We start from the raw sequence: 72,089 nt of genomic DNA on the forward strand, positions 1-72,089 counted from the left end.
TATGGCAATGACTTAATGCAAATGAGATTACGTAATTAAAGGTACTCTGATACTAATTGTGTGTTTTGAAAGACAAAGGTACAAACTTTATTGATCGTAAGTAACAGTCATCTAAGTCATGCATGAGCAGAGATAAATAATGGTTGCGGGATATTATTGACCAACCCTCGTAAAAGAAATTCATAGGCGTGCTACCATATTTATGCTCTGCATTTGTTAAGACCAATAGCGACCTTAAAGCCATATTATAACATTTGCTGTTGAGGACGCCCTCACTGATTTTTTAAAATTCATTTTTGTTCACGATTATATTGTACTTTATTAAACCAATATACCCTGCAAATGTCAAGACTCTAGATTCCGAGATTTTGAATAAAGCGCTGGAACCAGCGTCTTATTATTACGATGGAATTATTAGTCGAACACATACACGATGTTCATAACACACAGTACGTACACGGCGAGCGGGACGGCGATCTACACAACAAAGGGTCATACCATAACATGACCGAAGGAGTGGTACGTATCCACATTGGCGACATACGCGCTGGTAGTAAATTCAATTTTCTTTGCTTTGCCGTAGATGTTCGGCTAAAACATAAAAGGGGTTATATCTGACAGTAAAAGCTAACATTTTATGGCAAAGAAATGATAATCTATTTTGTATGATAATGTTATAATATGGCTTTAAGTAAAACAATCATTTGGCCAAACAAAAAAATACCTGTCTCAAAGCCGCCGTGTGTGTTTGTTTTTCTTAGGCTGAATCATCAAATTCATTTTTTATTTCTTTCTCGTTTTTTTTAGTTTTTTGCCATACAATCATGAAATTCTGAGACAAATTTGGAAGAAAAGTTACTTGATTCAATTCTCGCATTGTTTAGGTATAAAACAATTGATATTTGTACTTCAATTGTGTAAATCAACCACAATTTTATGCTAGTGTACTTTTCAACACTCAAAAATGACATCTTAAAATTCAAAATTAAGTTTAAAAAAACACATTCCGCATTCATTTGTGAAACTTAAGTATTTTTTGGCCTTTCTATCAATCATTTTCATGATTTTTGGAGGTTGGTGCTCATGCAGATGCTTGCAGCAACACACAATTTAATGTAGTTTCATATTTTGTTAATTCTGAATTGTTTTCTTGACTTTTCATATGAGAAAAAAAAATCATGAGAATTTCCTTCACTTCCTACAAATTTTAAGTATTTTTATGCATTAGCAATGATCACTGAGTTGCTGTACTATTCAAATTAAGCGATATGTTAACTTTATTGTTCACTTAACAATAAGCATAACATTTATACAAGTTTCAAATTCAAAGTATTATTCCAGTGGCGTAGCCAAAGGGGCAAGTCTGTGTGGGGCGGAGGCCCAAATCCACCTAAAAAGGGGGAATGGATAGGCCGGTGCTTGTGGCGCGACACACGCCCTCAACAAAACAAATCCACATTAAAAAGAAAAATTAGCAAGGGATTTCATTTCATGCTAAACTTTTGTTCAAAACAGACCACAAAAGTTTTTTGGAAATCAATGAAAAATTGAAAATGGGAAATAAAATCTTTTTTCCATGATTTCCATGATAGCAGATCATTTCGGCAAAGACCCTAAATAAGGGATGTCCAACCCCGTCATTATTCAAGAGAGGTTGTGCATACATGTATGACCATAGACCATTTAATGTGGTATGACGTATCATACCGTAAATATGGCCGACTACTCAAATGCAATCAACAATAAGACAGTAAGTCTCACACAAATAACAAATCACTATACGATGAAATAAGTTGATGACAACATTTGATTGAATGGACTGCACTGCGCCATGATTATGGTGAAGGACACCGGTTCAAAACCTTTGTTTGGAGCCAATCAATAATTTCACGCACAACCTCGATACAAATATTAATTTTTTTATTGATTGTGTCTGAATTAAGCGATCTCTGTTTCGTCTACATTAGCCTCACTTGCAGTATGGAGTACCAGCAATTGATTGATGAAATTGAAAATCTATAAAACAATTGGAAATAAACACCACAGTGACATTTACAATATTTCCCACACCTAGACCCCGTTTACACAGAGAGAAGTCGACTTCAATTGCGACATCGGATTCAGATTGTGACTAAGGATTAGCATAAATTATTTCTTGACGGGGTGTTTACACGATAGTCAAGTTCAAAACAAATTTTCAAAACGACTTTTATGCTATCATTTGCTCATGCTTCAAATTACCATTATGAAGTCGACTTCATATTACGTGTTCGTTTACACTGCATAAGTCGACTTTGAATTCGATAAATGTTGCTCCAGGTCATCATTTGAAGTCGACTTCTGAAGTCGAGTTCAAAACGTGGCGACCCTGTTTACACACAAATGAAGTCGAGTTCAAAGTCGAAACGGGGTCCTAGAAACGAATCACATTAATGCATGTTTTCACCCTGGCAAATAGTTTCACAAATTTTACTTAATTTAAATGAAGGTGGTTAAAACCGCAGTTTATAATTCTTAACCCCGATTCATATGTCCATGTCACTTGAGCCTTACAACATCCATTGATTGATTGTTTTAATGTGTATAAGAGTAATGCAGGGAGAATTAAATGAAAGGCCCATTCAATGATCCCAGCGAAAGTGTAAAAAAAAAAAATTGAGTACAAGTACAAAAGTGAAGTCATTAAAATTGTCATTTGGGTATTGTTAATATGGAAATTTGGCAAAAAAAAATAGGAAAACAGCATTATTGACAAAGTTGAAGCCCCATTTCAATTACAAGGAGCTATAATTTCTCTACATATTACATTTTCATGTAAAATACACAGCTTAATTTTCTGCTCAACCACTTGCAGGCTATTTTAGCACATCTATACTACTAAAGTGAAAAAAACCCAGGGGGTTCACATCCCATTGTGGCCTGTACACCATCCGCGATCAACACCATCAACTTTTGAAAAGCACCCAAACAGGGATTTTATTCCTTGCATCAAATTTCATACCCTAAATATCATTTCCGCGTATTAGCAATTGCAATTTTGATACCCTTTTTTCCAATTTTTCATGTTTTCGACACCCTAAACACGTTACGCTGCCATATCGTGCATATCCACAAAAACTACCCTTTTACGCTGCTTTTCATTATCGCGGATGGTGTACAGGTCACAATGGGAGTGACACCCCGGAAAAAAAATAAAACCCCTACATTTTAATGATTTTTATCACATGAAATGGATCAAAAAGTGTTCAAATTCTTATCCTTTTATATCAAAAGTGTATCAAACATGATATTGTATCAAACTAGCATTCCAATTCTTATCCTTTTATTTCATTATGTATCAAAAGTGTATCAAACGAGATGTATCAAAAGTTGGGTGTATCAAAAGTGTATTGAATGGCACATATCAAACTGTTTCAAATGGAATGTATCAAAAAAAGCGTTCCAATTCTTAACCTTTCATTTGATACATATTTGATATATCAAAAGTGTATCAAATGTGTAACTGTATCAAGCAAGACAACTTTTAAGGGGGTAAACTTTGACAAAATTAAGGATGGCGATCCCACATAGGTCGTCTAAAGATGCAAGACTTTTTTTTTTTCATTTTCAACCTATTTTAGAAGTTGACCTCAAATGACCTTTGACCTCTGTATAGACTGTATATGACCTTGAAAGCCACCATTACATTAAGGATACCATAGTTGGTTGTAATAGGATTTGAACTGTTATAAATGAGAAAAAAAATTTAACCAAAATTGTTGCCAGATATATGGACCAACTGACGGAGATTGACACACGATATGTGATGGCATCAGGTCTTTTCCTTCGGACGACCTAAAAATGGTCCATAAAGTACAAAAAGGGCTAAAAATCTTAAATATGAGGGCGACCAGCATCCCACATGGGGGCCAAGACTTTTCACACACAAGGGGGGGGCCTTTTGCCAACCATGGCTAGGTCACTGCTGCACAAGGGACCAAATGCTCTATGTGTATTCCAAACCACAAGACATCACACATATCTGCACATGCTATTAAAGCAGTATATGGGGGTGAGAAGAAATTCTACAATTATATTCTGTAAAGTACCTGAACATAATTGCAGGATTCCCAACCTTATGGGAACATTTTGGGGGAGAAAGAGAATTCTCATCTATGGCAAACCCAAGGCTTGATCTCTCACAGATCATGTCCTCCTGGCCTACAGCGCAATGCTAACCTCTCAATCGGCCACCTCACCCCATAGATTGTAGAATTATTTCTTGGGTATAATACAAGCAACCTTCCGAGGGCCAACCTGTTTTGTACCCTACGTACGGCCACAGTGGACAACATGACATTTAGAGAATAAACGATAGGAATTTTTATTTTGCCTATCCTCTACCGTGTGATAGACGACAGGCAGGTCCAATATTTTGAGTAGTGGATGCCGGCGCAACTACGATAAAAATATTGGACATGTCTGTCGTCTATCATAGGTAGAGGATAGGCAAAATAAAAATTCCTATCATTTATTCTCATTCTTAGTCAGCTAAATATTATTTTAATAACTGTAAACTATTTTGTAAAGCAAAGTTACCGTCATAAAAACTCCCCTTTTTCTAAAATGAACGAAACTTGTTTACAACTTCACATCTTTTGTTGCGCGTACTGCAAGTGCGTGCGAGTATTCTGCAATGCGTCTACGCATACAACGAGCACCTCTATGAGCGTGTTATGCGTTAACAACATTCATGATGACGTGGGGTCGTCTACTGCCTGATAGACGACACCCAAAATCATGCGATTGTCCAATCAGATTATGTGTCTTTGTAATAGACCACTCCCACTGACTAAGAATACGAAATCACTGGTTTCATCTTCTTCCTTTCTTGCTGGTACCCTTTTCTGGCTTACTACTTGCAGGTCGTTTTCTTGAAGTTCCTGGTTTGCTTTTGGGAGCTGTCCTCACTTGCTTCTCTTGTTGGGGTAATGCTGTTGCTGATGTCTTTGTTGACTTCGTTGCAGCTTTCTTCTTTGATGACTTGCTCTTCTTTTTCTCTTTCGAAGTAGCTATTGTAAGAGACAAAAGACAATTTTATTACAAATTTTTTAGTTTTACAAATTTTGCACATATATAGTGACCCAACATTTCAGATCTAGAGTCACTGAATCATTTTGGCATGCCACTGCACGGGTCATATTGTCATTGTAATATTGCTAATTGTAAGTATACCTTTTATTTGGGTTACGTATCATTTTATAGACTATAACATTGTTATTTTATAAGGTACCAGAATAAGCTTGCAACAACACAATATACATCGATAATACCCCAAACCCTATCACAGACCAAGCTTTTAGCATTAAAACTGTCGCGCACTTCACACACATTTGTCCCAGTAAAGTCATTCTGTGGTCATCGGGATGACTTGGAAATTGGGCCCTCTGTGGAAATTTGCCCGGTACAGTTCTTACAAGTTTTGGAAAGTAACAGCATTAAGTGTTATGCTTTGGGTCATGCCATATTTTTCTTATGAAATTTAGGTCACCGGAAAAAAAAATGGTATAAGAAAAAACCCTAAAAGTTTAATAACATTCCACACACAAAAGTTCCTTTTGGGAGGTGGTCAAAGGTCAGATTGCGTTTGTAATTGAACTAGTTACAACACAGGTCAAAGTTCATTGACCTTTCAGGTTGTAATTTTCAAAATTTCACACTTACATTTCAGAGAGGGAACAATTAAGGGGTCAGCCTTCTAATAAAAGCACTTTCGGTAAAAGGATGTCATCAAACATTTGGTTTGTCTCCAAAATGAAATGGGGATATACCCTATATTAAGGTTACACGAAGAAACGTATAAAAAAACGATAAAAGACGATAAAGTTGTTCTCTAAAACCGCTTTTCTCAGCAATCAAATATCGCAGTGAGTCAAATGTTGGTGCATGGATGTATCTTTACATTATTTTTGTGTGTTTATACAAATTTTTAGAATCCGTTTGAAAATCCTTCGTTTAAATCATTTTTATGCACCATGTTCACAAGATCAAAAACGCGTTCCATGCAGTTTTTTTCAAATGTTCGCTCCGTATAAAACCACGCCGAGTGATTGTTTTCTCCTTTTTTGTATTGTACTACAAATCGACCAAAGAAATAATGTTGCCATGGGGAAGAACCAAATACAGTACCGATTAAATTTTATTAGCCCGCTTTTGGGAACAATTTTCGAGAATCTTGTACCACAAAACACTGTTATGTTACATTATCGATATCTGGATTGTGGAACGTTAATTTTGATTTCTAACTACCTACATTATTTCTCAAATGTCTGTCGATTACTTTACCATTTGAATTTCACTCCAAATTTAAGCTACTTTTGCAAAAAACGAGGTTTTTCGCCATCGATACCTGCGACATTTATAGCGGTAATGAGCTTGTTTATCATAAGAGCCTGTTATGCACTATTCCATAATAGTCAGTTTGAGATCAATCAATTTCATATGTCGCTCAGTGGCTCAATCGGTTAGCGCGCCAGACTCACGTTCGACTATATAATACTATAGTTTTGAGCTGGAAAACTTTGGTACGTGTTCGAGTCCCTATGTGGTCCATTCCATTTATTTTATTTTACTTTTCTCTCACTTTTTTTTTCTTTTTTCTTGTTCGCTTTCTTTCTTTCTGACTGCAGTGATTGATTGTTTTTGCCCGCTTTTTTTTTTTCATTATATAATTCAGGAATTTTTAGGCTATAGCCTACTAGTCTAATAAGGCGCGCCTATGAATATATTTTTTACAAATTAGATTAACAAAATATTGGTTGTTGGTTTTGTTATTGTTGTAGGCCTATATATTGCATAATCAGGGTATAAATAGGCCTACTATTATAGCCTGTAGAAGCATTGATTTATTTCACGACAGATAGCCTATCATCCAGGATAATTTTAAAAATTGAAAATTTTGAAAATCCAAAGGAAAATTGCCGAAAACGGCTGCCCACAATCAACCCCCATCAGCCCATATGGTCCTATCATGGTCGCCTCCCTATCCCTGCAACATATAGGATGACTCACGAGTCAGCGGTTTGTCCGTGGCCCTAGTTCAGATTGATACACCATAGGCCTATTGTGCGCGTGAGTTCATTCTTTTCTGCATGGCTGTTTCCATTATTAACTTACGCCCCTCTGGAATCAAGCCTTGAAAATCAATTGTATTTAACCTTAATAATGTATTAGTAGCTGTAATAACCCCTTCAGGGAAAAACAAACAAAAATCATTTTACTATATTTTAACAGGTATTAAAATACCTGTTAAAAGCAGTCATGGATGATTGAAGTCATCCAAAATACAAAATTGTGAAAATGATCATTTTCAGAGGGATATGCCTTTGAAATGTTTGTAACATGCATGCAAAGCAGGTCATTACTTAGGGCAGTCGGGGAAAGGGTGATTTTTTTTATCCTTCCTGTTTACCTACCAATTTTGTTGATGTTAATCTGATCTCTACCAATCTTGGTTTGGTTCCCGAAAATCTGGTCCCCATCAGTGACCTGATGATCAGCTCCAGTTATGACTTTATTTTTATTCCCATACAGGTTGATGGTTGTTTTGTCACCCCGATGCCCACTATTGTCTTCATCGTCATCTTCGTCGTCATCTTCGTCGTCATCTTCGTCGTCGTCATCTTCATCGTCGTCTTCGGCATCATCTTCGTCGTCATCTTCATTGTCATCTTCATCATCTTCATCCTCAGACTCTGAAAACAAATGCACAAATTTGAAAATTGACTTAAGGTCCAGTATTACATTTATTTCCAAAACTCACAATTTAGATTTGATGAGTGCGTGTTAATTGAACCAGGGTGTGTACCCCTGATTGAACATGCAACAGCTGTTATACATCATTCAAAACACAGCATCTATTAGGGATATGGTATCTTGTGCATATTTGAATGTGATGTTCCAAATGTTTCCTGCACCTTTTTAGGGTGTAATATAGAAACGGTGCCTAAAAATCACTTGACTTCCCCTTTTGACCTGCCAAAAATCACTTGTTCCCCCTTTCTACCTGCCAAAAAAAAGCTTCCCCCCCCCTTTTGGCCTTCCAAAAAATCTTTGCCCCTCCCCCCTATAATTCACCACCCCAGGGTGCACATAATTATTGCACCACCCCTAACCTTTCATGATTGTAAGGTGATGTGATATACAAACATGGAATTATAAGATAAATCGATGGTACATCATTATACCTGTTTGTGCTCCTGAGCTCTACATGTTACCTAATGGACATTATGTCCATGTGCTGCAAAGTCATATTAGTCGGGTATCTACCAGGTTTTAATGTGCATCCCCCCAGGACTCTACCAAACCAACTTTTTTAGGTTCCTTTTATGGTCCTATAATAACACATTCAAGATGTTAACAAAAAATATTACCCGGCACTCCGGCCATATTCAAGGTTAAAGGTCAACACAGTGGTCAAATTTCAAAGTTGCTCAAATCTGGTTAACAAGCACACCAAATTATTCCTCTCATTGCAAGGATTCAGAAAAAGTAGTTTGACCTACCTGTGACTAATTACCGTTCTTGAGTTAAAAGCAAAAAGGTCGAATTTTGGGCGGTGGTCTGTTTTTTTGGCCACACAGGGGCCAAAAATTAAAATACTCCGATTTGAACGAAATTGGTCTCAAATTGCTTGTTATGTAAAAATAAGTCAAATAAGGAATAGTTGTAACCATGTAGGATGTTTTGTTACCTAGGAAACATCACAACATATTTTGTGGTCAATAGGCTGTAATGGGGGATTGACCTTTATGGCCAATTTTATCAATAACAAAGCATTTTAGACCGTGTAAACGATTCCTTTTTTGACTTGCTTTTGCATGACGAGCAATTTGAGTTGAAATCGAAGCATTTTTAATTTTTGGCCCCTGTGTGGCCAAAAAAACTGACCACCGCCCAAAATTTGACCTTTTTGCTTATAACTCACGAACGGTATGTCGCAGGTAGGTAAAACTACTTTTTCTGAATCCTTGCAATGAGAGGAATAACTTGGTGTGCTTGTTAACCAGATTTGAGCAACTTTGACATTTGACCAGTGTTGACCTTTAACCTTGAATATGGCCGGAGTGCCGGGAAATATTTTTTGTTAACATCTTGAATGTGTTATAGGACCATAAAAGGAAGCTAAAAAAGTTGGTTTGGTAGAGTCCTGGGGGATGCACATTAAAACCTGGTAGATACCCAACTATATGCACTCATTTGTTCTATACTCATGACATTGAACACAATGTACAAACATTATGGAGTTATAAAAATAACTTATCATATGCCATCTTGTCTGAACTGGCGACTAGTATTGTATGTATTACCTTGTGATGTGCGGCTCCATTTTTCCTCCAAAATCTCTTTTGCTTCAATGTAACCACATTTTCCCAAAGCAAGAATAATTGCTGTTCTAGTAGCTTTCTTTCCCTTAGCACGTCGCCAACTCTGAAACATTTCAATTGACTGGAGTTGGAAATCTCTGGTGTCTGCTCTCCTCTCGGCATTCTCAATAGCTCCAGACCGAGCACCAAGTTGTCTAAAGAGATGCCGATGTTGATCACGTCCAAGTTCGGTTTCGTATACTATATCATCAATATCACTGTCCGATACCTTCGCCATACCTGCAGCTGGACACAGAATGTGATACAATCATTTGTAAAATATAAATGTGCTTCTCAATTAAATTTTTATGATTTGTATAGCATGAAAAGAAAGGCACAAGGAGCTATGTCTTGGTACATGGAAATGACCGTTGCCACATGCAGTGGAAGAACTCTCTCCTCTGAGGTCAGGCTAAAATTATATAAAGTCGCAGAAATTTGACAAAAACTGAATGCAGTTTTAAAACTGAAAATTCTCATGCCTGCTTAACTGTGATTGATTTGCTATTGTCAGTCATTCACTTTTTTGCTTAGCATTAATACATGTAGCCTATCATATATCATAGTGTATAGTACATATTTCCAACATGGCTAACGTGCCATGAATTTCCTCCCGGCATTTCCTTTGTTGCATGTCATTCCGGTTGGTTTATACAAATTATATTTGCTAAAAAAATGTAAAATTCATATTACCAAAACTGAAACTTTATGATCACATCCATAAAACCTAAGACGGGTTCTATTAATACTCACATGTTGATAGTTTCCACTACGTAAGTTAATCGTTTGAGTATGACCTGAAAGCACATGAGCACCAATACAGCAATGGCTGGCCGAATAAACCTCATTAACATATCACATGATCTAATTCACAGACACACTGCAAGTTGTGTAGCAGACTTGTAATACTGGTGGAAGAGACTGTTGAATCATTACATTGCTTCGATAGCATTATTATTAAAGGATGAACTCAACAGGTCGACCAATTATTTCCACTGAACTTTCACCCCTTTGTTCACTAAGGGGTTGTGCAACAATTATGAGCCCTGGGGGAGGGTAAAATTTGGTGGGCAAGAATTTGTTGACCAGCCAAAAAAGGGTAGCAAATAGAGAGGGAGGGGGCAAGCAATTTATGGCAGACATTCATAAATCAAGTACACAAAAAAGGCTTTGGAAAACAGTACAGAAACGCTTCAAAAATATGTACATTTTCCTGCTCGCTGCACTCGCAATACAATCTAGTCCATTAAGTTGTGCATATTGCGATTCTAAAAATTTGACCGCCGGAGAGGGCAAAGATTTTTTGGCAGGCAAAGGTGGGGGGAGGGGGTAAGTGATTTTAAGCTGGCTGAGGGGAAGCATTTTAGCACACCATTTAGAATTTTACCCCCCCCACTTTCACAGGCTCATAATTCTTGCAGTCCCTATGTGATCATCACTACAGTTTTACTTGTTAATAATAACTTACTGTGATAGTAACGTTGAACTTTATCCTTTTGAATCATTCATGAATGCTGAAGAATAACAAAAGACATACAACAGATTTTGTCTGCAACTTGTAAACCAGGACAAGTTAAGGAATCACCTCATTGAGGCATTAGTCATTTATCACTATTCACTGCTACATTGTAATGTGCAATTCTTAGTGTTGCTAAATCCCAGGAGTAATTGGCATCTCAATTAATTAGCTTATTTCAGTTTTAGCTCAGATTCATGAATAGATACCCTTTGAGATTAGTGAACTAGTTGTGCTCCTGTACCACACGTCGCAGACAATATCTGATATACTGAATCCAACAATTCTATCCCATAAGGGCTGTGCAAGGGGCCGGGAGGGAAAAATTGGGAGGGGGGGGCAAGGATTTTTTGGCCAAAAGGTAGGGGGCAGGCAGACAAGGAGGGTGCTCCAAGTAATATCTCCCTATCTAGGGTCAGATTCCTGCTCGCTGGCCTCGCAAAATTTATATCTAGACCATTTTAGGCTTGCAAATTGGGACCCCAAAAATTTGTCATGTGCAAGGGGGATGACTTTTTGGCAGACCAAGAGGGGAGGCAAGCGATTTTTAGGCAGGCCAAGAGAGGGAGAAAGCATTTTTTGTTCATAATTATTGCACAGCCCCTAATGACACTGCACTTAACTATTGCAACAACATTGTTGATGTAATACATAACGGAATTTTTTATTTATCTACAGGTCTGTGTATCTACCAAATCATACGGTACAGTGGGCATGAATTACATTCACATAATAGAGGTTATTTGTTGATTAACTCTGAACAAGAGAATCAAAATGGCATAGTCAAGGCCATTCAATGTATTGTTGTTTGGAACCCAAGGGAAGATATCATCCCCTTCCCAGAATCCTTTGCAACATGAGACATCACCTCATTACATCATGTGACACTTTGTACACATTCCCTTTGTTTTCATGTTGGAATAGACTGGCAAAACATGGGTCGATAGTCAAGAAATAAAACATTTTGCCAGATCTGGATGTGCTCTGTTCATTGAGTTACTATCACCCTATGTTGCACTAGATAGCAAATCAGTACAGAAAATTGAAATGGAAGAAATGCAACGTGGGAAGTGTAAGACATTGTCTCTGGTGTGGGACCTTCGACATAGTTTATGTAGAATATTTGACATCTAATTACATTGTACTAAATTATAGATCTTATGGGTATTTTGTGTGTATCAAATTATAAAAGATTTGGGGGGGGATTATGACTCAAAACTTACTTTGCTTGCCCCAATTTCACAGCAATAATACAACTCATTGGCCTTTGGAGTGGAGGGGGAGCCCAAAACTCCTCAGAATCGGAACATTATTCAAAATTGAGGGTCAAAATCACCAAGGATCCATCCTTGATCTAATGAACGGCTAAGTGCAAATTTGATATTCTATTCCATTATAAACATAGCAATATGCAGTAGGCGTATGCAACACAAACTAACTGTTCAAGAGTCTTTCAAATCACATTCTGTTGACAATTCTCAATTTATTGTACAATAACTGTTTGGACTCATTATCACAGGAGGAAAACATACTTGATCTCACAAAACTAAATCAAATAATTACAAAGCCCATTAATGTTCTCAGCTTATCACACTAGTAGCAGGCATTGCAAAAATAAATCATGACCACATGAGAAGTACCTGCCTATTGGTCAAAAAGAAGTTTTCATTATCAATAGGACCAATCAGCAACATTGTTAGAATAATTTCACCATGCAAAAAAATTGGGGTGAATTATTTGCAAAGCTCCATTCTGATTGGTGATTAAAATAAAGACATCATGTAATTGACCAATCAGAGGCAATGTTAGATCGGCAGGTAGTGCTCAGGGGGTTAAAGGAACACAAGTGCTAAATTTGTGAGAGTCATATCAATACCATACTAGTAGTTGAAGCAATTAAGTGACAGAAAAAACCCACAAGTGATCAAACGCCAGAAGGGATTGTACAATGCTACCAGCAACAGTCCTGGCTAGCGATGTTACAAGGATGTCTTGAAGTCAATTAGTTCCAATTTGATGCCAAGCATGCTAGCGATTTCCTCATCGAAATATCAGCAATCCCTTTTCGAATGAAGCATGGATGCTGATGCGAAAAACATTATCAAAGAAAGCTACGCTTGTTGCAACTGCTTAGTATGGTAACAAATCTGCTCTCACTCTCAAACGTCCATGCATACCATTAGCTTTATGAAGTGGTTTCATTTTATACTTGAGGTTTAGGTCCAAACAGAGGAACAAAATTGCTGAATATGTGTATTTTATGGAGTGTGAGGGTACAGATCTGCCCTTAACGCTCTCAAAAGACCATGCCTTCTGTTTTACGATGTCTTATGAGTACTTTGTGATGATGCAAGGCCTAATCAGATCTGAACCAAAAGCTCGTCAAAAATAATTACCGTATTTCGTCAAATAGTCGCCCCCCTCAAATAAACGCTCCCCACCACCACTTCTTTCAACCAAGATGTTTCAAAAATGCCGATATTTCCATGCTATATTGTGTAGTAAGCTTACCAAATTGCCCACATGGCCGATAATAGCGTCACTTTTTGGCGGAAATCTGGATTGGAAACCCGGAAGTGAACCAGAAGTCAGTGTTTCTAGTTCATAGTTCGTCGTTTTAGCGCAAGTTTTAAGTTTACCTAATGATTTTAATGTGAATTATCCTTCTAAAATTGACCTTGAATAAACGCCCCCCCCCCCCCTTTGGGAAAATGTAACGCCCCTGGGGGCGTTTATTTGACGAAATACGGTATCATGATTGTCTGTTAAATACCATAATAGATGTGGTTTATCTTGTATTGGTTGGTATGATAAGATGATTTGAGACACAAATTGTCAGATGGCATTCATCTCACATCAGCCAGAGTTATGTCCATTTGCAACTTTTTAGAGTCTGCAAATTGTGCAAGTTATGCTAGCGATTTCCTCATCGAAATATCAGCAATCCCTTTTCGAATGAAGCATGGATGCTGATGCGAAAAACATTATCAAAGAAAGCTACGCTTGTTGCAACTGCTTAGTATGGTAACAAATCTGCTCTCACTCTCAAACGTCCATGCATACCATTAGCTTTATGAAGTGGTTTCATTTTATACTTGAGGTTTAGGTCCAAACAGAGGAACAAAATTGCTGAATATGTGTATTTTATGGAGTGTGAGGGTACAGATCTGCCCTTAACGCTCTCAAAAGACCATGCCTTCTGTTTTACGATGTCTTATGAGTACTTTGTGATGATGCAAGGCCTAATCAGATCTGAACCAAAAGCTCGTCAAAAATAATTACCGTATTTCGTCAAATAGTCGCCCCCTCAAATAAACGCTCCCCACCACCACTTCTTTCAACCAAGATGTTTCAACAATGCCGATATTTCCATGCTATATTGTGTAGTAAGCTTACCAAATTGCCCACATGGCCGATAATAGCGTCACTTTTTGGCGGAAATCTGGATTGGAAACCCGGAAGTGAACCAGAAGTCAGTGTTTCTAGTTCATAGTTCGTCATTTTAGTGCAAGTTTTAAGTTTACCTAATGATTTTAATGTGAATTATCCTTCTAAAATTGACCTTGAATAAACGCCCCCCCTTTGGGAAAATGTAACGCCCCTGGGGGCGTTTATTTGACGAAATACGGTATCATGATTGTCTGTTAAATACCATAATAGATGTGGTTTATCTTGTATTGGTTGGTATGATAAGATGATTGAGACACAAATTGTCAGATGGCATTCATCTCACATCAGCCACAGTTATGTCCATTTGCAACTTTTTAGAGTCTGCAAATTGTGCAAGTTCAAAAAGATGATTTGATAGAAACTCACTCATGTAGTGACCAATGGATTGTCATTTGAATATTCCAAAGTAGGAATAGACTTGCTTTTTGGAGCAAACCTGTACACTTCAATCCCAAAGTCAACCAGCATGCATGAACTTTCAAGAAAGTCTATAAAATACAGATCATGTGGTAAGTCATAAGGCAAAATTCTGAACTTCCAAAAATATATGAAACCTCAACATTTCACCTTGTACTTACTACTTTTTCATAAGAACCAAATTGAAAATGAAATATTCTCAGGAAATGTTTAATTATTCTTGTAGAATCATAATCATTACATTATTTACTTACACAAATAATTTGTCACTTACAAATCTCTCAATTTAGGGATATAAAATAGCAAGCAGGATTCCTTTTACGATAATAAAATCCACGCTCAACACCAGCATATTTGCAAACTGGGAGGGACTTAATACTGATTCCAAATATCGGTATATTATGCAAGCAGTCAATCAGTGGCACTACTTAATTAAGTATGCGCAGTATGCACATTTTATTCAAGGAATCCTGCTTCTTGGTTTAACATGCCTAATATGGATTTTTAACTCAAGGAATACTGGCATAAGGAAGCTGGGGCAATGCAAGAACATGGATCTTGTCCCTAGTCCCTTAAACATTACCACTTATTCCATATTCAATCATGTGATAAAGATTTAGGAGACTAGACCAAGATTCAGGTTGCTGCAGGGACAACATCAATGCTCACACGTACAAAAATTGTCTTTTCATTAGTTATTCACACTAAACACGTATGTACAGTTGACAATATAAACAAGTAATAGTTAGATATCAGTCAGTATAGTAACAATGTGACGAAATTAATTAACAGGGTTTGAATTCTGCCAAGGAGGCAACTTGTCGAGGGGTTAGTGCAATCAGGCCCTATCTGCAATAGCTGCCAGGTGTCATATTTTTATATAATATAATGCTGACATTGTTAAATATCTATATAGGGCAGTTATTGCAGATAGGACTTTCTGGTACTAAACCCTTGAATTACATCGTTGTGATTTCTACATACTGATGAATTCAGATCACTATAAACCATCCCTACAACCAGGGATAACATGGCTCAAACCAGGATTAACATGGCTCAAACCAGGGTTAATATGGCTTAAACCAGGGTCAACATGGCCCAAACCAGGGACAACATGGCTCAAACCAGGGTTATCATGGCTCAAACCAGGGTTAACATGGCTCAAACCAGGGTTATCATGGCTCAAGCCAGGGTTATCATGGCTCAAACCAGGGTTAACATGGCTTAAACCAGGATAAATATGGCTCAAACCAGGGTTAACATGGTTTAAACCAGGGTCAACATGGCTCAACCAGAACATGGCTCAAACCTGCCAATACAAAAGGACCAGTTCATAGTCATCTAGGATTCATATCAGTATGCTGTCATCGTGACTATATGATGGTGTATATAGGCAAGCTATTTACAATTTTGACAAAATTCACAAACCATCCTTGACTAAAGTGCTATTTTCAGGTGATTTTCCATACCTCATATTCTGTAAGTTATTGTGAATTTTGTGAAAACTGCATATAAAGCTCCCAAATCATATCCCATCATTTAATTGTAACCTATTTGCCTGCATCGAGTTCAGTATACTTTACAAAAACATTTATGGTCTGGTTAATATTGGTTGCAACCAGTGCAAACTACAACATAACCACTGAATCTAATTCATCTGAAACAACAAAGTATACTTCAACAAATTTGCTTCTTTAAATTTTCTTTTTATACTCTATAATAATATAGCAGGCCCGTTGCTTTATAATACAAATTCATTCAACCAACCTTTTTGCACAGAATTCAATACAAAAATAATGTCACACTAACTGACTTTCAATACAGTTTTTTTTACTAATATAAGATAAATTGTACTCATTTTGTATCACCTTTCAGGGGTAATTAGAATTATTATTAAATTATGAACTTTTTTGACAAATAGCCACTGCATTGCAAAGGATAAATCACAAACAAAATTATTGTAACTGTTAATTACATATTGTCAGGATATTCCAGTTGAAATCCATACACCCCCTTATGGAAGACATGACCTTAATCTCCCATCACAGAGTGTGTGCATTTCAAATGGGGTTCCCTGAATGAGTGACTCCCATTTGAAATCTATGCCACCTGTGTGGGAGATCAAGGTCATGTCTTCCATGGCAGGTGGATTTCACTGGAATCTCATTTAGTAGGAACTATTATCCGTTCCTGCTCCAGTCGCACCTCATGCATGTTGTCCTAGGTACAAAATGTTCACCAGATGGAAGGGCATGTGTTTATAATAATTCAAAGGCCAATAACAATTACAACAAAAAGTTCCAACGGTCTAAGGAAAATAACGAGGTGTTATTGGAGCTGAAACAGGCAATAGGTTTACATGAGTAAGCCGAATCAAGTTGTTGCGACTATATCAACAACTTTCTAGTATGACTTACTGATTCTTGAAGGCAGTAAGCATGCATACACATAAAATTCTACAATATGAACTTACTTTCTGTCAGTGCCATGTTGCTGGGGTTGTTTGATATTATGTAACCAATTTGTACGTGTTAGGAATTTTTCAATGATCTTTTAGTAACCTTGAGCTTTTATCGCGAGTTTGACATCCAATATGTTGGGTCTTTGTCACAACAATACATTGTCACACATTGAATTTTGTATTGGTATGTGCGTATTTTGCAGTTTTTCGGGACGCTTAAAAACCACTGACAGGCTATCAAACTAAATGTGAAAAGTGTAGTCAACTATTACAAAAGCCTAAAGGTCCGTTCATACTACCACCGCATTTGCGATGCGTTACTTTGCGATGCGGTGCGTTGTCGCACTGCATCGTACTGCAAGTACTGCATTGCGATATCGCAATAAAGTTAAATACATTTTAACTTGGAAATGCGACGAGTTGCGTTGAGTTACGGCAAAAGTAATCGATATATCGGCATCGCAAAGCAACGCATCGCAAATGCGGTGGTAGTATGAACGGACCTTAAGTGATGCAACTTTATCTGTTCCAACTATAGAGACATGACACACCTCTTGCAAAATCAAAGAATCTGCCGATTTGCTAATTTGTGAATCCATTCCTTTTTTTATTATTATTTCAATGTAAAGTGAATAGCGCAGGTTTAACAATAAGCATGCATTAGCCAATTCCAAACGATTATCAGAGACTCACTGCAAGCTCTCAAATTCATAAGCAGCAGAATATATGAATATATTACCTATCAAATGCGAGGTATAGAGGGCCCACTATAGGTCAATATAAATATCAGGAGTAGGACACTTTTGAAATTGTTGAATTTAATCTAAATGGGGTCAAATTGATTAGTTCTTGGATTGAGATCTACGTAATCTGCACAAAATAAGCAGCAATTGGTCGGATTATATTTCTACGTGCTCAAATGTAAACCGCACTGACATGGCTACTAGTACTTGTGTCGTGTTCATGTTACGCTAGCCTATGCTGTTCAGTTAACAATTTGTGCTGTTATCTTGTACAACTGTTAGTGCTGAATTAGGTTGCATGCGTAGTTTGTGGAAGCTTGGACATACTGCCCGATACAGCATTGCATCGTGTATACAGATTACTACGTCATACGCTTGTGGCACGCACAGGTTGCATTCAAATGCGCATGTTTTGACTGAGAATTATACAAACAATAGGGCAATTTGATCTCAATCCAACCTGAAATATTAGCCAACCTGATTAATTACCGTAAATACAAAACGTGCTGTCAACTTGAACATAACAAAATACAAACATAATTTCACTCTTAGGAAACATAATGGATACCATTGTCTTTATCAATTTAATGCAAGCTTGACTAAACACAAGTTACTTTCATTTCATACACTCATATACAGCACTGCCTAAGTGGATATTTTTGCACAATTCATTTATTCGCACCATTTTAAACTTGTTTGTTTTTTAATTCGCAATTCTATTGCTCTATACACAAAAGTAATATGCACTAGGTGTATTTTAGTGGTAGCGGATTGGAACGTGAAAATAAATAGAGCAAAAATGTCCACTTTTACAGTAAACCCGAATATCCCAAACTCATTTTTTTTAAACCCAGGAACTTTGTCCGATTCTGAAAATACAACCCCTATTCAAGGCCTCGAAAGGCGGCTGGCCCTTACAATATGTGCACGCCCTTAGCTTTATTTTTGTACACAACATACCTATTAACTTCAAAACATCAAGGAGGGTGTGCAAGATAATTATGGCTTATTCCGAGGCCATGTCCTATTAGGCAAAAAAAGGTTTGTCAGTCTCAAAGCTCACGAGTGGTTTGAAAACTAATGCAAAATTATATTTTTATGGTATTTTGAGGAAAAAAGAATTTTTCTGGAACTAAAAAAAAAAAAAAAATTGAAATAAAAAAAAATTCTAGATTTTACAAATGCGCGCGCGCAAGCTTTGAGACAAACCTTTTTTTTTGGCCTTATATTAATAAAGTATATTTGGTCTGCCTATAAGTTGCTTTATCTCTTGAACATAACTTCCTACGAGTATCTGAAAATAGACTATTGATTAGAGTAATACAGTTTTATAAAACTACTGTATAATGTAGTTTGAAATTTTGCAGGAATCGGAGTGTCCACTTGCACACAGGTTATTTGATTAAAGAACCTACGAGACTTATAGGATGCTCCTATCAGTATGGACCGTCGATGTCAGGAATTTAAAAAAAGTTGATATATCAGCCACTCAATATCGATAAAATTAAAGCGACAGCAGTGAGAAATGTTTAGCAATATTGACCAATTCTGTCACTTTCGAAAGAAATTTTGGATGGTTGAAATATTTGGCATAATAACGGCGGCTAACACACTGCATATGCTCCATTTTTCTATACTTTCTTCATTATCGGCAACTTGGATTTACTGATTTTCTACAGAAAGTGACATCTGCAATAGCGATATTATATGATAATAGTCGATTTATTGATTTATATCGATGGTCCTTACCTATCAGACTATCAATCTACCAATACTTAGAATTGTCTTATTACCCCATATCTCAGGTAGTGCTGTCATCGACATGCAATTGTGTCGTTATGTTGTCGACATCAGAAAAAGTTTATCAACATTATTTATGACACATGGTACTTATGAAGTAGTATAATTAACTAAAAATATTTAAAATAACCATGTCTTACATTCAATCAGTAGCTTCACTATCTTGTACTTTACTGTGGTATATACGATTGTTTATTCAACTTTGTTGATATTCTCGACTGAGTCTTTGGCGTACTTTTATGTCGACAAGTTGTTTGACATGTCGATAAATTTTTCTGACATGTCGACAAGAAAAAACATTTCAGTGACAGCATTTACCTCAACTACAGCTAAAATTAGGAGATGAATAGAGGATTCACTCAGGCTACAAAAAATGTCGTACTTTGACAGAGTTTGTGTACGAGATTCATTCAAATACTGTTGACTTCTTTAGAAAGAAATCCGTATATATATTCTTATAGAAAGTTCTTAAAGCTACTACTTGAAACACCGGATGTGATAATCCGAGATACTAGTATTTGGGTACGGAACCCGTGCTAACACTTGCCTGATGTCAATCCCATTTCCGTGGGAAATTAGAAATTTAAAATATTGTCTTTAAGACAGAAACAAATTTTGATTTTACACAATTCATAACAAAATATTTTTTATATACTTAGCAGTTTGCATAATCCTATATTGGGTTATTCTAGTTGAAATCCACACTCCTATGGAAGACATGACCTTAATCTCTCTCACAGTGGTGTAGATTTCAAATGGGGTTACCAGAATGGGTGACTGCATTCAAAATCTGCACCCCCTGTGCAGGAGATCAAGGTCATGTCTTCCACATGGGGGTGTATGGATTTCAACTGGAACAACCCATCCTTGTTACGACAATAATAGGCTGCCTTTAAGAGATCAAACCATCTTGCACCTATCCAACAACAACAAAAATCATATGTTTCCGTTTGGGCATTAATGAATTTCATCGCCCGAAACACACTCAACTTAAAAAGAGCATTTACGACGATATGCATTCAAATACTGTTCACACCCTCTTCTAGAGGCTGGTACAGCGAACAGAGCGCCCTCTATTTGAGAGCAGATTGACGTCATGACTCATAGATTTGTACTACATAAGGCTATTAATAATTTTATACCTGAAGCGGGACACCAAATACAGTACACAAGCTATTATTATATCTATCCCAATCCCTCCCCACCCAATCCCAAGCAAAGTCAAGGGTTTTTGAGCACGAAAACCCTCTCTGCGATAGCTGCCAGCTGCCATATTTTTAAATGTATACACTATATGATGCAGAAATTGTCAAATGTCTATAGGGCAGCTATTGCAGATAGGGCCGTCATGCACAAAGTAATTGTGCAATTAATGACTTGGTTTTATCACTTTGTTTTCCGTATGAAAATTGAAGTAATACTCTTAGTTTGCCCAATATGTTGGGTCATGGTACGATTGTATCCTCTATACACAGTAGTATGTAGTATCTATATATAACAATGGACAATTCATCATCATCATCGGTACTCAAACAACTTGTGATTCTTGGTTTTCCGTAGTCAATAATTTAGAGATTTGAGGGAAGGTTGGTGGGTGGTTTCGTTTACGATGCTGGTACAGCTGCAAACAAAATAGACAGAAAAAAAATGTCATTAATAATCAGTTCTTTGATGTATGTTATGATGTATGATGTTTTCCACTTGTAAAAACAATTTGGATAACTGCAAGTACAAACAGGTGTGACCTTTTAAACTTGCACATTTTCATCCAATCTCACTGGGTTTCATCTGACAAATTGCATTGAATAAGGACGAGGGGGCCTTTCACTCAATAATATCTTTCACCAACTCATCACATCCTCAACAGCGGTTCCTGTTGCCTATAAAAGGAAACAGTCAGATGTGATGAGTTGCCAGTCTGAAGTAACCACTAGTGTAGTGGTGAAACATCACTAAAAATGTCAGTCAATAACAAAGTGTTTAACTGGAAATGCACTTTTATGAGTTAGTTTATATTGTTTAATATATGCAATGCAAATTATTTGAACCGACCTACTGTCTGTTGCTACAAGCATCAAATTAAAATGCTCAGTTTGGGTGCTGGGTTGGACAAGCTGGTTAATGAGTAAACCATTTATGGTATTGAAGCAGGTACATTTAGTAGTTGAAACTTGAAATATTCAAATTCAATGAAGCTTGATATTCACATTGAATTGTTTTACTCTGAAATATAAAATGTAACAGCACTTAAAGTAACATATAATTGCATTGCTTTTGCCCTGATTGAAGATTCAAAAGATATCGATAAAGCATTCTCGAAGCGTACTAAAATGAATGTTATCCCCCTTAACTCCCTGGACACTACTGGTCATCTAACAGCATTTCTGATTGGTTGAAAACTTGAAATGCTCATTTCAATTGCCAATTAGGACTAGGATTTGAACTATTCATGGTCAAACTTGCATTTGCAGATGATCTTATTAATACCCTCCTTGATTGGTTCAAAATTGGGTCACAATATTCATTTTGGCCAATCGGCAGGTAGTTCTCATGGGTTTGGCCAACATCTCACCTGCCATGGCTTCCATTGCAAAGTACTTAACATCCGCATCCTCATCACCGCCTAATTTCTTCAAAGCTGGTTCAATTTGATTCTGGTACGTACTGTAACAAATAAACAAACATGATTGAGAGCCAACAGTAGCATTTATTTTAACCATTATCTATGATTTTCGAGATGGCACGGTGGCGCTAGCGGTACCGGCTCTGACTCGTGATCGTATATAATTGAAGACCAAATTGAAAAGACTACTTTGCGTATGACGTCCTGTCAACCAGACCAAACATGCCATACTGCGCAGGTCAGCTACCAATCATGTCGCGCCTTTGCTCTGATGTCAGACGCAAACTAGTCTTTTTAATTCGGTCTTCAATTATAGCTATAAGGAATAAAGTCGCATCATGCCGATTGAGGTATAAAAATATGCAGAACAAAATTCTGCATCTATCGGTCACTTTATTTGGGAATTTATTTGAAGTGTCTAAGAAATTCCTTTTGTTTCAAGTGTACACAGTCACAGCAACTGAAAAGAGTATCCCATCATGCATTTAGCTGCTGTGGTACGCAGTAGATAATGTAGTGAGACCTATGACATTGTGCTATTCCATGTCATTGGCCCCTGAACATGTTTAAAGCAAAACCTCCTATGTAACCTGTTGGCAGTTTTGTTTAAACATGTTCAGGGGCCAAAAGCACATACGACGTATTGTTGTGAGCCCTACTGACATTATGCTATTCCATTTTATTTATCAAATCTATCTTTAGTGAGGTTAAAATCCGATTAACTAGCATTGCTTTCCAAGCAGGTCATCATACAAATTCATACACATTTTACAAGTATAAGAAAACATAAAGACATAAAAACGCAATGGAAAATGAAATACACCAGGCACAAGAAACTTGTCAGTTATATTCATCCTTGCTGTTCAATAACTTGATAATTTTGGATTATTCTAAAAAAACATTTTGTTAATTGGACTTTGCTTTCTCATTTGACACCCTGTTTGTGAAAAACAAACAAGAATTGACCAAGATATGGGCCTCCAAACTCTCAAACCCCACAATCAAAAGTTGCATTTTCAACGATTTTCAATGGGAACGTATCTTTGTATTGCACACAAGCACCACGGGCCAATCAATAAACATGATAAAGCACACAGTGTAACAGGCATAATTGAATCATGGCTAGTCCTATGTTAATTAAATTCCAGTTGAAAATTGTTAGAATTGATCAAATGTGACATAATCAAGGAGAATGAGTCACATGTCGACCCTGTTCGAATCTGAATTTTGCATATATGTTTCTTAAGAAGACATTCAGAGCTTTCAGAAACTGAAAACCCCATGCTGATATGACTTTTCTTTGCAAAGTTACATCAATTTATCAATCACTGAAAGCAATATATATCAAAAAAATTTCAACCCTTTCTTTGCCAATACCTCAAAATCAATATTAGTGACATCCTACTTATTTCCCTTGATGGTGTCACAAATACACTTGAATTTTGGATAATTTAATATACAGATTTGTTTAGAATTCAAAAATCTTCCAACACCTTCTTATGGATGAAAATGGTTGGATATGGAAATAATTTAAAACTGTTGAATTTGGTTGGAATTTCATAATCTTCATCAAGGGTGTCTTTTTCAAATTCAATAGCCCATTTGTCAGTAAGGCCTAAAAAAAATTATTTGATAAGCGTAACATGAAAAAAAAAACAATTTTTTAATTTTTTTTTACACACATTTTAAGCTGAAATTTTTTTTTTTTTTTTTTTTTTTTTTTTTTTTTAATCTTTTTTGATTTTTTATTCATTTTTGCAAAAAATAAGAAAAAAAAGTCTAGGGTCGGGCCTATTTTTAGGGTCGGTCGGGTTACCCCAATCAAACAATTTTTTTTTAGGCCTAATGTAGACTATCTAGAGTCAATTTCTTACTTAGCATCCAGCAGCGGTCTGATTTTCTGCATGGTCTTGGCAACATTGAACCTAACATTAGCAACCTGGTCTTCAGCTAGCGTTAACACGACTGGGAGCATGGATTTGATGGTAACGTCTGCACCGACGCCCTCTGCCAGCACGTTGATGCAAAACAGACACGTCATGCGGTGAAGATAATTCTGCTCTCGTGCCATCTTCAGGACAGTAGGTATGACTGTGTTCTGTGGATGAAAACAATGAATCAAGTAATGCTTAGTGCCGGTAAATAGTTTGATCAGGCCCTAGCGCTCTGTACATACTACAAGAGTCACAACATGGCCGCTCGTAAATTGTACACCGGTCAGGTTTACTACGTTATATGCCATATAATGAGAAGAGACCATAGCTCTTTTGAAGAGAGTAATACATATATGTTCCAAATTTTGAACCATCTAGGGCTATAAAAGAGCCACATTTAATTTTTGGACTGCCCCATGGTCAAAAATAGACATGCCCATGGTTAATTTTGCACCTTCAAACTATCTCAAAGTTAGATCTTAGTAATTGGAAACTTTCTTTCCAAAGGCACAATGGGCAACAATGCCTAGAACAGTTTTTTGCCTTGTAAGTAGCCAAAATTTTGTGCAATTTTATGGCGAATAATGATCTAAGGCACCAGATAAATCAACATTCCTTTTACGTGCCACAAACCAATCACAGGCTGTGGGGAGGCGATCGTCACACGCAAACTAGTCTTTTTAATTTAGTTTCCGATTATATAGCACTATGTAAATATTTTTGTTACCTAAACCATAATTTTCACATACCTGTGCCCATTCTGTTCCAAATTTTTCTACCAGTTTCTTCAGGTTGTTGGTAGCTGCTTCCCTTATTGCAAATACTGTTGATAAAAAATAAAAAGTTAACAATTGTCAACCTGCATATCATTGTGAACAAGGCATACTGACGAACAACAACCCTTTATTACAACTGTGGCATTATCCAATTTTTCTTACAGAACATCCCTGCGTTTGCCTTGTGTGCCTTGGTATCTACACACACTGCCCACATTTTAGTCATCCAAGAGTTCTTGGTATGTGATATATATAGGGCGATTCAAAAATACAAAAGTTTTGATTTTTCAACAGGCCAACCCCTAATATTGTTCATTTTGGTGTAAAAATACATCATGCAAAATTTCATGAAATTCAAATAATTTTTAGAGGGTGCACCCGAGCTTTGAAGTTTTGTGTGTGAAGACTATGAGGATTTTTGGTAATTTTCACTCAACCACCAGAAAGTAATAATCAACTTATCCAACTATGCTATAAAACTGTTAGCATGTAGTCTTAGGTATTCATGAAACTGATGTGTAAGAAAAATTAAATGAAAATATTGACAAGTGAAGAAAATTCAAAATGTATCGCAATTGTTTCAATGGTGGGAAAGCAGAAGACAGAATAGCCCAAACATTTGGCCAGTCCTCTGACCACAGGAAAATATTATAATTTAGGATAGCCTATAGTAGAACGAATGAATGGTATAAATATTCTCTACTGTGTTTTTAGCTTCAATGACCTGTCATCCACTTGGAAATACTATAGACATGATAGAGAATACAAAATGACCATCTTTCCTCTTCCCATGGTACATTGTATCTATTGAGTTTAATGGTCAAATGGCTCTATTCATAACTGTCATAATGGCCAGAAATCCTAGCATTATGCAGGAAAGCATTATGGGAGCCTGCAATATCAACTTGATGTTTGGTGGTGGGAGGTATTCTTCTTTCATACTACTATAGATAACTATGTAACAACCTGAAATAGATAGTGGATATGCCTTTGTTAATATTCATGAGTTTATTCATCTGCCTTTGCATTAACTATGAATGTACTTTTTTCATTATTATAGACAATCTAGAACTTGGTGATTTAAATTTCCGATGGGTTTACATATGAAACATGTGTATCTAACACACCTGAGAAATTCATCCACATAAGTTGAGTCTGTGTGAAAAAACTGTTGAAGAAAAATTTTGCACCAAAACCCTATCGACTTTGCATACAAAACTCAAAGCCGGGCGCACCATCCAAAGTTGATCTAAATTTTATGAAATTTTGCATGATGCATTTTTACCCCAAAATGAACAAAATTAGATGTTGGCACATCAAAAAATAAAAACTTTTGTATAATTTCTGAATCACTCTAATGTATACATAGAGGCAAATTCTTATTCAGTGGGTGTGGTCTTGTTCATAGACACATCTGATTGGACAATCACATGATTTTGGCCGTTGTCTTTCAGGCAGGGTTCCCACACCTTGAAGCCTTTAAAATTCAAGGACTTTCAAGAACTTTTCCAAGGACTTTCACTGTCCATAAGCATGATTTTCAAGGACTTGCCACAACACAAAAAGCTGCGTATTAACGAAAGTGACAGCTCCTCTCCATTCCCCAATTTTGTCAAAATTATAAAATAGGTAAAATTCCAATTTTCAAGGACTTTCAAAGATCTTGTGCAAATATCTAGGACTTTCAAGGTGTTTTCAAATTCAAGGACTTTCAAGGATTGTAAGAACCCTGTTCAGGCCGTAGACAAACCTACATCGTGCATGTAGCGTGTTTTATCGTGAGACCTAGTGCGTAATACTTGCATCGCCAAATATTAAAATTTTACTTATTGCTGGTAGAACTTGGCTGCATTAGGATTTAGCTGTATTTCATTTGGCAAAAAGGATAATATTCTTTTAATTCAAAAAATAGTGCTATTTTCTGGAGGGTAATATTTAGTGACTCACCGTGATCTGACAACCATGCAATACACAATCCGTTCAATTTCTCATCAAAGATTTCCATGCCCTGTAAATAAATTAAATTGTCCATGGGAAGGTATAGATTAAAGTTATGAGACAAATACATAGCATATAATATCACATACACTTCATATGCAGGTAACCACCTTATTGAAACCACCCTGATGAAGTCTTCACAACAGCAAAGAATAGTTGAGTCCACCCAATGTGTTACAAGTTAAAGTCAAACAAAAATTTCTTATTCATAACAGATAATTTTGAAAGCCTTAATAAATTAAGTCGTCAAATATTTAAATGACCTTTGTTTTGCCGATCTTCCAATCATTTCTTTAAATGGTAAAATTACTGAACAGGGTGGAACTTGCTAGACTTGAGTCCAGTCCTCGTTTACAGAGTTTAGGGTTTAGGGTTGGGGTAGGGCAGTCTTGTAATAAGACTAGTAGAGTTGCACCTTATTCGGCAATCGCGCCCTTTCAATTATCGAGGTTGAAGCTTCAGTACAAAATTTAAACAGACTGTGTGTCTCTAAAAAATGTTTTCAAGAAAAGTGATTGCGTAAAATTTGGTTTACATTATTTTTTTTAATTTAAGTTTTGTGTATGATTTCTGTGCAAGAAATTGTGAAAAAGTTTAATTGTTTAATCGTCGTTGGGCAGGAAAAACCTTTTGTGTTATTGGCCCCTGAACATGTTTAAAGCAAAACCTCCCACGTAACCTGTTGGCGGTTTTGTTTTAAACATGTTCAGGGGCCACAAGCACATATGAGGTTTTTCCTGCCCAACGACATAGATTAAGTTCTTTGATGAACTGTTGGTGGGTGGGGATGGTTTCAATGTCCGTCATGACACCTGCTATATAGTGACTAACACGACTGTCAAAATGGCCAACCATGCGGCATTATACAGGAGAAAATGTGAATGAGATACCATCCGATTATCCTATAGGCAGTGTCATAAAACAGTATCAATACAGCCCCAACTCTTAACCAGAATGGCATAAAATGGTATCAACACTGCCCCAACTCTTAACCAGAATGGCTTTAAGGTCCATTACATTCACATTGAAGCATGGCTAGTGTTTTGACAGAACTACAAAAGTATATCACAATCCAAGTCTAAGCTAGAATCTGACAAATAAGGTTAAATTACAAATTTACTTGACTTAATTAATACAATTATTTTTAAGTTAAGAAACAATTTTTAAGCTTATATATTTTGTATTATCATATAGCCTTGTGTCTGCTTGCAAGCTTCCGTTGACGTCCGCAATCAGGATTTCCGTCCATCTTCCGCCGAGATGGTCATCCACAACCACGGTCATCCAGATTTCGATCACAATGTTAGCTATCAGTGGCCAGCTATGTCTGTCATCATACCACGTCCAAAGCACGCAAGATCCATCATAGCCATAGCAATACACGAGAACACTCGGACTACACACTCTCACCCCTAAACTGCTCAAATTCATTTTCCTTAATACATGCTTGGCCAATTCAAATGAACTTTGACTTCTATACCCTGTTGTGACCAAGCACGTATAAATAAGATGAACTTAGCAGTAAGGGTGAGGCGTTATCTATACACTGCTGAGGACACACACCTTCTGTGTGGGTGCTTACCAGGAACAAGGGTTTGGTGTCCCCTATAAACTACCTGACCCCCTGGGCTACACACAGCTTCTAGGCTTGAAAAACAGGTCACACTCACTATGGTATCGACAGAATAAAATCAGCAGAAACTGCAAATATCAGAGTATTTCTTGAAGCAAAACGAAAGTCCTGAGTGTATGATACAAACAATAACCTCGCATTGACCGAGATTTGTGTATTTATATATCTTGCATTGGTTTATTTTTGGTTAATTTTTATCTGAGAAGTGAATCATAAAATTGATTTCAGATTATTGTAATTGAATTATTATTTTTCATATTTAAGCTCATCCTATCATCCATAAAAGAGTACATGCCTGAGCAAATGATATCCATTTTCTTCAATTTTAGGCCTTTTTCCCACTGTAAATTCATGTAGAACTTTCAAGACTTTCTCATAAAAATAACTGAACTGCAAAAACAATTCTTTCACCACCCAAGACGTAGTCTTTAATTTTTGAAACATTTTACAATCCATATCTCTTTGTTTTTGTTTAACTCTCGTCTATTTTTGCTTTCGTCTATTTTCACCTTCTCAATTTTGCTGACGTACCTAGATTTCATCTTTATACACAACCAGATTCCAATTGCTGCCACCCAAGAGGGACACTGCTGCCCAGTTTCTTCACTGGTACTCTAGAGTACACACATCAGAATCGCATGTACAGCTGGTACAGCACTGGTACTCTTGAGTAGCCACAAAGTAGCTGGGCAGGAGTATTATTATCTCTGGAGTCAGCAGCAATAGGTATCTGGCAGTGACACCATAATGGGTCTTTGTTCTCCCCAGGCCTAAGCCACAGCCCTCATAGCTCTGCCATTTGCTCTCAGTTTCATTGAGTAAAGTGTTCATTTTCGCAAATGCAATTTTCACGCTTTACAGGTCTTTGAACTACACCAGGCACAAAAAGAAACTTGTCAGTTATATTCTTCCTTGCTGTTCAATAACTTGATAATTTTGGATTATTCTGAAATATACATTTTGTTAATTGGACTTTGCTTTATCCTTTGACACCCTGTTCGTGAAAAACGAACAAGAATTGACCAAGATATGCGCCTCCAAATCCTCAAACCCCAAAATCAAAAGTTGCATTTTCAACGATTTTCAATGGGAACGCATCGTTGTATTGCACACAAGCACCACGGGCCAATCAATAAAGCACATAGTGTAACAGGCACAATTGAATCGTTAATCTTGGTCAATTCTTGCTCAATGTTCACGAACAGGGTGTCAAATGAGAAAGAAAAGTCCAATTAACAAAATGTATATTTCAGAATAATCCAAAATTATCAAGTTATTGAACAGCAAGGATGAATATAACTGACGAGTTTCTTTTTGTGCCTGGTGTACTTTGCTTGCTTTTTTGAGTTCTTACAGACCTATACATAAATGGAACATATTTGAGTAGTTTTATTTCACGGCAGCTGTGTTGAGCGTTTAGGGTGTGAAAATTAATGTTGCGCAAAAATGTGCACTTTACCAGTAGTCAATACCACATCTGAGTGTTTTATTAGCACAGAAAGCACCATGTAGCCTAGAGGCGATAGTCCCTGCCACAAGACAGTCCCGTAACAGCATGATCCCTCAAACACTGTTATTAACACACAATGCTGTCTAGCATATGAGTAGCAAGTCGATGTCTGATGAAGAGATTGTTGCGCAGCAATGAAAGTCATTGGATTTGCAAACTTTTTGTTTTTTAGCTTTTAACCTTTGAGTTCTAAAGAAAATGACACAGCCACTGAGTTGAGGCTGAATAATTGTGTGACTTTGGGCTAAAAAGAACAAAATAAAAACATGGACATTTGTGGACTCACACAAAACCTAAATTAAGCCAAGAACCAAAAAAGTAGCATCTCTGGACAAATGACAGTGCCATGCAGTTCAAGCTATACAGCAATTTGGTAATTGGTTCACATAATTTATAGGAATAACATTGAAATTATGAGCTCTGGAGTCTGGATTGCCAATGAAGCATGGTGCAAGATGGCATAGTCATGTCAGTTGAGTTTTGCAAACATTTTCTCCTTGCAAACAAATTAAAATTGATGGTAAAGATATGTCGTTTGATACACAGGAATAATTGTCACAAAAAGACTTTCACAATTTTGATACACAAATATGATATCTCTGCTAATGCAATGGGCTATTCCACTTGAAATCCATACACCCCCTATGGAAGACATGACCTTTATCTTCCACACAGGGAGTGTGAATGTTAAATGGGGTCACTCATTCAGGTAACCCATTTGAAATTCACACTCCCTGTGTGGAAGATAAAGGTCATGTCTTCCATAGGGGATGTATGGATTTCAACAAGCATAAACCAATCGCAATATATGAAGACCGCATTAATTATTTTTAATTTTAAACGTTTAATATTTACATGAAATTCCATTGTAAAGCCACAAAAAAGTTATTATTTTTAAAACGTTTTCACAGCAGATCCAGATCTTTCTATGGACAACATCAGACTTTGACCAACTCATAGCTAGACTTAAATATCAAACCAACCAATTCAAATTAGCAGTAGAAGCCACAGTACAACACTTAACACGTCAAACAAGCAAGCTGCATTCCAAGGGGGGATTGCAACATGTGATGTCTATAGATTATGCAGGGGGGGTGATTGCAACATGGGATGTCTATAAATTATGCAGATGGGTTGATAATATAGAGCAACAGTTAACATACATAAAGAACAAGAAGGCCTAGGTCTCAATGGTTACGATTTTGAGTTCAACCATAACCAGAAACAAGCTGATACAAAGGGTCGCATTTAGCCAAGAAGCTTTGCAGCATTAGCTTGACAGAATCATATATTGCATTGCAGGATTTGGGTGCATTGGAGGAATTTAATATCATAAATAGGATATTTCAGTTTAAGTTTGTCAAATTTCTTTGGTTTTAAAAAAATGGTGCAAAAATGGCGTAATGAAGACGAGTGGTCAATATGGAATATGGAAAGCAGACAAAGGTGATTAAATTATTTCAACGAGTTAAGCTATTTACTTCATTCTTTTCTTGTTTTGTTTTTTGGATAGCATACTGAAAGAGTCATAGTTTGAACAAAGCTGATATAGAATGCAGATCTCAGGTACGAGGAATAAAAAAATTGGGTTGGCTAAAAATATCAGTCAGGATGTGAGTGGTCTCAGACAAAACATGTGGGAATTCACTATCCTAGGCTAGCGATCGTGACTGCTCGCAAGATTACGTTCTGAAAATTGCCATTTCATCCAGATTTAGTTAGGTAGTGCAGACTTAAAAAGAACAATTTTCATGTCCGAATGCATATAATCATGCTATTTACAGTGGTAAAGCGCCATTGATTCATGTTTAATGTCTATAGATGTATGTGGCCATTACGATTGTATTCCTTTTTTTTACTAGGGAGCACCAGCCAACCAGATGGTGATATGGGCAAAAATTCCTGAGAAAAACAGGCGTGATAATGGCGATTCACAAGGTAAATGCAAAAATCACAGAGTTGGCAGAAATAAAAACACATAAATCCGCCAAAACCCAGAATCTGACATCCTTGCATAGTGCATTAGAGGATGAACAACTATGTCGGACCAACAAGGGGTGTGATTTACATACACAAGACGACTTTTGAAAGCGACATATACACTATGCAAGCAAACACTAGCTGCAGCAGAAGAAAAAAAAACAAGTAAAAATCAGAAGATAACATTTGAACCACCCTCGATATATGATTTAAAATTTGACTGGATATACTCAGTGATATCATCCGTCAAAATTCTGCATTTACGGAACAAAATATTTAAAGAATACTCTTCAAATTCTAAGGTCCTCCGAATATGTTATTGATGAGAATTTTTAAGATTACTTGTACAGATACTTCACAAAATATACAAAAGAAATATTCCCGTATTAAAAAGGAAACAGGACATGTTGCCAAAAAATCAACATAAAATAAAAACCTGTGACACCATAATAAGCATGCAATAAGACACAGGATACCGTTAGAAAAAAATATGTGAGATAGCGCGAGTGTGTTCAGTATAAGAAGAAATGTTTTCCTCAAAACATTTTTCTCCGAAACATCTGTTAGACTTTACAATTTGCAGAGAAATATTGCATTTTTAGTAGTTCAATTTTTCAATGGAACAGCCAATTTTTTTCACCTAAAGATTGGATGTACTTCTCAGTACTGAACACAGTACAATGTGTGACACAATATGAACCAATCAGACCAAAGTCAGCAAATAATGATATTCAGATATAGTGAAAAGCTGCATCGGCAGTGTAAATAGTAAAATAAAGGTTAAAAGTGTGAAACTACCGTAAAATATATCAAGTTTGGTGAGCTTCCGGTCATATAGGCAAAAATTGAATTATATAGGCAAGAAAGTATTTAAAAAGTATATAACTTTGCAAACAAATATGCCAGGGACTTCAACATCAGTAAGCTGAAGTACTGTGCAAGCCAGTGATGGCAATAACAAAAATTGTCAAAATGTCAGACTTTAACCCGAGTGGATCAGATTGTGTCTCACATTTTTGTTAGTAATTGGCATGAGACATGGCTGAAAACCATACCCATGTTAAACCTGTGCCACTTTTGATCTACAAATTTAGATACATTTTTCGTAATAAATTTGTCATTAACAGTGCTGAAAATGCAAGTAAATTATTAATGCATCAACCCGTAAGAAAAATGAATGTGTCAACATGTTTCTTGCATTTCATCATTTTAATAACTTCCCCTAAAACTGACCCACTATCACTTCAGCACCTGATACGCTAATTACTTTATAACTTATAAAAATTAATTGGGGTCAATGTTGGCTTCAGAATTTCTTCTTTCAACAAATTAGTTTACTTTTGATTGAAGTCATGAACCAAGGTGCATTATTATGCGCTGGATAAATGTGTGATAAACGGCTAATACATGGATGAGATAGCAATGTAACAACAACAAAAAAGGATTGAAAATGTTAAGTTCCAAATATTTGCAGGTATTCTTCCTTTTACACACACTGGCAAATTTCAACTGTCTAAAATTAATCACAAGTGTGAAAATTGTTATCCCAGCAAATCAGTAAAAAACACTAATTCCCAAACATATTAAGCTAAATGTCAAGACAACAACTCCTTTTCGGACATTTTTTTAAATTTATTTTTCAAATTTTTTTTTGACAATTTTTTGGAATTTTTTCAAATTTTTGTTTGATAATTTTTGAAATTTCAAAAAAAAAATCCTTTTCAAAAATGGCACATATGTTAGTAAGTGAGCATAATAAATAAATCAAGCACACTGAAAAAAATCAATCAAGCACATGGCTGCAGGCATACTGCACACAGATGTCAACACTCTTTGATCGAATTCTTGTGGCTTCTATTCTCTCGCCCTCTCTGAAATTACCCCAATCAATGCTTATATTCAAATCAAATTGAAACGGATTGGAATTTTAATGTTTTCTCTCTTTGAGAGAGAAGTTATTTTTTTAGGTGAGTTTACATTAAGGTTCCAAAAAGACAAAATTATTGGTGTAGAAACACATTTATAACAGTTTTATGATTGTTTTGGTGTTTGTTTGTTTTGGGGTTTTTTTTTTTGGGGGAGTAATAACGCTATGTTTTATGATTGAAATTTGAAATAGTGGGAAGCTTTATTTAACAATTGAACTTCCATTGTATCCAGTTTTTGTACATTGATGGAAAGAAATGATAAAAGGCAGTCAGATCTTCTTACATTGTAAGATAATATTAAATTTCATTCAATTCTACATTGTTAAAAACCACTTTGTACTGTCACTCCAAATGACTGAATTGATCACAATGCCTGAAACAGCACATAAATATGGGATGAGAAGCCTCGAAACTGGCTCAAATTAAATATAAAAACAGCAAAAATGTGACATAACATCCAATGGGGTATAAACAAATAGATACCAAGTTAAAAACCCAATGTTTTGAAAGACAAAACTTTTCTTTATAAAGACCAGCTCTATGTATAGTATACAGATAGACCAGCTCTTCGTTGTGAAATTAAATATAAACACCGAAATTTTGACTTAATCTTGTCTGAAATCAGGGAAAACCTTAAAAAAGTGTCCTCTCTGATAGCCTTAAATACTATGGCCTATTTCAAATGGATAGTCATTGTTAGGTTGGACAGTTTAACCCCGTGAGAACTACCTGCCAATTGGCCAAAAAGAAGTTTTCATTATCAATTGGACCAATCAGCAACATTGTTAGAATAATTTCACCACACAAAAAAAATGGGGTGAATTATTTGCAAAGCTCCATTCTGATTGGTGATTAAAGTGACAATATCATGTAATTAACCAATCAGAGGCAATGTTAGACCATCAAAGAATTGACATCTGTGTACAGCTTGGGCAATGAGTGTGAAGTAGTAGTAACAAAAAAATAAAAGCTTGGCGCAGGTGACAGACAGAGTTTGTGGCAGAGGGAAAGATGGCTGGCAGCTAGCTAAAGCGAGCGCCCCCATTTAACCCCGCCCTAACGATCTGCGTGCTCACCCTACCCGGCCAACAACCAAATCAAACTGTGCACAACTCAGCCCTATTGAGCCCCTATGGCGCCACTGTACTGGGTGCTGATCCACAAGTCACTTTTTTGTGTTCATTTAGAAAGTCGTCTAGTGGTTGGACCCCCAGACAATTGTCTACAAAAAAAATCTTCATTACCTACTTGTATTACTTCTCTTGCACTGCAAGTTTCATTGCGTGCATTATCATATGCTGTACCAAACGATCATTTTGAATCAACATCCATACGATTACCATATATCGATACTGCAAATTTCCAAAATCCAGACCCAATTGCAGACTCAAAGCAAGGCAAACATGGTTTGATTTCAAATGGGTTATTCCAGCTAAAATCCATACACCCCCTGCCAATATAAAGACATAACCTTAATCTCCCACACAGAGGGTATAGATTTGAAGTGGAGTCACCCATTCAGGTAGCCCTATTTGAAATTCACACTCCTTGTGGGGAAGATTAAAGTCATGACTTCCATAGGGGGTTTATGGATTGCAACTGGAATAGGCCAATAATTCTGATCATAATTTGCCGGATTCCAGTGCACAATCATTAGCTTAGGTCTAATATGCAGTCATGTTGTTCTTGATTCCAAAAGGTTCAAAGAATATTTCAAAAGCTTACTCATACACATAACAACAGCATCCGTATTCCTATTTCTGGAACACCAAAGATGCATATAACTAATTGACGATATAAAAAATAATTGGAAAAAAAACAAAAACAAATAAAGACACCGATCTGAGGAGCGAGGGAGGGCGCTTGCAAGTGACATTGTGGATCGTCGTCGTTACTAACCAATTGTCCAGCAAGTAGCGGCATGTACTCAATAATAGCGAGCCGCACACGCCATTTTGTGTCCTCAGCAAGTTCCACGATCGCGGGAAGGAGGGACTGGGAGAGCTGACGGATGCCGATGACCTCGTTGACGCAGTCCAGGTTGCTGATGATGTTGAGTCGCACCTCGGGACACTCGTCCTTGAGCTGAGCTAAAAACAGCGGCAGTAAATGCTCTATTGTGCTGTGTGGAGGAAGAAAAGGTAGAAAGAAACAAACAAACCCACAGGAGGGCCAGGTCCATATAATATTAGCAACATTTTAGTGACATTTTAATGCAGGGTTATAAAATGATCTAAATTAAAGGTTTCAATAGGTTCAAGGTCGGACAAGTATAAAATTAGAATTCGCCATCAGCAAATATAAAGTTATTATCAAAACATTTTGTATCAAAAACAATGTTTTTATAATGAAATGTTGACAAAGTCAGAGCAAACTGCTGTTTACAAACATTTTAAAACATTTCATGTGGAAACATTTCAACCCAATGACTTCTCTATGGAAAGATTACATTTGGTTTGGGTTGTATGAATTTTAACTGGAATAGCATATCAGGGGTGCGATTCAAAGCTTGTGAAATATCCAGGAAGGAGTAGAACATCCTGAAAAACAGCGTGAAATTGGATTAAAATACCCCAATACAGGCTGAAAATCAATAAAATTGTGTAAATTTTGGCCACAAAAATCTGGATAAATCCTGAAGAATCACATATACTACTCATGTTTAGAGATTGCGTCAAAACCCAACCACCGCCACCCTGCCAAAACCAGCAATAGAAACCAGGCCTAACTGGTGGTTCTGCCAGGACCCGGTGGCGGGTTTACCAACCTAGAGCACCAAGTAGTTTCAATCCAAACTTTGAAAATGATATTGAAATACTTATAACTCAGCTGCTGGTATAATGTTAACAAATTGTGTTGTATTTACTGGAAATAATTTACAGTCATGAATATTGTTGGGACCATGAGAGCATCATATCACAGGCAATCCCCACATCAGTGGCAGGACCAGACATTCTCGATGGGGAAATCTGGGGTTTATCTGGGGAATTGTATCTCCCTTATGCCATATTTTTAATTTGTCTGAGTGAATGGCTTGAAGCCAGTGTCAGGCTTCCCGTTAGTGTGCGTCATTGCGTCCAGACGCGTATTTTACAAATTTGGACGCAAGTTCACATGGCTAATCAAGTATTTTGCGTCCATGTGGACGAACAAAACTTCAAATTTAATCATTAATTGATGATAAAAATAAGAAATTGTTTTATTTTTACGATAATAAAAGCCCCAAAATTTTGACCAACCTGCTAAGAATTGAAGTAAATTCTGCAATATTTGTAAATGCAACGTCAGGAAATCGTGCACTTTTTGCATGCTTTCCGTCGCGATCGCTGTTTGATGGGGAAAGTCCCAATATTGATGCAACTGTTTGTTTACAAAGCATGATGAACTGACGACGTGCAGTTAATGTTTATTTAGTTATTTATCACAACCTGACGATATTCAGTTTTTAATATTTTAAGTTTATTTTTTCATAAATAATCTACGTTTCCTTTATTAGTATTATTGTTACGATGAATAAAAGCAATTTTAAAGACAAAATCCAAATGATAACCTTTTTTTGTATTATTTGTGGCAGCGCGTGTTTTAGCTTTTATAGCATCATCAACAACACGTGGATCAAGTAAAAGTAAAACCGGAAGTAAAAGTACGAAAATTTGCTAAAGATTGACAGACTTTGCGCATGTTTTTGCAGCTGTTTCTGACCATGTTTCGGACCAAAACTGATGCAGAAATGAGAAAAATTATCATTGCGACTGGAGATGGAATATCACAGCGAAAATTTTATTTTAACAATCAACATTTGATGAGGTAGACCCGGGGTACGTGTGTTAGCAACGAGGGGTTGCCGTTGCGTTTCCCGTATGATTGATCGTGAATTTCAGATGGACGACAAAAATCTGTCTGGACGCAAGTTTTTTCAATCTTGTCAGCAAACTTGCGTCACACATGACGCACATTTTAAAACCCTTAACGGGAACCCTGGCCAGTGTAATACCGGTTTATAAAAAGACCGACAAACAACAAGTTGGTAATTACAGGCCAGTATCTTTACTTTGTATATGTGGGAAGATCATGGAGAGAGCAATTGTCAATTTGGTTTTTCCTCATATAAAAGAGAGGCTCTATCATCTTCAACATGACATTATAAAAGGGCGTTCCAATGTCACTCAGCTGCTTGAAGTTTTTCATGAAGTCAGTGCAGCTGCACTGCACAGAATTAGCTGCACAGAATTAGCCCAGGACAGAACACTTCTATTGAAGGATTAAACAAGCTTATTTTTAAGCTACCTGATTCCTCTATGGAGTCTTTACATTAGTCAACTCATGAATATCTTACACCAAGATAAATCAAATCTTGGGATTTTTGGCATCTGGCACTTTTTGACCAAGAAGTGGAATTGAGGGATTCCTTGATTTCAAGGGGATGACATTTTGACTTAGTGCCAGAAGTGGGTAAGTGCAAATAGCTGCCCCGTGCACATTTGGCAATTTTGAGTTATTGCACTCATCTAACACATGGCAGCTATACATGGCAGCTATTTCACTTACCCACTTCTGGCAAGCAGACAATTTGCAGGTTTTAGAATACCCAATATTTTGTTTCCCTTTCTTAACCTTTCGGATGTAGAAAAAGTGTCAACCGCCATTTGTCCGCAGGCCGGATTTGGCCTGTGGGCAGCCTATTGCGAATCCCTGATTTACTATATATATTTCAATGTACCTGTGACTTGTCCCATTACCAAACAATTCTATTAAGAAAACCCATTATCTTATCATTTTTTTTCTTTTCAATTGTCACTTACTTATCCTTTCCAAGTATTGGTGAGAGGCCCATGATCACTGATGCCAATGCACTCTTCACATGCTGGTTGGCGTCGGCAACTAGTTCCTGTAGTCATGGCAACAGAGGAAAAGACAACATCAATACAATGCCTGAAGGTTGGTAATTAATAAATCACAACAATGATGACATGGCCTGAGGGCGTCATTAATAGAATTCTTGATACCTCTTATTATAGACGGATTGTTTCCATTCTTTTTTATCTTTTTACTTTTGTTTCCAGTCAACACATGTCATCTAAAAATAAATTTGCTCTTCATCGATTAGAAATAACCTTTTGAGGCTCTTAGAATCATAGTTTTGTGCTTGTTTATCCTTCATTTTGTATTAATTTACCATATTAATAATTACAATTTGAAGGTTGGTAACATCACTCCTGCGGTGCTAAAATCCTTGCTGCCTACCAATTGCATCATTGGATACGGTTGTTAGTGACAACAGAAAAAGAGGGTATCGCAAAAGTGATAGACTCAATGCCATTACATGAACTAATAAAAATATTGTGCACACAAGAGTTATAGCCAGCACAATTTTCGTGCCTGCTAATTTTAGTAGCTGAGTGTGCATAAGGAGAGGGATTGAGAGATGAATTTGTCTGTGTAGGAGATTAAGAGATGAATTTGTCCATGGTGTAGCTGTTCTCCCTCCTTACACACAGCTACACCAAAAAGGATAAATTCATCTCTTACTGTTCTCTCAGGTAAAAAACAAATCACCTTGGTTGTAAGTTAATGGAACTTGTGCATTTTCTTTGATTTCAAAGATTTTATGCCGGTCGGTGACCTATATATTTAAGCTTAGTGCCGGATATCCCCGACCGGCGTGGCTAGAACACTGTGCACGCATCAAGTCTGTTGCATTCCCATTTCTTTTCACATCCCAGATTTGAGAAAAAACTTCTTTCCAAAATTTTGGTTGATTTGGACATTGAATATGTGAGTTACAGTACACATAATTACTATACAACACCCCGGTGTTGTAAATTTCGGGCTGCTGACCGCCCCAAAATTCAAATTATATGATATCATGGTGTAGTCCCAGGTTTCTGAGAGCATTAAACTCCTTTTTAAATTCAATTGGGGATGAGGCTGTGGACCATGCAATGCCTCTTGAAGTGGATAGTAGAGACCCCTGATTCCAGGCATCCAGATAAGCGGGCGCTCAGGCGGAATCAAGCCCCAAGATTGGAATTCCAGTTTCCTTTCTCACGAAGTAAGGGCTAAGAGTAAAATTGTACGATTGTGTTTGGGAGTGGCCTTCTCTCCTTTCTCCTTTTCCTTCTTCCATTTCTTGCTTTGTTTTATATCAAAGCTATCTAGGCCAGCTTTTGTAGTCTAGTACTCTAGTAGTAGTAAGGGACTCGGGGTGGTGTGGGATTTAGGGGGGTGTTGTAGTAGTACTTACATGTAACATATTACAGGGTAGTTAACACTTAAAGGAGGATTTTGTGATCCTAGCATCCTCTTTTTATGACATTTTTCAGTACATATCCACGAAAAAAGCCTATTCCCAAAATTTCAGTTGATTCCGATTTTGCGTTTGCGAGTTATGCATGATAATGTGTATTACACTGCTCCATAGACAATGCGTTGTAATTTCGTTCTGGTGCACCAGAACGATATTCAAATTTCACGATATCTTTGCAAAACGAATTAATCTGCAAGAAATATTTTGTACATAAGCATTATGTAGCCAGAGGTTTCCAGTGATATAAAAATCTCAACTTTTTTTGAGAAAAGTGGGGGGATGAGGCTGTGGATCACGAAATGCCCCTTTAACAAGTAATAAAACTGTTTAATATTGGATTTTAAGAGTAGCTCCTGGCTGTGTCAAAGTAGCTCCTGGTTCCTTGGTAAAATTGAATGACCAGGAGCTACTTTTTTTATAAAGTAGCTCCTGGTTTGCGCCCGCTTATCTGGAAGCCTGCCTGATTCCCATCACCACAAACCCCAATCCACAATAAAACCTTGCGGTTTGTACAATTAAATGTTAGCTACAAATGATGGCTGTGATTTATTAATCTTCTTACCTTAACACATGGTAGTATATTTGTCATAATAATCTGCTCCCTAGAATCCGCAGGTAGGGCATTGCAAAATTCCTTCACTTTGTGTGCAGATGCTGCCCGCACCTCCGCCTCGCAATCCTTGAGTAAACTCTGGAACGCAGGGACTAAGTCGGCTTTGGTGATCTCTGGACCCACTGCCGTTTGAATCTGGAAGAGGATTTTAAACTTATCATTTAGAATCTGCAAATTGTACATCTGGGGCATATTCCACTTAAAAATTCTTTTGTAATGTGTTGCAACATTCCACAGCGGTGTTAGAGTTTTCCATAGCGTCTTCCACCACAGAAACCGCAGAAAACTTTGAAAACAAAACCTTGAACAAAGAGCTAAAAGTTTATAAAATCGCTGCCGAGAACCGCAAACGCCAACATCTTTTGAAGCAGAAAATGCCTGCAAAAAAAGGCCAAAAAACACAATTTTTTGATTGTCCATAGACCCCACTCCAAGGGGTAGGATCGGTCGGTCAGACTTTTTTTTTAAATAACTGTTTCTTTTATAATTTAATAAGGTCATAACCAAAACATGTATATGCCCAATTACCTTAAAAAATAGACCAAATAGCAATAAATTGGGATAATTCTCTAGTGTATATACTACTTACTTCATTCATGTTTTAAAACAACTAAGTGTGAAGAAACTGTTTTTAAAAACAATGTCTGGAATTTCCAAAATTAGGGTCGGTATTCTTTTGTATAGTAAAACACAGCAAATTTTTGTCAGATTTTTTAGATTAGGGTCAACCGGATGAGGACAATCAAACATATTTTTTTTGGGGGGGAGGGGGCTTAAATAAGAGAGATTATACTTACATCTGTGAATTTATCTGCTACCATGTACCTTACTCTCCAGGATTTGTCCTCAGCACACTGTCGCAACGTGGGCATGATTAGAGATTCTGTGTCCTCGTGTGACAGAAGCCCAGCGATGTTAACGCATGCCTCCACTGCCAACAGACGCACAGAATCCTGTCAAACAAAAGGCAATTGTCATAAGATCATTTGGAATAATTATAGAATACCTAATAACATACTACACCCTAACACCAAGGCATTAGCCAGAGGGGTGTCCAGGTGTCATTTGGACACCCTGTTTTCAATTTGGACACCCTTCAAGGGCGTATTACACTAAATCACTGCGCGAAAGGTGCAATGGTGATGAGTTCCGGTTAAACGTATATGGCTACTGGAGACAACGTGGTGTCCTTAGGGACCATGTTCTTCGTGAGGTTGACATGTTCTGATTTAAATGAAAGATGCTAGCCTATTAATGACTAAAATAGATATGAAATTATACAAATCGATTTCACAAGAAAAGTAGGCCCTGTCCGAATTACTGCTAACGGAACAAGTTTGAATGCTAGTTTTGGTGTTGAAATAGCGGCGTCGCTTTTCAACAAAAAAAAAAAAAAAACTGATTCTATAAAGTTCCCCAAAATTGAAGTTTAAATAAAATTTCAGTCCTTAATTAATACAGGGATGACGTAAAAAAGTGACAAATATTGTCACGCCTGGTAGAAAACGCCGTTTGAAAAAGTTGATTTTTACGTGCTTTTCAATGGAGAAGTTATTTGGTGGTTTACGCCTTTGAAAGCATGTTAAAAAATGGTGGAATGAGCTATAAAATTCGAAATTTAAAGTTATTAAAGAAAGTTTTCCCCTCAAACTGATTTATTTTGAAATGAGAATATTCTATTTTATAATCCCGAAGCTTTCAAACAAGATTTTAGAGTATAAATTTCTGGAAAATTCGTTGGAAACAGGGTTTGGTACCAAAGCTGGCAATGGCGGCCATGTTTGTTCAGATATACCACTTTGAGCTTAAAATCGAATAACCATTCAACTTTTAAAATTTTTGTTTAAGAAAATGGTACAATAATTGAAAAACGATAACATGAAATGCGTTTATAAGATACTCTCGGAAACATTTATCCCATCAAAGGTATCCAAGTACCTCCAACTGCCTTATCAATAGCGTTTTAAGGTGACGTTTCTATTTTCCTCTCAATTTTAACGAAACTTGGTCGGTATATGGCGTTACTAGTTACAATGCGGCCGTTTTCAATTCTCTAGAGGGAAATTGATTAACCAAGTTTGTGACGAGTTTCTTTGATTGAAGATATTGTAATATTATCAGACATTGGGAGAAAATATGCGCGCAAGGGGGTGTCGTGTCTTTATACCCCTACCCCTAACGTTTTCGACCTAGGCATATACTCGTGCAATGAGATGATGCTTGTCATGGGGGGGGGGGTTCAGAAACCTTTGTGCATTTTGCTTATGTAATGTGCAACTTAAGTTATTTGACTCACTGTTGTTAAAATTTTAACTATTATGATGTCATAATTGTATTTAAAGATCGATCAAACCTGCTATAAACTCTGTTTATATCCATAATGGTCAAAAGTACCCAAAATGGCGGGTTTTTTTAATGTATCAAAAATTGTTTAGAGAACCCTTATAGCAGATTCGTGTAATGTATGAATTAAAGAAATGACACTTTTTCTTAGAATAGTTTATTGTTTCCAAAAATAGAGAAAAGTTAAAAAAAATTCAAACCTCTTGTGCGGTTCAAGGCGTATTACACTAAATCACTGCGCTTGAAAGGTGCAATGGTGATGAGTTCGGTTAAACGTATATGGCTACTGGAGACAACGTGGTGTCCTTAGGGACCATGTTCTTCGTGAGGTTGACATGTTCTGATTTAAATGAAAGATGCTAGCCTATTAATGACTAAAATAGATATGAAATTATACAAATCGATTTCACAAGAAAAGTAGGCCCTGTCCGAATTACTGCTAACGGAACAAGTTTGAATGCTAGTTTTGGTGTTGAAATAGCGGCGCGCTTTTCAACATTTTTAATAAAAACTGATTCTATAAAGTTCCCCAAAATTGAAGTTTAGATAAAACTTCAGACCTTAATTAATACAGGGATGACGTAAAAAGTGACAAATATTGTCACGCCTGGTAGAAAACGCCGCTTGAAAAAGTTGATTTTACGTGCTTTTCAATGGAGAAGTTATTTGGTGGTTTACGCCCTAAAATTCTGATTTTTATAATGGAGTGAATAGGAAGTGGACACCCTGATTTTGTAGAATAAGGTATTTTTGACCATTTTGGACACCCTAAAGACAGCTGGCTAATGCCTTGCCTAACACCAGGGTGGTCTTTGTATGCCCCCAAGGAGTTAGTTTGATTTAAACCCCCAATTTTAGGAAATACTGTTCAAAGTCAACAATGTTACATTTTCTGTCAGCGAAAATGTCCCCACCACCTGCCACCTGGACTTCCAAAAAGGATTTGTCTAAAGACCACCATGCCTAACACTTACCCTTACTCTAATTACAAAGTGTGGTAGATATTCTTACAACAAGAGTAGGTAGGCAACCTATGGCCTGCCAACTATTGCGAGTTGTACAAAATCACACTCCAAGCTAGACTATGCCATAGTCAAATTTTATTAAAAATATGTTATTATTAGTCATGATGAACCCATTTCGTTGAACTCAAAATTATACTGATGTTTATTAAAATTATAGTATTCAATAGTAAAATGGTCATAAAGAGTTAAAAATATCAGACGATTAGTGACAATAAAAGTAATTGAATGCAACATTATCTTGCATAATTATAACGGCTCACTTTAATACTGAACAATTCTGATTTTGGAATCTACCAGTTTATTGATAGCGAACCCCGAAATTTCGACTATGAACTTTGAATTGTAAGCAGAACTTTACCCCCTGGACTTTGCTCTCTAAAAACACACCGTCAAGCATACTTGTTTATCAGTCCATTAACCACAAGTACGCGCTAGATGTTTGATGAGAGATTAACTTTCTCGTCAACACAAAAGCGCCGCAAATACCACAGACAGTTGTTTACGGTGTAGTAAATGGTAATGGGGCGGGCCCAGACGATTTAAACCATAGCGAGGCATGGGCGACCAATCACAAGGCAGATCCATTTAAAGATGCATTACATCATGGCCAATTTTAGTTAGGCCATAGAGTCCCGTGTTAAAAATCTTAACCGCAAGGCAATGTCAGTAGTCCACTTGGGAAGCTAACAAACAGAGGGAGTAGGGTGACTGATCAGATGTGAAAATCTATCAATTGTGCTCACATTAATTAAATCAGAGTTTTAAGCTTAAATACAATATCCAGGGTATGCACAATGGGCAAGTGGACTGCGGGGTAGTCTAACTCCAAGCACAAGTTGCATGTAGGACGGTGGCGCCCATCTTGGATATGTGGGGACGGGAAAACGTATACAATTTATCGACGACTGTTGACTGTGTCTTCACGAGACGGTCTCTTCTTCCCTTGTACTAGCATGTGCCGCCAGCATAATTTGATAAATATTTTGGCAGTTTGAGGTTAAAAGAGAGACATCCAGGTTCATCTATAATAGAGTTATGGGGCATACATGCATGGCCGCACCATTTGCCAAAATATTATTTCTGTCCACACATACAACAGATACCGGTATAACACCACCAACCAAGGACATCATCAAACTCAATTAAGTGTTTACTCTCCAATGCTTACACACACACTTGAGATGTTTTGGCTTACTGTGGACATGGTTATTAAGTTTTCCACTGTCCAAATGCGGATTCTCAGGAATCGATCCAAATTTGACTACGCGATTGAAAATGAAATTGATCACTCACTTGCTCATCCCCAGCTAAATTAACAAACAGTGGTATAAGATCTGTCTTGAGCTGTTCTAATTCCACTGCCTTGGCCAGCTCCCCAAGTTTACTAGCGGCAGCACGGCGAACCATGGGTGTGTCATCTGCGCAAAGGTTGCGGTAATGTCTGAAATTAACATCAAACACAACATTCCATTAGAATATATTTTAACTTAAAATGACCTTTTTAAAAAATTCCAGAATCCTTTGTAATTGATAGGCACATAGTACAGAGGTGAACATGGTCACTCAGGCCTTGCCATTTAGATTTTAAAGGCGAGTGGTTAATCACTCGCTAGCACGATTCTAGGCGAGTGGTCGAGTTTTCACAAATTTGGGTATAATCAGGTGAGCTTGAGAGCTTCGGTCTTAAACAGTATTTATGTTGAAATGTGCACGAAGCACGCTAAAAATTGTTGACTTTCTACGCTTAGCGGGGCACAGAATCGATTAAATGCTGAAATTGCTGATTCGATATCTGATTTGGGGGGCTTTGCCACGAGTGATATTTAGTGTCTATGGCGAGTGGAAAATCACTCACTAGAAATCAAGTTTGGGCGAACGGTGGCAAGCGAGAGCGATCGCTCGCCTCAAACGGCAAGGCCTGGTCACTGTGCATGTAAATCTTGAATAATTCAAGCCCTGACATTCTTTGTTTTTCCTGCTATAAATGAACTCAACTGACCTCCTTAGTAAAAAAGATAGCAATGGGCTATTCAGTTGAAATTCATACACCCCATATGGAAGACATGACCTTAATCTCCCACACAGGGAGTGTGAATTACATATGGGGTTACCTAAATGGGCGACTCCATTGTCTATACCTAAGCCCCGGCAAAAAACGCAATCTCGGTTTTCTCGCCGCAATTTTCGCTATTGAGTAATTATCTTGCTTTTACAAGCAATAAAACAAGGTGTTTTAATGGCGTAAACATTTCCGAAAATCATTGAGTTCCATGCCGTGTTGACATTCATGTCATCAAGTAAGCTTAAATGTACTCACCAGTGTGTAGTTTCAGTGCTTAAGGGATCTAAAATGAGCGTTTATTGCGTTTCGACAGTATTTTTTGTAGGACATGAGAGCACCTCAGACCTAGCGAATTGCATTCTGAATACGAAGCATGTCTTTCTGATATCAAAGAATTTTCATTATTTGAAAATCACAATATAATACAAATTTTATGACAAATTATACAAATTTAATATTTTTCAAATTTTTGATATATAACAGTCCTCGAAGTAAATTATATAAATCTAATAATATATTCTTAAAGTGTATGTAGCAGGGAGGTAAAGTCGACGGTCAATTGAAAATTTTGACCTTTCATATTGAAGATATGGATTTTTTCCCCAAAAGACCTATTTTTTTTTTTGGTGTTTTGGGAAAAAATCCATATCTTCAATAATGAAAGGTCAAAATTTTCAATTGATCGTCGGCTTTTCATCCCACCTACATACACTTTAAGTATAAATCATCAGATTTATAAAGTTTACTTCAAGTACTGTTAAATATCAAAAATATCAATTTTTAATGATTTGCCATAAAATGTGTATTAAATTGCAATTTCAAAAATCAAAATTATTTGATATCAGAATGACATTCTTCGTATTCAGAATGCAATTCGATATGTCTGATGTGCTCTGATGTCCCAAAATAAATACTGTCCAAACGCTCATACCCCAGCCCTTAAATTGGTCTCTAAAATGTCAAGGTAATTGAATACTAAGTAGTTTCTTGTTAAATTTATTAAACTGAGAAAGGATTTATTATGTAAACAACATATTGAGGTGGAAATAATTGAACTTCTGTTTACGTTTTTCGTCCTTCGATCGTGATGAATCGGCGCCATGTTTGAAAACATTGGACGGCTGGACTCCAGAGGGCAGTATTTTGGATTTTTTAATTTTTAATATTCAGGGATTTTTCTTTTTTTGACAGCGATTTTCCGGGAAAATCTCGGTTTTTAAAGCAAATTTGGGGTAAATCTCGCTTTTTTTGTTCATATATCTTATTTTGCCTTTAAAAATTGTGTTTTTTGCCGGGGTCTATCTATACCCAGTGTGCGAGTGATTGTTTTCCACAGGGGGTGTATGACTTTCAAAATTATTTGATATCATCAGGATATTCAGAATGCAATGCGATGCGTCTGATGTACTTTCATGTCCAATAAAAAATACTGTGCAAACGTTGTTATCCGATCCCTTACATGTGTTCTAAAAAAAAATTTTAAACTTTTTTACAAAATTGTAAAAAAATAAAAATACTTACTGCCTTAATTCTGACTTGACTCCTACTGAGCATTTTGGATAGCTAACACTGAACAGCCCACATGCCGACGTCCTTGAGGTGAACCAATCACCGCTAGACAGTCTCTTCACCAATGGGATAAAATGAGCTTCTAAATCAGCTGCTGAGTGTTCCTCTGAGAGCTTGCGAAGAGACTCCACAGCCTTGTCTCGTACAACGGTTTCTTCTACTGTGGCGAGGCTCTCTAGGGGTGGCTGTGAAGAACAAGACATTTGACATTAGTTGATCACAGATCAAATTTATAAATTTGCTACTTTCACTCTTTTTTTCAAGCAAGAACACTTTCCTTGAGGGATATATATATCCAAGAAATAATGGGTAGTACAGTATTATTGACACCCGCAGGTATCCGAGACAGTAGAAACATAAATAACGGGCGAGGAGTTTCCAAACCAATTATTTCAAATACTAGTACTTTTATACTGCTGAGGACAAATTTTGTGGATGTGTAAAGATTAAAGAATAATTTGCCACACTTTATTTTAGGGGGTACTTGCACATATACATTGGCACACGTCATGTGCCTGTCAATAGACCCCTTTTTTCAGCAAACCTTGTTACCTTATGACCTTATGAGGCAAAAATCAGGAATTCCTGATAAATCAAGAAAAGTGGCATATCTGCAGTTGGCACAGGTACATCTTTTCATATTTCGAGTGCCCCACCCGGGGGGAGAACTATACATACCAGTAAACAGTGTACATGTTCTGGACCACCCACCAGGGCTGTAAAACTTCCTAGTTGTTCTGCTAGAGCCAGAAGTACTTCATCCTCATCATAAATGGTATCTGAAATGACCAAGAACATTTCAATTTCATTACACGTCTACTTCACAAGCAGGTTCCATTTCCCTTTCATACACTCTTAGATAGTGAGAACCAATCAGAGCAAACATTAGAAAAATGCGAACTATGCATTAATCTTGTCTAATCACATCAGGGATGTAAGTGGGGTATGTAAAAAAATACGGAAAAAAATATAGAGTAAATATGCGAGCGAAGCGACTCAAGCGAGCATGCCGAGCGTTTGCGCTAGGCGTTCCCGGGGGTCCAGGGGGCTCTCGGTGGGGGTACGGGGGCAGCGCCCCCTGTTGGAAAATTTTGTTATTTTAGCCTCAATTATAGTCAATTTCATGCACAAAAACTGTTAATTTCTTCCATTTTCCATTCATTGAAAAAAGGGAAAAGTTACCATTTTAATCAGTATAGCTGTCCTATCAACCTCCATTGTCGATACTTCAGGTCCAATAATTATTTCCAAGAAAATTGGTCACAATCCATTGAGCCAAATCAAAACAAACTTTCACGTGTGCAATTGTTACGATGTCAGCGCCCCTGGATGCACGATGTCAGCAGAATTCACCTCCGTCAATCTCTTACACAAATAATACACAACACGCACAAGCTATCGTTTCACTGCTATAGCGAGAGCCGTACGGCAAGCGGCCACGTGCTGCCACAGAGACAGGCGAAACTAGCGAAATATAATCGCTTGAGGCGCTATTTTTTTGTTCCCCCTGTTCAGACGGGGTATTTTCGCGAAGAAAAAAGATACAAAGACACGGAAAAACAGAGAAAAAATACATTTTCGTGTAATCGGAAAATTACGGGAAAATACGGAAAATACAGAGATTTTTTGGGGATGAAAAAAAATACGGAGAAATTACATCCCTGATCACATCTATAGGCGTGCACTCCGTGTACTACTCGCACCGCTGTCGACGCGGGTCCACACGTTCATTTTGCTTGTATTTTTCAAGCATTTTAGTGACAATTTTGTTATAAAAATAGCAAAATCATGGGTTTTTTTTTATATGAGATGTTGATGCGCCTAATGCACTCATCCCTCACGGGCTCATGCATTAGACACATCAACATATCAGTAGTACGCGACTACGCGTACATTATTTTGTACAATTTCACTCTCAACAAGTAATACGCATTTATTAACCTACAAGTACAGCATTGTTGGCGATTTTTTTAAAAATCATTTTATTTAATTGTAATTCATTTTTTTTTCAAATTTTATATGTCCATTGTTTTTTAATTTTTTTCCCTTCCCAACCCCATAAACACCACTAAAGCCTAAAAGGCAACCAAAGCTGGCTCAACACAATAAAAGTTGCCCATTCCAATGAATGCAATAAAAAAAGTCAAATGCTAAATAATGATGATATTAATTATAGAATCTTGACCAAATTGTGTGAAAATTAAAGGAAAACAACAGTGATTTCATATTATTCAATCTTCACATGTAAATTAAACCGAGCTCAAAAAGAAACTTATAATTCTTTACAACGTGAATCACAAGGTCATATCTTAAAATATTGTCAATCAAAATGAACCAAAATTACACACAGGAATTACTTTAATAGGCCTACTCTACTCAAAACACATGTCAGTAACCAAGCAGTTGTCCGACTGACACAACAGCAAAATGCACTGTCATGGGACAGCTTCCTGGACTTCCTCCACTTTCACAACCCAATATTTGGCACCCAGCACAAAAAATCTGTGAGAATGCACACAAGATCCTTGCACAGATGATAAAATGGTGCTGCTTTCTGCTTTTCATACACTTTTTTCATGAAACAGGGCTGGGCTGTGAATGTGTTCCAGGATGCTGTTCCATTTCAGTGCATTTTGCTGTTGTGTCAGTTGGATAACTGATTGGTTACTGACATGTTTTAAGAGTAGAGTACTGAAGTAAACCTGTGTGTAAATTTGGTAGAATTTGATAGACAGGATTTCAAGATATGACCTTGTGAAAAATTATAAGTTTCTTTTTGAGCTCAGTTTATAAAGGAACTTCAAAAAACACATGAAAACAATAACAGCTTTGAATTACACAAATATTGACTTGAAAATCAGATTATATATCCTTTGTTTTAAAATCAATTTAAAGGAAGGTGACCTGATATCAATTTGGAAAATCAAATTCTTTAAAACTTATGTATTATAACATAAACTGTTGTCCCTTTCAAGCATTCATGCAAAAAGATCATGTAAATGTTCATTGTAAATATGCGACTAATTCTTCATGGAATTACTGAAATTTCATACAGCGTAAAACTGGTAGTCTACAGTGTTTTTAATAATGATAATCATCATGATCATGTAATAAATTGATATCAAATGAAAGATACTATTTTTCTCATTTAAAACATACTGTAGGAGTTCCAAATTGGTGTATTTCCAAAGTTATCATCAAAAAACTGCTGAATTAGTCAAAAATATGGTATACCACATTTCAGACTAATTCTGCAGTTTTTTGATGATTTCTTCGGAAATATACCGATTTGGAATGCCTAATTTCAATATGTTTTATGGGAAAAGTATGAGCTTCCAAGTTGGGGATGAGGCTGTCAATCAGGTCACCCACCTTTAAATCGGTGATTAAAATCCACATGATTTAAATCAACAAACCCTGCTGTACAGTTTTGGAGCCTGGTTGATATGTTACTTTAGTTATGGTCCAAAGGCCAATTTTGTTTGTCAAGGGTCAGTAAGTCAGCGAGAATCTAAGGATCCATTTTCACACAGATTCATTCTCTTGGGCTACTAGTAGACTAGTAGATTCCATGCTATGATGATATCTTGTCTACAATCAGGATATCCCCATATCAGAATGACGTCATAGGATGTTACGATGTAGTGCCCCCCGCCAGAAAGTTATAGGTTCTATTTCTAGTACGGTACTCTGTCACAATTCAGTCGCCGAAAACTTTGAAATTTTGATATCAGTACTGTAGCGTATTTTGTTAAAAAATCATGTCAAATCAGCCATTTTTTGCCCCCCGCATAACTCTGAAAGCCCCCCCGAGCCCCCCGCAGGAACAGATCCTGGACACGCTGCTGAATATCGAAAATATTGGGCCGATATGATATACAAGGACCAAGTATGACTTTGTTTTGTTGGGTTTTACCCCTGATGTTGCCTGTCTGGATAAAACTAATATGGACTGGTTTGAAAGTGTGAATTTTAGAAGGGGTTACCTGAATTTAAAATCTACATACACTGTGTGGGAGATTAATTAAGGTCATGTTATCCATTAGGGGGTGTATGGATTTCAACTGGAATATAGCCCAACTCAACTTTGAAATGTGTGCATCTTGCAAGTTTGAAAAAAAAACCCTCAAAAAAAACAACACAAGATTTAAATTAAACTTTGTATATAGACGAATCCAATTTCACGCATTCCTACTCCTCAATGGCAGCCATAGCCGCGACGGGGACCCAGCTATCTCACCTAAAATGTGAAATGATGCGGCCTTGAAGGGTATTTTAAACTGCATTCTATCACCCGACATTACGTGAGACAAAAGAATGATGACAGTTTACAACACAAAAGAATCTAACATTGAATTTTAAGCGGGTTTAATTCACCCAATTGGGCACTCACAACATCTGTTTGGTGCATGCGGGGAGCCAAATATGGCCGACCAAATCCTGACCATGACTTGGCTCGTTGGATTTGTCTATAGTCATTTTAATTATTTTTTCCTATGCACTTACTTACCTGTTAGAAATGGTATAAGCTCTGTCCGAGATCTTTCTACCCCCAAAGCTAACGCTATAGTTGATAATTTCTTTATGCTATTTAGTCGTAACTGCAAGGTGAATATAAGACAAGAATTTCATAGTTAATGGAAGAAATATAATTGTTGCTTTTATTTAAGACTGTGGTTGCATAGCATGAGACTCGCGAGTCATCATATTAGGGTGGCATCGACTATGATTAGGGGCACTGGGGCTGACTGAGGGGAATTGGGCCTGATTAAGTGATCAAAATCAATTTCCAGTTTCCCACGCAATTCAATTGAGAATATGGTTATACATCTCGGCAGTCGGCACCTTGCCTTGGTAATGGTATATTTTCTGGGAAATCCTCTTGTTTACAATATTTGCGGTGGGCTTTTGCGAGTTGAATGGTAAACTTGATAAATGTAATGGTTTGGTACAGTCATGGTACAACTACAATCATGTCGATGCATTGTTTTGTCTACGGTGGTGTACATAATACCAGGCCTTGTCTTTTGAGGCGAGAGAGAGTGATCAGTGATCACTCACCTAAAATGAAGCTGAGGAGAGCTTTTTATCACTCGCCTACATTTTGTGTCTAATACAAGTGATTTAAATCACTCGCCTACAGCTCACCTGACAAGTTTTGAGGAGTCATTTGTCACTCGCTAGCAATTTTCAAAAGACAAGGCCTGTAATACTATAGCGATCGTAAAATAGTGGAAAAAGTTTTACATCAGCCGAGATTAGAGACTGACCGATCAGATCGGTAGCTTCCGAATCGGGCCGATCATCGACTGATTTTTCCTTCATCCGCCGATGTAATGCACCGATCGCCCAATATCATGAAAGTAATTGTTGAAGCTTAACAAGTAATCATTTATTGGTATATTTCTTTGAATGAGACAAGTTAAATCAAGCTAAATTTAGCAAAAGAACAAGCTTTGTAGGCGATAAACATATATAAAAACATACAGGTGAAATTTACTCATGGCGATGGCAGCCATTGTTTACAATTGAGGAATTGGTAATCGGTGATCGAATCGGCAGATCAAAGAGGGAATTGATCGGCCAATCGGCCGATTCAGATAGGGACCTGATCGGTCAGACACTAGCCGAGATGTTATTTATTTCGTGAGTAAATAAAGTACCATTTGTAGTCTCAAACTCAACGCTGGCAATATTTTTGCCAATAATGTAGCAACTTTTCCGTTGAGGAGCATTGTAGACACACGGTCGGACGTGAGCAATTATATTATTTTGAACATAATTGGATAAAATTACTTGAGTCGCAAGGGTTTTACACGGTCGGTCAGGTTACCGGAAACCAAACTTCATTTTTATTAGGCCTTACTATACTGGATGCACGATTGCACGTGCGGGAGCCTCATTCACCAATCGAAGAGGCAGCACAGATGATGCCCGCGGGTGGATCCATTGTTAGAATCTAGCATAAATTAATCGTTCCGTGCTTTGTGAAACTTGAATTGACAGCGAAACTGATAAAATTGCTTCATGGCTTGAATTTTTTGTTGCAAGACACTTGTTTTGAGCAAATATTGATTTTTTTAAATGAGCATTTTATGCGGCAGGTTCAGAACCATGTGGGCAGTGGATGCAAATCAGAATCTTTCATTATCAGGCATTCAATGGTTTGACCATGTGAGAAACAAACAACCACATCTAAATAAGGGTGTGAGTGAGTCCCGGAATTGAGTCCCGCCCGATAATCCTATTACCCGGCAGGAAATTTCCTGCCGGTACCAAATTTAAAAAAAATTTTTTTTTTTTTAATAATTTTTATTTCGAAGTTTTTTTTTCGGTTTTGTAGTGTCTCTGGACCTAGACATAAATGCTATTCATTGTTTCACTACCTGAAAAAAAAAAAAAAAAAATTGAATTTTATGAAAATTGATACATAGTTTTCATGTCATACTCTATAGATATCAAAATGCATTCAAATTTATTTTTTTGCAATTTTTTTTTTTTTTTTTTTTTTGCAATTTGGTGCCGTTACCCGCCAAAAATGCTTGGTGGGACCGGGCACAAAATTACTCGAAAATCACACCCCTACATCTAAACATGTGGAAACCAGCATTACGAAAGTGACAACTTTCTAAGTTTGTGTTAACTTATTTTGTGTTGCTAAATATCAACACAAATGTACCGTATTTTAAAACATCATCCACATAAATACTAAAAAAATAATAAATTGTTTGTATTGAAATCATGCATTTCTGTGCTGTGCCCTAATTTAAAAAATGATAAAAAACATGACCTTATTTTTTTTATGTCTACAGCTTTCGATGCTCACCTGCTCAAGGCTTGTCAAGGGCATTATTGGGCTATTTCATTATAAATGACAACATTGAGTCCCAAAAGGGGTCAAAATTCAAACTCATTTATTTCATGCAAATTCATTATCATTTCAAAGTTCAGATGGTGTGTCAATAATTCTCAAAATATTAGAGCGTCAAACCTCAGGAACCATTAAAAAATTAAATTGAATTTTTGCTGTGTAAAACATAGCTGCCGTCCTGGAGGGACATTTTTTAAACAATTTAATACACAACTTTGAAAGAGTATATGGCCACACGTTTTGAACTCGCCACCCAAAAATGGTGGTGTTGTTACGCTTTTCCAAATCGAGACTCGTTCAAATTGTTATATCTTTGCTTAAACAAAAGGTATTGAAGTGTGTTTGGTGTCATGTTGTAGCTAAATGTGTGCCCTAACAGACCTCCAAAGGAGAATTGTTTATCAGCTAAGATAGTGGAGTTAGAGTTGTTTGAGTCCAGAATGACCGAGGTGGGGGATGAGGCGGTGGCGGATGAGGCGGTGGCGGTATGTGCAAAGTCTATGGGAAATAAAGATTTTGTGTGTGCGCGTTGAATCAACTGATCATATCTTTGCATCCATATGGGCTACAGACATGGTTAAGAGCTCTTTTGAAAGATTATTTATTCTGCTAATTGTTTTTAATCATTTTGAACTCTTCATGATTGGTTTAGTCTATGAAATGTAAACTTTTATGTGCAAAACTACCTGTTTTCATATTAAACACTGTAGCAAGCAATGTGGATGTCTTCAAAATCTAAAAGTTGCCCTAAATTTTTTATTACTTATCCTATCATAGTCAAAGTTTACATTTTCTGAGAGGAAATTTGATGAGGACTCTAAATATGGACTTACTTTTTTTGTATGGGCTAGGGGTAAAATGTTTGAGTTCAAAATATGTTGAATTGTAAAAAAAATTTAACATATTTTGGGACACCCTGTATTCGAGATTACCAAACAGCTGTGATTTTTTTCTTCCAAAATCAGTGGGCTCCCCCTAACCTCTAACCAAATCAATGTTGTTTACTTTCAGTTTATAACTGCAAGTTAGTAATAAGCAATGCATTAAGTGACCCATTTTTTATTTGGATTTTTTTTATTCCACCCTGTATAACTTCAAGGTCACCCTGTACAATGAGTTGAAATGTGTATATTTAAATTGCTTATGCCTTCAGCTTTCCAAAATGTATACTTTTGCTAGTTTAGGGTTGATAGTTGTGGAGATATTCTAATTTGAAACTTGATTGGTGTAAAAATTCATAATATTTGTGATGTAACGCTAAGGGTGGCGAGTTCAAAACACGCGGCCATATGTAACCAACATTGGGTTCATACTTATTCATATTTAGTCTGTAATAATTGTTGTATGTTCCTTTACACTTCAGTGTCTTAAATATGCCAGTTTCAATATAAAACAATTAGTAAATTGATACTAATCCAGATAAATGGTGCAAAATTACTACATATTTTAAGGATAAACTTTATCTTCACATGAAAAATTCATGAAATAGTCATTTTGTCCTGCCCAATAGCTACACTGATGCATAAGTGAGTATTCTGCGTCAATCTGTTGTACTAGTCATGGAAAACCTAAAATAAAAGACCCTCCTGTGTCATTTGTTCTGGATAGGACACATTTTTAACACATAATAAAGCATACTTTAACTTTAGAAATAGCTGCATCAATATTATTGCATCAATATTATTGCATAAAAGATCCCCAGCATTTAAAATCCACTACAAACAGGGTTAATATTCTGGTTAAATTAGGAATATTGCAATTTTTTTTTTATTTTTGTTCAATGCAGAATAATATCATATGTGTTCTCAACAACTGGACAATAATTTGAACACTAAAGTGGTTTGTAAGCATAATTTGCAATAAAATGCAAAAATTTCTTGTGGGTTTGGCTCTTTGAAATTTTTATTTTTAGTTTGTTTACCAATTCATGGAAATGACATAATTGTGCTGGAGAGGACATTTGTTAAATTGCAAACAGAATCGTGGATACAGGCTTGCAAAATGCAACAAATACCAAATCATGTGCCACCTTGGTAGAAGGAAGACCACTCTTCCTCTACAAATTTCACATTCTATGATATAATCCTTCTTATTTCAACAATTAGTAATTAACTTCAGTTCTGGAGAGGACAAATTTTTAACGCGGAACTGTGGTATCAAGAACAAGTGGTCTACTGTATGTAAAATAAATGAATTCCTCAATCAGTGCCCTGTCCCATCAATTGGTAATATAACACAGATTATACAGGTAGGGTAAGGGTTTATATTTCCTCTTTAATGTTAACACAAATGGAGGCATGAATTGGAGAGGACACTCATTTTTTTTATTTAACGAAAATGCCAATTTTGCAAGAATCTACTGAATTTTAACATTTTTGCACCAATTTTCACCATTCAACTTGCATGATGTTCCACACATATCATATTTTCATTGCAACAAGCACATTGCCATAGAATGTACCTAATTTTTCAAAGAATTAATTCAGAATACATGGGCAAAATGAAATGGGACTCCAAAATTGGGTTAAAATGTACCTTTTGGCAATTTTTTATACAAAAATAGACAGAATTCTGTAAAAATGCTCATGTAGCTTGTAGTTTGTGGCATACTTAGAATTAAGTTAATAACACTGCATTATCACCCTAATTATATCAACCAGATATGATAAAAGCCATTTTTGTGAACGTGTCATTTATAATGAAATAGCCCTATTGTACTTTAATTTGATATATAAAATGATGCCGTTTGATGGCAAATTTGAATTCACCTCTCACTCAGACTCATACTCTACAATGCATGAATGACTGTGACAGTCTGTGATGTGTCAACAAACTGTCAATACAATCAGGCGGCGAATGGCATGATCGAGCCGGAAACTTGTGAAACCGCCCATGGCATTTTCCATAACTCGGTTAGTTTTGTGGGGTTCATTATCGAACCCCAACGGTTTTAGCATGCATGCATGTATTTATATTATTTATTAACATAGGCCTATTTGTTTGTGATCAGTGTTCGAAATAAGCGCTTATCCTCTTGTCCTCTTGTCCAAAAATCACTGGGGACAACCATATTGAGATATGTACTTATCCTCTGGACAACCACTATATTTTACCTCTTAAATATGACACATTTTGGGGACAACCAAAATGTTTTGAGGACAAGCAGAAGTTATGCTTCAGTTGTCCTCGGGACAACCTCCATATTTTCCTTATTTCGGACACTGTTTGTGATATTTCAAGCGTTTTAAAACTTCAAAATAATCCCATTCAATTACACGGTTGACGATGAAAATTTACTGAATTTAGAGAATGCAGCAATGCAACCACCACCTGAATACCATCATGTGTGTCATCATGTCATGCAATGTGTGCAGTACCGGTGCATGGGTGACGGGGTGCATGCAGTGCATTGCATGTGTGAGTGCAATTGGATATTGGTACCGTACATGATTAACCGGCTCCGGACATCATTTTTTCATGCGTACATGCGTAAAATTCTGGACTTATCATAATTTAGCTCGCAATTTTTAGGCATGTTTAGGTACTCAACATCCATAACATCATTCGCTCGACTTGGTTTTCAAAATAAAACTGGGCTTGTGCATCAACATCAGGCTCAACTTAAATGAAACATCTCATGATCTTGTGTTTTCGTGTACATTCATGCATTGCAAATGCAATTTGCTTGCACTGTTTACCGGCGTAAAAAAAAGCTGGAGAGTAACGAGAAAATGACATCATTTATTTGGCACACTATTTTAACTCTCAGAACGATATCACACTTGGAAACGAAGCTGCAACATTTATAACACCGAAATGTGTCCTCACCTGTACATCTTCATTTCTTAATTCGTCAATTAGAACTGCAATAGGGTACAGGGAATCGTCTCCACTTTCGCTGGACGCCATTTTGATTAGGATAGCGAAAATAGCGGGTTTCCGGGTTTGCAAAACAAGGAGAAATTCTGCCAATAGAGGGCGTTAATTAAATGAATTTGCAGTCAGGTTGGTGCCAGGTGTAATTTGTTTTCTTACTTTCTTTTTTCTTTCTTTTAAATTTTTTTCTTCAAAAAGGGATCGGATAACAACGTTTGCACAGTATTTTTTGTGGGACATGAGAGCACATTTTGGCCTTTCGTATTTTTTTCCAAGACCTACAAATATTTTATGAATGATGTTAAAAAACGTTTTTATACCCTTTTTTCTATAACCCGATATTAAAACATTTTCTGTGAAACGTTGTGTGTTTGCTGGGTAATAGCTATCTACTGCTCTACTGCTGATATTGTCATTGATGAAGTACGGTAGACATCTTCTACTGATATTGGCATTGATGAAGTAGCTATCTACTGCTGATATTGGCGTTGATGAAGTAGCTATCTACAGTACTGCTGATATTGGCGTTGATGAAGTAAGCATCTACTACTAATATTGGCATTGATGAAGTAGCTACCCCGGTATCTACTGTTGATATTGGCGTTGATAAAGTAATAGCTATCTACTGCTGATATTGGCATTGATGAAGTAGCTATCTACTGCTGATATTGGCGTTGATGAAGTAAGCATCTACTACTGATATTGGCATTGATGAAGTAGCTATCTACTGTTGATATTGGCGTTGATGAAGTAGCTATCTATACTGCTGATATTGGCATTGATGAAGTAGCTATCTACTGCTGATATTGGCATTGATGAAGTAGCTATCTACTGCTGATATTGGCATTGATGAAGTAGCTATCTACTGCTGATATTGTCATTGATGAAGTAGGCATCTGCTGTTGATATTGGCGTTGATAAAGTAGCTATCTACTGTGGATATTGACATTGATGAAGTAGACATCTACTGCTGATACTGGCATTGATGAAGTAGCTATCTACTGTACTGCTGATATTGGCATTGAGGTAGTCATCTACTGCTGATATTGGCATTGATGAAGTAGCTATCTACTGTACTGCTGATATTGGCATTGAAGTAGTCATCTACTGCGGATATTGGCGTTGATCCTGTTGATGAAGTAGACATCTATTGCTGATATTGGTTGATGAAGTACCTAGCTATCTACTGCTGATATTGGCATTGATGAAGCAGCTCTACTGCTGCTATTGTCATTGATGAAGAAGCTATCTACTGCTGATATTGGCATTGATGAAGTAGCTACCTTTACTGCTGATATTGGCATTGATGAAGCAGCTATCTGCTGCTGATATTGGCATTGATGAAGTAGCTATCTACTGCTGATATCTGTATTGATGTAGTTAGGGCGTAGCCATGGCTTTATTCCTGGTGAGGGGGAGGTGGGGCAAAATAAAATACAATACAATACATCGCTTCCCTATAATCTTAGACAATCAGTTTCTGTTGATCAGTTCAAATCTGGACTCAAGACTTTACTATTCAATGCTGCGTATGTCAAGTAATGTTTGATGTATCATGCTTAAAGGGCATTTCGTGATCCACAGCCTCATCCCCCACTTTTCCCAAAAAAAGTTGAGATTTTTACACCACTGGATACCTCTGGCTACATAATGTTTATGTACCAAATATTTCTTGCAGATTAATTCGTTTAGCAAAAATATCGTTAAATTTGAATTTCGTTCTGGTGCACCAGAACGAAATTACAACACATTGTCTATGGAGCAGTGTAATACACATTGTCATGCATAACTCGCAAACGCAAAATCGGAATCAACTGAAATTTTGGAAATAAGCTTTTTTCGTGGATATCTACTGAAAAATGTCATAAAAAGAGGATGCTAGGATCACGAAATCCTCCTTTAAGCTCTGTATTTTGTTTTACATGTGCATATCATTAAGGCCGGATTCTTTTGGTTCATGTTGATCGTATTTTGTTTGAAATTGTATAGAGCTAACAATTTGGATAGTTGGTTTGTATTCAGCTATACTTTTTGTTAACTCTGTATTCATGTATTCTTGCTTGTATTCGTTTTTTGCGCCTTGGATTAGATTTAATTTTCTAGATAAATGGCGCATTATAATTGCTTATTTATTATTATATACCGGTTTTGTTTTTTAGAGACACTGTACATGTTTATTTGGACGAAGTGCACGCGTAGCGCCCAAAAATTTAGTATTTTACTATTTTCGCCCATTATCAGGATGAAATGTGCTGCGCGTGGCCCATGATCGGGGTGAATTTGGGTGGAAGTTTTTCCTTAGCCCTCTAGATTTTCTTTCATTTTTTGTCAGGGGCACTCTGAACCCCCCCCCCTCCCCCCGCTGGCTACGCTACTGGATGTAGTAACTATCTACTGCTGATATTGGTATTGATGAAGTAGCTATCTACTGCTGATATTGGCATTGATGAAGTAGACATCTACTGCTGATTGGCATTGATGAAGTAGCTATATCTACTGTTAATATTGGCATTGATGAAGTAACTAAACTGGTCCCAAAAAGTAACTTACCAGGTAAGAAATTCGTCTGTCAAGTTCAAACGACAAATCGTATTATACTGAATAGCATATGAGTGGAAGCGGTGTACATTTACGCGGAGTTTGACACCTCATTTGTCGCAAACAGATCAAAACTTTTGAAGTTATGCTCATTTGAACAAGCCTACTATCAAATTTGAAAGTTGCAGGTCCGCCCCAATGAATTCACACAATAAACAGACACATGAAAGGATGTTCAGAACCTACAACTGGCAAAGATAACCTTTGACCTGTAATTTATTACAGGTCAAAACATATGATGTCATCAATGGTGTGTAAAACTACGATTCTTTGTCATCCTCACAGCAATAGGAAAGTTAGTCATGCAAAGAAGAAGAGGAGAGCACTGATTACACCTGTATACTGCCAACCATCTCAAGTGGTATGAGTGCAACTTTCATTCCAGTGGATAGGTTCGGTTAAATAAGCATAACTTCAAAAATACTCATCCGTTTGCAACAAATGAGGTGTCAAAATTCGCGTAAATTAACACTGCTTCCACTCATATCCCATTTAGTGTAACACAATTTGTCGTTTGAATTTGACAGACAAATTTCTTACCTGGTAAGTTTCTTTTTATATCTACTGCTATTGGCATTGATAAAGTAGCTATCTACTGCGGATATTGGCATTGATGAAGTAGGCATCTACTGCTAATATTGGCATTGATGAAGTAGCTATCTACTGCGGATATTGGCATTGATGAAGTAGCTATCTACTGCTGATATTGGCGTTGATAAAGTAGCTATCTACTGCTGATATTGGCATCGACGAAGGAGACATCTACTGCTGATATTGACATTGAGGAAGTAGACATCTACTGCTGATATTGGCATTGATGAAGTAGTCATCTACTGCGGATATTGACGTTGATGAAGTAGACGTTGATGAAGTAGTCATCTACTGCTGATATATTGATGAAGTAGTCATCTAGGCCTACTGCGGATATTGACATTGATGAAGTAGTCATCTAGTGCGGATATTGACGTTTATGAAGTAGACGTTGACGAAGTTGGCATCTACTGATGATATTGGCATTGATAAAGTAGCTATCTACTGCGGATATTGACGTTAATGAAGTAGTCATCTACTGCTGATATTGACATTGATGAAGTAGTCATCTACTGCGGATATTGACGTTGATGAAGTAGACGTTGATGAGTTGGCATCTACTGCTGATATTGGCATTGATAAAGTAGCTATCTACTGCGGATATTGACGTTGATGAAGTAGTCATCTACTGCTGATATTGACGTTGATGAAGTAGTCATCTACTGCGGATATTGATGTTGATGAAGTAGACGTTGATGAAGTTGGCATCTACTGCTGATATTGGCATTGATAAAGTAGCTATCTACTGTGGATATTGACGTTGATGAAGTAGACATCTACTGCTGATTGGCATTGATGAAGTAGCTATCTACTGATGATATTGGCATTGATGAAGTAGTCATCTACTGCTGATATTGACATTGATGAAGAAGCTATCTACTGCTGATATTGGCATTGATGACGTAGCTATCTACTGCTGATATTGGCGTTGATGAAGTAGCTATCTACTGCTGATATCTGTATTGATGTAGTCAGGGCGTAGCCATGGCTTTATTATTGGTGAGGGGGAGGTGGGGCAAAATCAAATTTCGGGGGTACAGACGAAAAATAATTGCAGTTGCATCATACAATACAATACATCGCTTCCTATAATCTTAGACAATCAGTTTCTGTTGATCAGTTCAAATCTGGACTCAAGACTTTACTATTCAATGCTGCGTATGTCAAGTAATGTTTGATGTTATGTATCATGCTTAAGCTCTGATATTGGCATTGATGAAATAGTTACCTGCTGCTGATATTGGCATTGATGAAATAGTTATCTACTGCTGACATTGGCATTGATGAAGTAGACATCTACTGCTGATATTGGCATTGATGAAATAGCCATCTATACTGCTGATATTGGCATTGATGAAGTAGACATCTAATGCTGATATTAGCATTGATGAAGCAGCTATCTACTGCTGATATTGGCATTGATGAAGTAGACATCTAGTGCTGGTAGACATCTTCTGCTGATATCGGCATTGTTGAAATAGTTATCTACTGCTGATATTGGCATTGATGAAGTAGCTATCTACTGCTGATATTGGCATTGATGAAGTAGACATCTAATGCTGATACTAGCATTGATGAAATAGTTATCTTCTGCTGATATTGACATTGATGAAGTAGCCATCCACTGCTGATATTTGCATTGATGAAGTAGACATCTACTGCTGATATTGGCATTGATGAAATAGTTATCTACTGCTGATATTGGCATTGATGAAGTAGACATCTACTGCTGATATTGGCATTGATGAAGTAGACATCTTCTACTGATATCGGCATTGATGAAGTAGATATCGGCATTGATGAAGTAAAAAAAAAAAAGGTTTTATTTCAAACTCAAATCGTGACCCGCAGGTCAAATTGCTAGAATTGTACATTAAACACACCCAAACAGACACAATGCAATTTGCAGGCAGCAGCTTAAGGGATCTAAAATGAGCGTTTATTGCGTTTCGACAGTATTTTTTGTGAGACATAAGAGCACCTCGGACCTATCGAATTGCATTCTGAATACGAAGCATGTCTTTCTGATATCAAATAATTTTCATTTTTGAAAATCACAATATAATACAAATTTTATGACAAATTATAAAAATTTGATATTTTTCAAATTTTTGATATATAACAGTCCTCGAAGTAAATTATATAAATCTAATGATATATTCTTAAAGTGTATGTAGCAGGGAGGAAAAGCCGACGGTCAATTGAAAATGTTGACCTTTCATATTGAAAATATGGATTTTTTTCCCAAAAAGACCTAATTTTTTTTTATGTTTTGGGAAAAAAAATCCATATCTTCAATACGAAAGTTCAAAATTCTCAATTGATCGTCGGCTTACATACACTTTAAGTATAAATCATCAGATTTATAAAGTTTACTTCAAGTACTGTTAAATATCAAAAATATCAATTTTTAATGATTTGCCATAAAATGTGAATTAAATTGCGAATTTCAAAAAATCAAAATTATTTGATATCAGAATGACATTCTTCGTATTCAGAATGCAATTCGATATGTCTGATGTGCTCTGATGTCCCAAAATAAATACTGTCCAAACGTTCATACCCCACCCCTTAATCAGCGCCAATATTGCAACATTGAAACAAACATCCATTCCAACCCAACCACATCCCCCCAAGTAGGCAATGAGGATAAAGTGCCTTGCCCAAGGACACAACACGTTGGCACGAGCAGGGCTCGAACTCACAACCTATGTATTATGAGTCGGGCGCCTTATCCACTCGGCCACACGTGCTCCTAAGTAGACAGCTATACGCCGTAGAAGTGACGTCATAATCAGATTAACTACCATAGCAATAGATGAATACAATTTTTGAATATACCGCGCTGCACTGCAGCAGGTTGCACTCATCACCTGTCTTCAATCATATAATAGATTGAATACAATACCGCTCTTTTCAAAGAGACTAATCTTACAGGTGCAAGTGATCAGCATTTCTTTGACATCTATGGTTCAATGCATCGGTACCGCATGAACGTTGTAGTACGGGGCGATATAGCCAAAATTGTATTCATCTATTGCTATGGTAGTTAATCCGATTAACTACGTCACTTCTACGGCGTATAGTGCTGATATTAGCATATTGATTAAGTAGCTATCTTCTGCTGATATCGGCATTGATGTACAGGGTGTCCCACAAGTCTCTTTGCTATTTCCAACCGTCATATCTTTCACAAGGATAGAGGTTATCCACTTCACTCATGTGTGACTTCTAACAAAAGGCGCTGGTTCCCGTAGTATTCCTCATTCAAACTAAGTCAATGCATGACCTCGGAGTTACTTGCATGACTTTGGCGGGCTATTTTGAACCAGTTATGGTTGCACATTCAGGTACTTCTTTTGAAAGTCCTAAACAAGGTATAGCAGTCGCTGATAGGATATGCAGCTTATAGAACACGGATAACCTCTATTCTATTATGATGATAATGATAGATTGAAATCATTTCTTCTTAAAAGGTCCAATGAATTAAAATGGGTATACGGTATCATGCAAATAGCACTTTCACTCCTAGTCCTGGTCATCATGATGAAGCACCAACTGAAGACCGAAATTATCTAGACGTCATGGTTATCTGTGCTCATTGTCGTCAGCCTTCATTGTATTATTGGGACGTCATTTCTCTATAGACAATTTCGGCGCGGGAATTTTAAATATCGCGTGTTGAAAGCCGGCTGTTTTTATTCGTTTTATGGTCAATATGAGATTGTTTAAAATAAAACCATGTGATTCGTGCTTGATAATTATTTTTCTAACATATAAGACATAATGATGTAATTGCCGTACATTCCTTTAATCTTTAGAATATGCCTGCACTTTGGAACACTTTTATTAAAAGTTTTAATGGAAAAACTGACTGTTTTCCTTGGGCTTATTGAAGATTAAACCGATATATGCAGTACTAAACCATTATATAGTAATCTATTGTCCAATGCAAATGTATTACCACCTGATAATATTAATCCAATGAGCGACCGAATTGTCCGCTACGGACAACTAATCCAATCGATAATGACGGTATTGACATGTACGAGCGGAGCTCCACTGACTGAGTTTTGGGGTATTTTTCACTGAAAGGCAGCTGTTTGCTGTCATTTACTCATCAAGGCGAACCACCGTTATTATAAGGACTATGCCAATTATTTAAAGATTGACATGTAGAGAATAAGCCATACTTGATTGACAGAAAGTACTAAATTTGTACCTATGACGGTTTTATGACACCAATCTTCCAAATATGACCAAGCCAGGGCTGCCCGGTGAAGCAAAATGTGCATTGGAATAACACGGCGAGTTTGGTTAGATGGTAGGATTTCTTTTTAATAAAAATGTATGTTCCCCCGTTATTAACAGGGGTTATTAAGCTTGTACCGGGTTGAAGATTCAGATATTTGGAAAAGAATAAGTAATTGAAACATAGAGCAAGTACTAAAATGATAGCTTTTATACTTTTTGATATATGATGCTAACTAGTTCATCCCCTATAGCTACACACAGTGCTACCATAGGTTCAATTGCCTATTGTGAGTGCCCCTGTGTTGTGTGCATACAAATGTAAGAAGATGCAGATTTATATAAATAAAATGTATCTTTTCGATGATTCTACCTGTTCAGTAATTCTTCCTGTTATAGTGAACGCTCCCATTTACTCATCTAGCGGGGACCCGCTAGTAGGTTCAATTGCCTATTGTGAGTGCCCCTGTGTTGTGTGCATACATGTAGTTAACAATAACTGTATGATGTCTGGAATGAGCTTTTTGAACGTTTCGACAGTATATTTTGTGGGACATGAGAGCACATCAGACATATCGAATTACATTCTGAATACGAAGAATGTCTTTCTGATATCAAATAATTTTAATTTTTGAAATTCACGATACAATACAAATTTTAATTTTCATCCCACCTACATACACTAGTATAAATCATCAGATTTATAAAGTTTACTTCGAGTACTGTTAAATATCAAAAATATCAATTTTTAATCATTTGCCATAAAATGTGTATTACATTGCAAATTTCAAAAAATCAACATTATTTGATATCAGAAGGACATTCTTCGTATTCAGAATGCAATTCGATATGTCTGACGTGCTCTAATGTCCCACAATAAATACTGTCCAAACGTTCATACCCCACCCCTTAAATGGAGGAAAATTGGTCTAAATGTTCAGACGAGGTACTGGATACATGCTGAGACGAATATACCTATTCGCGTCAGATACATGGGATCCGGAGATGTGTTGTAAATTTATTGCATGGTTTTATGTGTAATATGCACAAATGTTTCACTGTAGTTTAGTGCAAGTTTACGAGTTTTCTCTATGCAAAGATACCGTCACGTTTGCTGTTGGTTGCTGAATACTATACAGATGTTTAAAATGGCAAAGGGACTTTTGGGACATATCTACTGCTGATATTGATGACTTAGCTGTGTACTGCTGATACTGGTATTGACGAAATAGCAACCTACTGCTGATATTAGCATTGATAAAGTAGGTCAAATAGCCATCTGCTGCTAATAATGAAGTAGATATCTACTGTCGATATTGGCATTGATGAAGTAGGCATCTATTGCTGATATCCGGGCATTGATGAAGTAGCTATCTACTGCTGATATTGGCATTGATGAAGTAGCTGTTCACTGCTGATATTGTCATTGATGAAGTAGCTATAGGCCTACTGTTGATTATTGGCATTGACTTTTTTTTATTCATTTTGCTTTTATATTAAATAGGACAAAAGACAAATAACTTGAAAAAAAAAGATAGAAAGAATAAAAGCAACATACACAACACAAATACAAAAGCATCTATAATATAGGACTAGTACAATATTATGCATATTTTTATATCCGTTTAGATACTTTGTTTGTCCGTGGGCACCCGAGAAAGACAATAACATGTTATATTTATATATAATTACTTTGTTGTTACATTATTTTCTTACACAAAACCTTCCAATTTCATACGAAAGATATTCAATTTATTTATTCTCTGAAAACAAGCTTTTTCTTCTTCAATTTTTTTACTTAAAAAATGTGAAAAAGTGGCGATATATGGTTTCTCATTTGAAAACCTGTTCCTAAATAAGTAATACTTAGCACTCAGAATAATATAGTTTAGCACTTTGAACCTTGAATGTCCTTCCAGTCCCAAAATTATATTTTTGTAAAATAGATGTATTCGAGTCTGTATCTTTCCATTTAACCATGTCTCTACACTCATAAAAATTGTTTGTTGGCATTACTCAGTAAGTTGATGTAAGTCGTTGCGTCAACTTTCCGAGTAATGCCAACGCGTACAATTTTGAGTAACGCCGACTCGATATCATTATGTTGGGTTACAACTCAGAAAATGAAACTAGGTTAGCATAATTTTCTAGAGGTGTGCTATATAGTATACAAAATTTTGCACTGATTACAAAAATAAATATTTGAATACTGCTAATTGTGCAGAAAATGATCCAATTATGTGAATTAAGTAACAAAGTACCAAATTGGAATAACTCAAAACAATAAGTACCAGTAACTTAATATGAACGAGTTACATCAACTTACATGTTGAGTTACAATAACTCAACTAATCGGTTCTTTGAACCTTGTTTATTTTTCTAAGTTCCCGGAACTTAAATTCAGAAGTTGGCATTACTTAAAAAGTTGACGCAACGACTTACATCAACTTTTTAAGTAATGCCAACAAAGTTGATTAGTTGACGGAACTTTTTGAGCTTTTTCAGCATTTTTTAAGTTCGGATAACTAAAATGAATTTGTTTTGGCAACTTTTACACTATTTTTGAGTTGTCCAAACTTACTCCTTTTGAATTGCGCCAACAAGGCGAACAAGTCATTTCTATGAGTGTATCTCCTTCCAAAAAGAGTTATTTGATGGCATTCCCAGAACATGTGATCAATTGTTTCTTTATTTTAACATAAATGACACTTTTCGTTCTCTTTCAGATTAACTAGCTTTAAATAACTATTACTTGGAATAATTCGATGAAGGATTTTATATTGAAAAAATCTCATTCTTTCTTCAGTGGTAATTTGAAAAGGTAATGTCCAAATATATTCCCAATTTAGATTACCCGATGATCAAACAAACGATCATAATTATTCTGATTTACTGGTTTTGTGGATTGTGACTTGTTAAATTGTTTAGATACATCACGAGTTTTTAACTTCTTTTCTACGAAATGTTTTGTTTTGTTTTTTTCAATACTTTTAAGTTTTCCAATATCTGTTTCAGAAAGTTTCTTTATTTCTAATTTCCATTCCCTTGGTAAACTATTTATAACACCGTAATATGTTACAAAATCAAAAACAAAATTGGCTCAACAAGCAGTCCCAATAAGCGCTCCTAATAAGTGATCCTATAATAAGTGCCCCTCTAATAAGCACCTCTAAAAGTGCCACTAAGCGTTCCCGCTATAAGTGCAAACCGCAAAAGCAGGTTGAAGCGCCTGCCTCCACTTCTGCGTGCGGTGTACGTGTGAAACCTCTCTGTCTGTTGTTCAAGCAGTTATAGAATAGGCCTACTTGGGGTTTGAAACTAGCAAGATGCGTAAGAGCCCTGGCACTGAAAAGTAGCCTATGCATCCGTGTGTTTTTTGTGGGAGGGGGTCGTGTTGACCACCCACAAATGAGTTGGTTTGCTAACTCAAACCCAACCCCAAAGAAAATTTCAATCCCCCTAAAACCAACACCACCAGAAGTAAAATTTAAGATTTGGGCAAAAACTAGTGTAAAATTGAAAATTGGCGTGATGGTAATTACAAAATTTCACCTTAATTTCACCCTACTGTCTTTTCAATTTTGACTAAAAGTACGGTATACCTTAAAATATCAAAAATTTGAGACAATCGGTTCTAGTTCTGTGTCTTTAGAACACAAATATGCAATTTTCGTCAATTTGGATATTTGGGATTTTGGAGCTTTTCTCAAGAATTATTAATTTTGCAGAAATCTGCCGTACTAGTTGGATTCCCTGCATTTCCTTTCTGAAAATGTATATTTTATGTACTTATCATCAATACTTTTAAAGATACAATGCAAAACAATGTCTAAAATTTCCTACTTTGAGTGATCCTGCGTGCTATCCACTGCTGATATTAGTATTGATGAAGTAGAAATCTACTGCTGATATTTGGTATTGATGAAGTAGCTATATCTACTGTTGATATTGGCTTGATGTAGTAGCTATCTACTGCTGCTGATATTGGTGTTGGTGAAGTAGCTGTCTACTGCTGATATTGGTATTGATGAAGTAGCTATCTACTGCGTCTGCTGATATTGGTATTGATTAAGTAGCTATCTACTGCTGATATTGGTATTGTTGAAGTAGCTATAGGCCTACTGTTGACATATGGCTGATATTGGTATTGATGAAGTAGCAATCTACAGTTACTGATATTGGCATTGATGAAGTAGCTTAGCTATCTACTGCTGATATTGGTATTGATGAAGTAACTATCTGCTGTTCTGATTTTGAGAAGTAGGCATACTAGTACTATAGCATTGATGAAGTAGGCCCAGCTGTCTATACTGCTAAAATTGGCATTGATGAAGTAGATATCTTCTGCTGATATTGATGAAGCAGCTACTGCTGATATTGATGAAGTAGGCCTAACTATCTGGAATTGACATTGATGAAATAGCTACGGTATATCTATATAGGCATACTACTGATATTTATATTGATGATGTAGACATCTATTATATTAGGCTGAGTGCTAATATTGGCATTGATATGAAGTAGCTTATTGAAATAGATGAGTTGCTATCTACTGCTGATATTGATATTGATGAAGTAGGGCCTATATTAATCTACTGCTGACGTACGTTGGTATTGATGAAGTATATAGGCTCAATGAGTAGCTACCAAGCAAACACAAAAATGTTTTAAAACGTTTTTTAAAACGTTTAAAAACATTTTTATCTAAACCAAACCCCAAAATATGACATGTTTAAAAACATGTCATATTTTGGGGTTTGGTTTAGATAAAAACGTTTTAATAACATTAAATGTCGGGTTGTATAAAGGTTATGGAAACGTTTAAAACGTTTTGTATGAAAACACACTGCAACAATATTTTTAAAATGTTTTCAAATTGTTATTGTAAAATATTTTTGCAAACATTTTTTGCCAAATGTGACGTGTCATGTCAAACGGAGACACTTTTGGGCAGGATCGTAAATGGAGAAATAGCCAAAAATCTGCCCGGAGTGATTTTTTTCACAATTTGGATTTGTTGCGAATATGTGATGTTATTAATGTTTAAAATATTGTCTGATAGTTTCAGATCGGAATATAACTGGCATTTTGTATTTTTTGAGACATTTTTCAAGGTAATTCCTACTCTCAACATTGCCACTACAGCCTGTCTCAAAAAAAATTGTGCAAGTGAAAAGCGCCCTCTTTGGCAATTAGAAAATACCGTTGTGACATAATTCTTACATCAACGTCACGGGCGCAGTCTGAGCTCTCAAATGCCGTTTGTTCTGTTCAATTTACTTGTTCCAATTTCGAGATATGTTTATTTAACAACGAAAGGGTAAAATCACAATTGTGCCACTTTTACTTGGAAAGAGAGCTGTACATGTAATCAATGATAGCTGATGTTGATGCGTCATGATGCAGTCATGTCTACAGTAGAATTCATCTCGACCTTTGCAGGACTTAACCCCATTAAAAGCTATTAAACCAAGATAACACTCATTGAAACAGCTCAACTGATTAAATCGGATCTTCTCTGGTTGTGCACAAGTGACTGTTTTCATGTGCGATATCGCAATAAAACTGGTAGGCCTATTCATAGCTTCAGTTGGGTAACCGATTATAAAGGAAACGAAAGGAAACAATGTTATGTGTGGCTTTGTTCACGAAATCAGACAATGTCGTGCTTTTTGTAAACCAGCATTCTTGAAAATGAGCAACATAATGATTTTTGACTTAACACGGTTTAGAAATAATTTCTTCATATTTTTTGGTGTTATCTGTCGTTTACATGTCCTTCCTAAAACACAAAAGTACGACCCTCTCCA

General features: G+C 36.6%; 1 protein-coding gene across 1 annotated transcript; it reads right to left on the reverse strand.

The window, feature by feature from the left end:
- Positions 1-18,556: 18,556 nt before the first annotated feature.
- LOC140170422 (serine/threonine-protein phosphatase 2A 65 kDa regulatory subunit A beta isoform-like) lies at positions 18,557-58,899 on the reverse strand. The gene is made up of 14 exons (XM_072193793.1): positions 58,792-58,899; positions 52,603-52,693; positions 48,771-48,871; positions 48,045-48,277; positions 45,755-45,902; positions 41,891-42,046; positions 41,043-41,228; positions 38,976-39,061; positions 36,073-36,295; positions 27,072-27,132; positions 25,098-25,171; positions 24,289-24,512; positions 22,364-22,455; positions 18,557-21,412 (listed from the first exon to the last, which is right to left on the reverse strand). The coding sequence occupies exons 1-14, from the start codon at positions 58,870-58,872 to the stop codon at positions 21,396-21,398; spliced, it is 1,773 nt and encodes a 590-aa protein (XP_072049894.1). The 5' UTR covers positions 58,873-58,899; the 3' UTR covers positions 18,557-21,395.
- Between the last annotated feature and the right edge of the window lie 13,190 nt (positions 58,900-72,089).

Source organism: Amphiura filiformis, chromosome 14, assembly GCF_039555335.1.
Source record: "Amphiura filiformis chromosome 14, Afil_fr2py, whole genome shotgun sequence".
NCBI classification, from domain to species: Eukaryota; Metazoa; Echinodermata; class Ophiuroidea; order Amphilepidida; family Amphiuridae; genus Amphiura; species Amphiura filiformis.

Excerpts from the sequence above, each read along its gene's own strand:
- LOC140170422 (XM_072193793.1), bottom strand. The coding sequence starts at position 58,872 with ATGGCGTCCAGCGAAAGTGGAGACGATTCCCTGTACCCTATTGCAGTT. Across the intron at positions 41,229-41,890 it reads TAGCAGATAAATTCACAGAT|ATTCAAACGGCAGTGGGTCC; the intron begins GTAAGTATAATC and ends ATCCTCTTCCAG. Across the intron at positions 25,172-27,071 it reads TGCATGGTTGTCAGATCACG|TATTTGCAATAAGGGAAGCA; the intron begins GTGAGTCACTAA and ends TTTTATCAACAG.